The sequence below is a fragment of the Lactuca saligna genome, chromosome 8 (genome assembly GCF_052625555.1).
Source record: "Lactuca saligna cultivar CGN05327 chromosome 8, ASM5262555v1, whole genome shotgun sequence".
Classification (NCBI taxonomy): domain Eukaryota; kingdom Viridiplantae; phylum Streptophyta; class Magnoliopsida; order Asterales; family Asteraceae; genus Lactuca; species Lactuca saligna.
In genome coordinates this window covers 171,338,217-171,410,305 of record NC_136424.1, presented here as the reverse complement: position 1 = coordinate 171,410,305, position 72,089 = coordinate 171,338,217, and the positions used below count along the sequence as shown (strand labels likewise).

Here is a 72,089-nt window from a genome sequence, read left to right as displayed (position 1 = left end):
ATTCTGACTAAGTCCTATTAATCTCTTACTTTTGTCTCTCACTATCCTTATTCCCAAAATATAGGAAGCCTCTCCGAGGTCCTTCATATCGAAGCACTTCCCGAGCCAGGACTTAACCTCCTGCAATGTCGAGATGTTGTTTCCTATGAGTAGTATGTCATCGACATACAATACGAGGAAGCTTACTATACTCCCACTGGCTTTTACATATACACATGATTCATCCTCGCTTCGTAGAAACCCAAACTTTTTGACTTTCTCATCGAAGCAAATATTCCATCTGCGAGACGTTTGCTTAAGTCCATAAATGGACTTCTCAATCTTGCACACCCTATTGGGATGCTTCACTTTGACAAAACCCTCTGGCTGAGCCATGTAAACATCCTTAGCCAACTTCCCATTAAGGAAAGCGGTTTTGACATCCATTTGCCATATTTCATAATTATGAAATACAACAATGGTCAGCATCACCCTAATAGATTTTATCTTGGGAACCGGTTAGAAGGTTTCATCATAGTCAACTCTGGGAGTTTAAGTGAAACCCTTCGCGACCAATCGCGCCTTATATGTGTGCACATCCCCATCCATGTCGGTCTTCTTCTTGAAGATCTACTTGCACCGGACCGTCTTACGTCCGGGCACATGGTCAACCAAATTCCAAACTTGGTTGACGTACATGGACTGAATCTCTCTGTCCATCGCGTCTTTCCATTTCGCAGATTCCGGGCCTGTCATGGCTTCCTTATAGCTGTTAGGTTTGTCTAGATTTATTAGTGTACTATCACTAATATATGTGTCCCCTTTTGTAGTAATATGAAAACCATATAACTAGGGTTGAACTCTAACTCTTTCGGAACGTCTAAGAGGTTAGGACTCGTCAATTGGTTCAACCAGAGTTTCCTCCTCGGGTTGAGCGCCAGCGTTAGAGGTTCCTTCATCGCTCGAATCTTGAATCTCTTCAAGATCAATTTGCCTCCCATTATCCCCTTGGCTTATGAGTTCTCACTCTCGGAAAACTCCTCTCCTCGCAACGAAGACAACATTGTCACTCGGTTTATAGAAGAGATATCTAAAAGATTTCGGCGGGTAGCCAATGAAAATACACAGCTCACTACTAGGTTCGAGCTTGTCGTGAGTCTCTCATATTACAAAAGCCTCGCAACCCCAAACCTTTATATGTGCTAATGAGGAAGCCTTCCCTGTCCACATCTCGTGAGGTGAATTGGCAACCTTCGTCGTAGGGACTAAGTTAAGGATATGGGCGGTAGTCTCTAAGGCATACCCCCAAAATGAGATAGGTAGTGAAGCACGAATCATCATGGAACGAACCATGTCCAACAAGGTTCGATTACGCCTCTCAGCCACACCGTTCAACTACGGTGTCCTAAGTGGTGTCAATTGCGAAACGATTCTGCATTCCGTAAGATAGTCGTAGAATTCAAGACTTAGGTACTCTCCTCCTCGATCGGATCGAAGCATCTTGTTTTTCCTGCCCAACTGATTCTCCACCTCTTGTTTAAACTCTTTGAACTTTTCAAAGGTTTCTGACTTGTGCTTGATTAAGTATATATACCCATATCTACTATAATCATCGATAAAAGTCACATATAAGCGGCTCGCATCCCTTGTGGTTGATTTAAATGGCCCACACACATTGGTGTGTATGAGATCCAATAGACCCTCACCCCTCTCACAAATGCTAGTGAAGGGTGACTTGGTCATCTTTCCAAGTAAACAAGATTCGCACACGTCATCATCCCTAAGGTCGAATGACTCCAACACTCCATCCTTTTGGAGTTGGGCTATGCGTTTCTTGTTGACATGTCCAAGACGACAATGCGACAAGCATGCTTTATCCAAACTATTGGATGAATCAACACACAACACATCATTTCCTAAGTTATCTATAACCATCACAGTTTCATATATTCCATTACAAGGCAATGCTTCAAAATAAAATACACCATTAAGATAAGCATTAATAGAACCCTTTTCATTATCAAATGAATATCTAAAACCTTGTCTATATAAACCATGAAATGAAATGATGTTTCTTGCCATATTTGGCGAATAACAACAATTGTTTAAATCTAATCCTAATCCACTATTAAGCATTAAAGAGTACATTCCGATCTTGGTTACAAGCGACGATCTTCTATTCCCCATGATCAAATTTATCTTCCCATGCTCCACATCCCTATCTCTTCTTAGGCCCTGCAAATCATAACAAATATGAAAACCACATCCTGTATCAAGTACCCAAGAAATGGAATGTAATGAATCATTAGATTTAATTGTGTAAATACCTACGTAAGATGGCTTGATCTTTCCATCCTTGATGGTCTGCAGATATTCTGGGCAGCTTCTCTTCCAATGCCCTATTTTGTGGCAGTGGTGGCACTCTGCCTCCTTTGGGTTACAGTTGGGTTTAGCATAACCAACTTTGGTTCCACTAGAAGAGGTACCATCTTGGGGCTTACCCTTGTGGTTGTTCTTTGAGGGAGCCTTCCTCTTCTTACCCCTCCCTTGCCCAATGGACAAAACAGGAGCAACGGTTGGAGTGGGATTTGATGCAACAGACTTATCCTTGAGATTGCTCTCAACAGTCCTAAGCAAGCCTTGAAGCTTGCTCAAGGTGACCTCTTCCTTATTGATATGGTAAGTCATGCGGAACTGGTTGTAGCAGGGAGGCAGGGAGTGAAGGATAATGTCAATCACCAGCTCTTCATCAAAGTTAACATTCAAGTTGAGAAGACAGTCAACATATCTCTGCATCTTTTGCAGATGAGCGGTAAGGGACTCTCCACTACCCATTCGGGTAGTGATCATCGAAGTGATGATCTCATACCTCTCTTGCCTCACACTTTGATGGTACCGGTCCAAAAAGTCTTGATGCATCTCATAGGGATACATGTCCTCATAGGACTTTTGGAGTTCGGAAATCATTATCGCCAGCATGATGTAATGGACTTTCGTGGCATCACACTCGTGGGCCTCAAAGGCAGCGATCTCTTCGGGAGTAGCAGTGTTCATGTCGATCTCCTTCAGCTCCTTATCTAAGACATACTCTTTGTCCTCATAACGGGTAACCATTCTAAAGTTACGGATCCAATCGTTGAAATTGTTTCCGTCGAATATTACCCTCCCACACAAGTTCATGCGTAAGAAAGAGCCGGAGGAACTCGAGCCAGAAGCGTTGTTGTTGTTCATGTTCGACATCTGAAAAGGAAAAGAACAAAGTTTGATTAGAAATGAATCCCTAATTAAACATTCAAAATGAGAAATTAGGGCTACGATCCAACAACATTATTTACATATTAGAAAAAGGGATGCCGTAATCTAACATGCAAATAACCTGAAGGTAAGTGAATGATGATTCACTAATTCTCCACCATGAAAAACGAAAAGAAAATTAAGTTTTAAATGTATTGAAAACTCCTAGATTCTTTTGAGATTCATTGAACCTTTCAATGGCATGTTTAAATCTCGATATGCCCCTTAAGTTTGTGATTGGTATGTCGAGGATCACAAAGCGGGTGTGAATAACCATGAAAATGTACATGGTGCCCTCATTGTTACAGTCACCTATTCGATGTGCCGGTTAACCACACATGCTCCATCGAACTAGAACAAACAATGAGTCACCCTTTTCCACCTTTGCTTAGAAACCAATTAGTGTGCCGGTTAACCACATATACTCCACTAACTTTTTAGCAAGGGTACAAAGTGTAATATCATGGGATTGCATCAATTCACTTTGCCTAAAGTAATTAAGATTGGGAATTTTGTAAAAACATTTAGTCACTTTATATAGATTCATTATACTTTTAATGAGGAAAGCTTTGCCCTATCCTACCCGTTCAGCTAACGACCCTCCACCAATCAAGGAAGCAGTAGGTGAGAGTGGACACCCATTAAATGGCCATTTTGTAGGCCATAACCTTATACCCCCCCTTATAGATCGGCTTCATGAATGAGGTCTACTAATGGTAAGACTAGCATTTTAAGTTTTATATATATATATATATATATATATATATATATATATATATATATATATATATATATATATTAATCGTATAATATTATAAAGTATAAGGTCGAATTTTAAACTTCTAAAATTCTAGGGTTTGAAATTTAAATAGTTCAAATTAAACATTTTAATCACAAAATTTAAATTTCAAAACTTGAGGACAAGTTTTGAACTTTTCAAAACACAAGGATCAAATAGCAAATAATTTTAAATTAAAAAATTAATTTTATGATTATCTGAATTTGACCTAATCAGGATTAAGATAATTCACCAAATAAATTTAAATAATAAAATAAGGAATTTATCATTTAAATAATTGGTAATTATCTTTTGTTTTGTTAAGGATATTGACAAAAAGGTAATAAAAGTTGGATTTTACTAAACTAAAACAATTTAGGTAAGTAACCTTAAGCAAAACAACAAGAAATCCCGAATTTGCCTCTGTCTGACGCTTCGACTCGCCGAGTCCCCTTATGGACTCGTCGAGTTCATCCTACTCGTCGAGTCCACAATGGGACTCGCTAAGTTCATCAGGCAGAGAGAAAAAAACGAAATATTTTAAGCAAGAATCAAACACAAAGCATCAAATTCAAGAGAAGCCAATCAAGGCTCTAATACCACTGATGGGTTTGAGCCATAAGAACATTCATATGTGCACATGCAAACTTTAATGCTTGGATCTAGGTTTCTCTAATGAACATGCTTTTCCTCCAAGACTTACAAACCCTAGATCTAGAGTAAACAATTTGAAATTGACATAACAAAATAGATCTAGATGTTTACCTCTTCTTAAAAGCTTGAATCTTGTTATCCTTGGAGCTTAGAGTCACAAATGTCACTCCTCTAATGGCTTACAAACACCAAGAAGCAAGAGGATGATTTGGAGAGAGGTTGTAGGCACAAAATTGGCTCTAGGAACTCCTTAGGGTTTCTGGTAGCCGATTTTTGTAGCCCATGGGGTCTTTAAATACTTGAGTTGCTAGGGTTACAGCTTGAAACCCTAATTGGATAACTTAGGCCTTAAGCAGTCTAAGGATCCTTCTAGAATAAGGCTTGGACGAATTCAAGGAGTCCATACACCTTAATTTCGTCCACCCTACGATCCATAAGGATCCACAGCCCAAAACAAACTATCACACAATTGACAGTTACAGTCCCCTTTATTTAATTAATCTCTTTTAGCCACAAAATTAATTCTTGTCTAATATTAATTATACTATATGATTTCTCCTTTAATATATTAATCATATAATATATTAATAAATCATAATAACCTCTTTATTTATAAATCATCCTATCATGTTGCTTTGGTGAAGGCAACCCAAAAGGACAATGCACAACCGAGTCAAGTACTTACCAAATATAGTTACGGGCTTAGACACTAATCCAACACTATTTATAGTGTTGGACATGCTAGGGTTACACTTGGTAAACCCTAATAACCCATGACTTTCCACATTCTCATGATCCATGGGTTTAACCTCCATGGACTATCCATGGATTAGTTTAGCCCATAATCATGGATCATTATCCCACACTACAAGAATGATTGATTTACATAATAAATCCCTATATATTCAAGTAGTCTCTTTTGATAAAAAATTAATAAATTAATTCTTGATCAATACTAATTAAATAATTTCGTATTAATATATTATACTTGTAATATATTAATAAACCATAAATAACCTTATTCTCAAAATCCATCCTATCAAATTGCACTAGTGAAGGCAACCTAAAAGGATCATGCTACAATCGGGTCAAGTACATATGCATCAAACAGTTGTTAAGAGGAAAAAAAGAGGAAACAACATATGCTCTTTAGCTTTTCTTTTTTCCTCCTAATATTGCCATGGCAATTCATCAAACAGTTGGTAAGCATCAACATTTTGCTTAAATTTTTTTATTTTTAATAACATTTAAAAAAGCAAAGGAACGCCAAACAAATTTCAACGCACCTGAGTGAGAGACTAGGTAGTCGGCGTAGGAGTTTTGATCAAATTACAGCAAAATATCATCCAATTGAACTCTCGATGAAGAAAAAACCCAATAAAATATCCCTAATTAAAAATCAGCAAACAAATTTCGACTTTGTCAAGTATAGAGCTTCATTTCTTTTTTATTGTAAGCAACTTGAATTATCTTTCTCATCGTCAACTTTATCAATGATATTGTTTCTCTTTTCAATCGTCTCAACATAACATTAAGAATTACAAGTACCACCTTTATGGATTATGAATCTAAAGATTGATTGTTTATTTTTGTAACTGGGTGCGGGATGACTTTCTGATTATAAAGATTGTTTGTTGTAGGACGATGGTTTTAGGTGTTCCGAAAATGAGTGAATTGAAAGTTTTTACAGCAAATGGCGATGGCGATGACAACCCAAATATTGTAATTTACCCAGTTGCGAAACTCTATCTTTATACTACTCTATTGTTTTTTATGTATAATAAATCATGTGTTTGATATCTTTTATTCCTCTTTCAAATTGACAGGAAGCCCAAAGTGAAATCAATGATTTAAGTTGTGAGGATCTAAGTGGGGTGTCTTATTTATTTTATATCTTTGTTAATTAAAATCCATCTAAAGCCCTTTTGTACATTTTATCTTTTTGTATGGAATTGGGTTAGGAGTATGCCAAATTTGATGCTACCATCCAATGATTTAAGTGGTGAGGATCTAAGTGAGGTGTTTTATTTATTTTATATCTTTGTTAACTAGAAATCCATCTGAAGCCCTTTTGTACATTTTATCTTTTTTCATGAAAGTGGATTAGGAGTATGACATATTTGATGTTACCATCCTGCTAAGGGTGTTGGTTTAGTAGAGAAATATAGGTATATACTAAAAATGTTGTGGATAAATGGAACATTAAGTAGAAATTGATACATAAAAATTTGGAAATTTGTTAGAGAAAAATATGGATATTAGAATATTATTGTATACATTTTGACAGTTTCTTTAATGTGCAGACAATAATAAAAAAGACGAATGAAGACGTCTCTAGCTACACAAGTTGGATCTGGTGGATATTATGAAAAAACCAATTTTTAGTAAACTTCTAATTAAGGTTTAAAAAACATAAGGCTATCTGGTGTGGCCCACCATGTAACGCAAAGAATCAGAAAGACCAAGAAAAGAAAGGAAAAGCTCTAAGTCATGAGTCAACTCGTCGAGTCCAGGGAGGAACTCGACGAGTCGGAGCGGGATCCAGGGCATAGAGTAAGTGACTGGCTCGGCGAGTCTGGTCTGGACGAGAAAAAAAAACCTTAATCCCGGGGGTTGTGCCCTATTTAAAGAACATTACATCCCTTCCCCAGCCTCTTTACTCCCCTTTGAGATCCAGAAACCCTAAATCGTGAGAGAGAGCCCTTGGAAGCAAATTGGAACCTAGAGGGGGGGGGGGTTGTGAAGAGATATTGAAGATCAAGAAGCTTGGAGCAAGGGGCTTTGCAGAGATTTGGATTATTCTTCAGTGGGAGGTCATCCTTGAGGTAATAAGCTGTTGCTTTGGCTTTATTTCAATTAGATCTATCTTATGTTTGAGATTTGGGGAATTTTGGGCATGATTGAGATCTATGTCGAGTTAGAGGCCTAGATCTTAGATTGCTACCCCAGATCTAGACTTGTGATGGTCCAGAAGGTCATAAAGCTTATGTCAATAAGTTGTTGGTGAAGCCCCTTTGTCATAAACCCTAGCCCTAGAGTGTTTTGGGCCTATAGCTCCTTGGTTTCACGTAAAGTTTGTCACTTTATGTGATGGATAGACTGTAGAAGAGTGGATCTATGGATTGGAGCCCCTACATGGCTCGAAAAGCCACTGTATGGTTTGAGAGTTGAAGAGACTCGGCGAGTCACATGGGTGTACTCGGTGAGTTTTATGAACATGAGCATGGACTCGGCGAGTTGGAAGAACAACTCGGCGAGTTTGTTGAAGATTGCCTTAGACTCGGCAAGTCTGGTCGCAGAACCTCAACCTTTTCTGGTTAAGACGCAAATCAGTGAGTTTAGTGGTGACTCGGTGAGTCAGACAGGATGGGACTCAGAGATCGTTGAACTCGACGAGTCTTGGGGTGACTCGGTGAGTTGAGTCATATTTTGAGAGTTTCTGAGTTTAAGAACTCAGAGAGTCTATGAGTTGACTCGCCGAGTCGAGTCAACTGGAAGGTTGACTTTGACCAGGACTTTGACTTTGACCAGAGTTGACTTAGTTTGACTTCTAGAGTTCGGTTTGGAGCTAAGTGTTATATTGATATTAGTAGCTCGGGGAGCTAGTGGAGCAGTGGTTCGAAGAGTTGTCGGGCAGCAGCCAGAGGGTTATCAGCAAAGTTCAGCAGTGCAGGCGAGTTTCCCTTTGTGTGAATGGGTCTACAGCCACAATGTCGGCCCATGTAGTTATGAGTAAGAAGACCCGGGGGTTAGCCCTAGGCACAGTATGCTAGTATGACATTCGGGACTAAGGTCCAATGTTAGCAGGCGGGTGCCCAAGGAATGGTTTGTATGATAGTTATACGTGTTGTCTGTGTGATACATGTATGTGCCTGGTAGGGAGGTGAGTGTGGGCGAGGTCCCGTATCTCACTAATAGCAGAGTGTGGACGATGTTCCATACCTCATTAGCAGTAGAGCAGGGGCAAGGCCCAAGTTAGGAAAAGACTGAGTGTGGGATGGGCTCGTATCTCACTGTCAGTAGGAGCGTGGACGTGGTTCCATGATTCATCAGTAGTAGGACAGGGGCGAGGCCCAAGATAGGCGAGGCCTTAGTACAGTAATCCAGTAGAGTATGTTAGTTATGTGTTGTGATATGATTGTATGCTAGTATATGTTAGCGGGCAGGGCCCGGAGACAGGCGGGGCCTAAGGAAAAAGAATTTGCATGCCGAGCGGGGCTCGAAGCCAGGCGGGGCCTGGTGGCGGACAGGGTCGGATAGCGGGCGAGGCCCAATGCAGCGGGTGGGAGCCCAATATGTGGTTATGTGCTCAGTATTATGTATGGCATGTATGGATCAGTAGATATGTATGGTATGCGGTAGGTTGGGGAACTCACTAAGCTTCGTGCTTACGGTTTTCAGTTTTGGTTTCAGGTATTCAGTTTTCAGAACAGGAGCTCGGGAGGGTTGCAGTGCACACACCATGGCAAGTTAGCCTGGGATGTTTACTCTGATAATTAAACAAGTGTTTTGGAAATGAAACTATGATTTGTCATATAAATCCTTTTTGTATGTTTGAATGACTTAACGCTATGAATTAGTAATGTTTTTAAAAGAAATTTTTGGACTCGAAATTTGGGATGTTACACACCAGCTGCCACCTCATGTTCTTCACATTGGAAACAACGTTCGAAAAGCAGGAAGAAATGGAGAACGTGTTGAGGAGAAGAAAACAAAGGAAGAAAATTGCATTAAAGAGAGGTTGTGGCGGTGACGGGAAGCAATGACAAGCCGCATAACGCCCAAAAACGGTGAAGGGGACGATGTTTGTGTCATGGTAACGTCGTTATCTTGTTACTATATCATAAAAATGCCGATGAATGTTGTCCACACCTTGTCATCTAATAAATTTAGGTTAATTTGTTTTTTGTTGGATAGTGTCATAAAAACTTCAATAAGGGAAAATAGCAATAAAGTCATTAAATTAACCTAAAATTTCGAATTTGATATAGTGTTTTTTTCTCAATTATGTTATTATATTTACAATTTTATAGCAATATCAACCAAATGACCGGTTCTCATTGATCTCTCGGTAACTAATTTGCCCAAATTGCAATAAAGTTACTAAGTTTACCAAAAATTTTGATTTTATTGTGTTTTGTTGAAATGTGAACCAACTGACCGGTTACAAGTCAGCTAAAATGGTGTTCTCAACCTTTCAGGAGATGTTATTGTGGTTTAGAAACTCAATTTGCAATCTCCACGAGTCATTACATTCACAACTTTTTTGCAATGCCAACCAATTGACAGGTTACCATTAATCTAGAAAATCATTACATTTATAATTTTTTTGCAATGTCAACTAATTGACCGGTCACCATCGATCTAGCAAGTCATTACATTTACAATTTTGTTGTGATGTCAATCAATAGATCAATTACTAACCTAACAACGTAATGATTGTACAACAAGTAAATAAAGACCCGTACAATGATGGTAAAAACCACATATAGTTAGATCCACTAGGAAGTGCTTGTTTTGAAACTTGATTTCATTAAGGTTATCTTTGTACCAAAAACTTGGAAGTGTTTCATCATACCATTCGAAATAGCCACAATCTTCTTTGTTGTCTGGAAAGTACTTGCAACAAAAGTATATTTATAAAAGATTGTTATCACTCGTAGAGATTGCAAATCTAGTTTCTAAACCACAATAGCATCTCCTGAAATGTTGAGTACGCCCTTTTCACTGACTTGTAAGTGAGTTTAAATCCCTGAATCGACCTTCAGACGCTATTTGTGAAGAAATACTCTGAAGAAAAGATGAGAAGAAGAGAAGAAGATATATGAAATTGGATTCAATGCCATCCCTATATTTTTTAAACTCAATTATGCCACATAAGATCCAAATGTTAATAATCTTTATCCATGTATAAAAAAAACAGAGTTATTGTGATTGAAAAATATAATTTAGTAACTAAGAAATATATAATTAATTCATATATTTAAATAATTAGAAGCATCATAATATATGGAGTTTAATCTCATTGTACAAAATTGCATCTCACAAGTATTCCCATGTATTTTCCCAAACATAACATGGTCTAGACAAACTATTAGACTTTAGCATAGTTGTAAATAGTGAACGTAGATAATAATCAGAACCTGAATGACTTGCTTCTTCAATGACATCAATATATCCCTATCATCTTCTAAAAGTCCAACAACATAACATGTGATAGCAACATCATTGAAAGAGCCCACATCACAACAGACAGACCCAAACGTAATCGGACTATACCAGCCCATTATCGTGATTAAGAAGAAGGATTCGGGTACAAGTCATTAGTCAATTTCTTTGTTTGAGTCGATTAGGATTAGGTCAACCAATAAAGCATGTGTCCTTTAAAAAGGCTTGCACGTTAGTTTCCCATGTTCCTTTTAATTCTCCTTTTCTTATGCCAGTAGACTTAGTTATAGGAATGCATAGTTGCAGCTTTTACTTCTCAAGTATTTAAGTGTAATTCAGTTTGGGAAATAGATTATCAGAAAATTACTCCAAGCTTTATCTATTCTTATTCTTTTGGGAGTCTCGCCAGCTCAAATTGGCTATCAATTGGTGCTTTCATTGACCTTTCCCTCTTGCACTATGCCACCAAAAACAGAGACACCCCTTATTGAACAATCTATAGCAGCCCTAGCCGACACCATGGCCAAACTACTAGCAATCTCCACTAAATCTGCTACCCAGCTCGATCAAATCTCCAAACCCCTCACTAATACTGACCAAAAACCCCTCACCACTATACCTCCCAAACCAGGTACCCCTCCCCCCCACCACCACCACCACCGTTCCCCACTCCTCGACCACCCAAAATCGCTTTACCTCTGTTTGACGGGTCCTCCCCACTCGATTGGATCTTTCAACCTAATCAATACTTCACTTACCATAATATTCCCACCAATCAACGCACGACCCTCGCCGCCTTCCACTTTCAAGGCGATGCACGTCTCCTCACCGATTGGTCCTTATTCACTCGTGCTCTGGAGTTATGCTTTGGGCCTTCCACCTTCGATAATCACCAGGCGGCATTATTCAAGATGAAACAAATGGGAACTGTGGCTGCCTTCCAAACGGAATTTAAACGCATTAGCAATTGCGTGATTGGCTTGCCCACCATGGCCCTCCTCAATTGCTTCATCTCAGGTCTACGGTCGGACATCCAACGGGAACTTGCCATCCACCACCCCACCACCCTCCACGAAACGTATGGACTCGCCAAACTCATTGAAGACAAGCTTGCTGCAAACCACCACGCCTCCCCACAACCCCCATATGTGCCTCATCAACCCACATCGCTTTCTAAGTCCACCTCCACTTCCCCAGGCTTACTGCCACCACCGACCGCCACTAGCGCCACCTTAACAGTCCGCCGCTTGTCTCCATCGGAACTTCAAACCCGTCGTGCCCAAGGACTTTGTTTCCGTTGTCCGGAGAAGTTTCACCCAGGCTATTGTTGCAACTCTCCCCAATTTCTCATTCAATCAACAGATGAGTTTGTGCCTGACTCATTGACTTACACTGAGGACAACTCCATGGCCATTCCACCGTCCATCGATAACAACCACTTCCTAGCTCTTTCCCCCTCCGCACTCCATGGCACCACATCACCCGGTCAGTATTCTGGTGGACTCTAGTAGTACACATGACATTATCCAACCCCAGGTCGCTTCATTCTTGGGCCTCGCTACCGAAACCAAGGCATCCTTTCCTGTCATGATCGGTGATGGTAATTACATCAGATGTATCGGTCAGTGCAACCATATAACCCTGCACCTAGGAGAGGCAACCTTCACAATCTCCCCATTTATCCTTCCAGTAGCTAGTGCTGATATCATCCTGGGGATGACTTGGTTGAGTTCCCTTGGACCCCACACATCAGATTACTCCATCCATCAAATTACTTTCCCACATGACGGCAAGACCATTACCTTACGTGGTGATCCCATGTTAACACATGTGTCTCCTTCTTCCATCTGTCATTTAATCCAAAAACAATCTATCTCTTCCTATTTTGCCATCATGTTTGACCCACTACCAGACCCCATTCCCACCGTTGAAATCCCCTTCCCCCGGATGTTACAGAGCTCCTGCACCACTATCGCTCCATTTTTGAGAAACCAATTGGCCTACCCCCCCCCCACTCAACCCCATGACCACCACATCCACATGCTACCTAATGTTGCTCCAGTTAATGTCCGACCTTACGATGGAATTATATGACCTAGCACCAGTCCCTTATCTTCCCCAGTGCTCCTTGTTCGTAAAAAAGATGGCTCTTGGCGGTTTTGCGTTGATTATCGCGCACTCAACGCCGTGACAATACGGGACCGTTTTCCGATCCCCACGGTGGATGAATTGCTTGATGAACTTCACGGTTCTCGTTTTTTCTCAAAAATCGACCTCCGCTCCGGCTACCATCAACTTCGAGTGGCAGCCGAGGACACACCAAAGATGGCTTTTCGTACAATCGAGGCATTACGAGTTCCTCGTGATGCCCTTTGGGCTCTCCAATGCCCCGTCTACCTTTCAAGCAGCCATGAATGACCTCTTTCGGGACCATCTCCACCACTTCATTCTCGTTTTTTTTTTACAAAATATTGGTGTACAGCCTGACCCGTGAACAAAACCTCATCCATCTACGCTCAGTCTTCGATACCCTCGCTAACAACCAATATTATGCCAAACGATCAAAGTGCATGTTTGCAGAACCACAGGTCCACTACTTGGGTCATGTTATCTCAGCTACCACGGTATCTGTTGACAATGATAAAATCACTGCCATCCTAGATTGGCCGCCACCCACTACTACCACTAGACTACGTGGATTTTTGGGCCTCACTGGTTACTACCATCGATTTGTTCGCAATTATGCATCTATCGCTGCCCCCTCACGGATTTGTTACAAAGACACCAATTCCGTTGCAATGAAACTGCCGATGCCTCCTTCTTGGCCCTGAAACGAGCCATGACAACTCTACCCACACTAGCCTTACCAGACTTCTCAAAAACTTTTGAAGTCACCACAGATGCTTCCAGTATTAGAGTAGGTGTTGTATTATCTCAGGGAGACCACCCCATTACCTTCTTCAGTAAGAAGATGGGGCCAAACATGCAATCGTCCTATGCCTATACTAGGGAACCGTATGCTATCATTGAAGCGGTGCATAAATGGCGCCAATATCTGCTGGGCCGCCACTTTAATATATACACGGATTAACACAGCCTGTAGCACCTTTTAACCCAGGTAATCCAAACCCCCGATCAACATAAGTGGGTTGCAAAGCTACTAGGCTTCGACTTTGAGATCTTATACAAACCGAGTCGAGAAAATAAAGTTGCTGATTCCCTAAGTCGCATTGAGGACCCACAACATATGTCACTCACAACCCCCACCTTCCCATGGCTTGAAGATATCCGACGACACTACTCCACCACAACCGAGGGTCTCCAGTTTCTTCAACAACTAGCTTCCTCCCCACATCAATTCCCACACTACCGTGTCCATGATGGCTAAGTCTACCATGCCGGCCGAATTGTTATTCCTAACGTCTCTGATCTCCGTCGTAGGGTCACCACTGAGCACCATGCCACTCCACTCGGTGGCCACTCCAACAACAACCGACACTACGTCGCCTCTCTTCTTCCTTCTATTGGCCACGAATGACAGAATCAATCAGAGAGTTCATCAAGTGTTGCCCCACATGTCAACAGGTTAAATATGTAACTCATAAGCCATACGGTCTCGTGTAACCCTTACCAGGTTTGGGATGACCTAGCCATGGACTTTATTACCAAATTTCCGCCATCACAGGGGAAGACCACCATCCGGGTCATCGTCGATAAGCTATCTAAAAGTGTACATTTTGTTGGATTGCCACCAAACTACACCGCGGTCACATTACCCACTCATTTCCTCCATACCGTTTACCGTCTTCATGGATTGCCACATTCCATCATCTCCAACTGCGACCCTTTATTCCTCAGTCGTTTTTGGCAAGAATTATTTAAAAAACTAGGCATGACTCTTCGGCACTCTAGCGCTTACCACCCCCAAAATGACGGCTAATCGGAGGTGGTTAACCACTGCCTCGAGTCATATATGCGTTGTTTCGCCAGTGACGAACCCACTACTAGGCATCGCTACCTCTACTTGGCGGAATACTGGTACAACTCCACCCACCACAGCTCCATTGGAATGTCGCCTTTCCAGGCACTTTATGGAAGACCACTACCAGCTCTCCCAGATTACATTGCAGGGTCCTCCACCATCGCGTCCATCGATGGCACACTACTTACTCATAGTTGGCTCTTGGATCAACTAAAAGCCAACCTGGCTGCCTCACAAGCATGCATGACCAAAAGTGCCAACAAACATCGAGTAGCAAAAGACTTTCAACCAGGTGAATGGGTATATGTCAAACTCCGCATTTACCGACAAACCTCAGTCGCCAATCGCCAATCTCACAAATTAGCCCGTCGATACTTTGGTCCGTTCAAGATAGCAGCCAAAATCGGACAAGTTGCTTACCGACTGGAACTTCTTGTCGGTAGTCGGATCCATCTTGTGTTCCACGTCTAGCTCCTCTTCACTTGATGGCAATGGACGACAACCCGGTCATGCTACCTGCTTCCATCATCCGTTTTAGACCATCCGGTCCCCCTGACTCCGACCAACATCAAGTTTTGGTACATTGGCAAGGCTGCGATTCTAGTGAAGCTACTTGGGAAGACCTCACTAAGTTTCAAAACAATTACCCAATCTTTTAGGGCTCCAATAAACCAGACACCACCACTCACAACCTGGAGGACAAGGTCGATGTTCTCCTGGCCGGCATTGATAGCAACATCATTTAAAGAGCCCACATCACAACAGACAGGCCCAAACGTAATTGGACTATACCAGCCCGTTATCGTGATTAAGAAGAAGGATTCGACTACAAGTCATTAGTCAATTTCTTTGTTTGAGTCAATTAGGATTAGGTCAACCAACAGGGCCGGTCCAAAAAGAAAAAAAAGGGCCCCTTAAAGACAAATATAATAAAGATTCAAAAAAAATATCATTTATTTTTCACTATAAACGCATTCAATTAGCAATAACAAGCATGCCAAATTGTTTATCTTTTGAGCTAGTTTGATTTTGAACCAACTTTAAGCCCTAAAAATCATTTAGGTAATAATTTTTTATATATATGCATTACATAGCCCATAAATTTTGGGGCCCCTGGTGACGTGGGCCTTGAGCGGTCGCCCAGGTTGTCCACTGTCTGGACTGGCCCTGTCAACCAATAAAGCATGTGTCCTTTAAAAAGGCTTGCACGTTAGTTTCCCATGTTCCTTTTAATTCTCCTTTTCTTATGCCAGTAGACTTAGTTATAGGAATGCATACTTGAAGCTTTTACTTCTCAAGTATTTAAGTGTAAATAGATTATCAGAAAATTGCTCCAAGCTTTATCTCTTCTTATTCTTTTGGGAGTCTCGCCAGCTCAAATTGGCTATCAACATGCCTCTCTAAAAGTAGCATGTTCGTTTTCTTTTGCCATACAGATTTCTACAAATGACTTCGGAACTTCGATTGTATTTAAAAGTTTTCACAAAAAAAATATGTTTCATCAAGGTTAGGAGAAACTGTATGAATTCTACCGATCGAAAATCCATTTTGTCTTGACTCCCAACGAAGCTCTAGAAATCTCCATACACATTTCATAGGAAATTGAACATAATAACGTTTTCGTTATAAAGAAAATTATGTTATTGTTTAGGTTGAATTAAAAGTATGTGGTGTTTTAGATTAAGTAAACTTATATTGTTATTTTGGTATAAAAATAAAATAACATTATTTTATTGTAAAAATAATCGTATGCTAAAAAATAAATATAATATTATTTAGTGATACGAAAAACATAAAATTTGATTGCATAAGTTCAATCAAATCCTTCAAAATTAACCCATTTAAAGCTTATATGCAAACTTACCATTGAGAAAAGGAAGAACCAAAAAAATGGAGCTAAAACCTTTTAAAATTGGATATTATTAGCATTTCTTAGTTATTATTATTATTTTTTTTTTTTTTTTTGTCATGGAATTCAAATTTATTTAATTGATTTATTAGAGTAGATTTATTGTATTTAATACTTTACATATATAAATATTAGTATACTGTGGCTTTTAATTTATGAAAATTAAAGAAAAACCATAAATTGACATATGGTTATATTTTACTTTAAAAAAATATCAAAAAATGATATGTTTCAAAACCCACAAGAAAATGACATGTGACAGAAATAATTTTAATTTATTAGAGTAGAAGATGATGAAAATTTTTATGTTGTAATATGAAGAAACGACATGTCTATTTAATGAAAGTACATTATTTCCATCTATACTTTCATTAAATTTGCAACATTTTATTGAAGTTATGATTAAACTTGTTGTTTTGTCATAATATAAAAAACTAGATATGGAGGAAATAAATGGAACATTTTAGACATAGTAAAATAGTATTAAAGAAAATTTTTAAATCAATAAATTATCTAAGCATAAGTTAGATAGATATATCGAAAAATTTCCTTTCTATTCGAAAACGACTTTGGGTGCCTCGAGCTTCTCCATAGGATGAATCTTTACTGCTCAAGAATCCGTTTGTGGCTTCAGGTGTATATCAAATTCCATCCGCACTCTGCATGAACAAAAACCCAAATCCAAATGAATCTTATCTCTTTACATTATTCACATCCATGATTCAAGTTACATCCTAAAGAAACTCACTCTTTTTCCAGAGGCGGCATGAGGCTCTTCCATGGGTCTATTTACATCTTGAAGATCACTCCCCCCCTCCATGATTCATAGCTTTAATTAGAAGCTTAAAGAAACTCACTCTTTGTGGCTTCTTGGCCAACAGTTTTGTTTTGGTTATTTTAGAATCCCTTGTTCCGTGCCCTAGACTTTCCTTCCATGCCTCATACTAAGGCATATTTTAAAAAGATATAACATAGTTACTCTTCTTTAGAGTAGCCTTAACAATTGGAGTAATGAACTCTAGTACAAACTCATGGACTTTTAGTGAAGATGGCCAAAATGAGTGCAAGAAGTTGATCAAAAGTCCATTGATATGTGAACCCTCATGATCCTACAACAAAAATTACATCGTTTCAACATAATGGCATTTCAATCCCGGATAATAAATAGCATTGCATTTTCATCTCTTTGCAATTTATAGTGTTTTACTTTCCTTTCTTTCAATTATAGCATTGAATGACATTGCTATGGATGATGGAATTTTAACAGGAGTAAAACGGAAGTAGAATGCTATGATAACCAAATTGATACAAGTACAACGATCTTTCTTGCATTTTTTAACCTGTGCTATGTAAAGAATTCGACACATTACCTGATCAGCCATTATCATCAAGTAACCATAACTGATCAAGGATTTGATATTGTTTTCTGGTTTCTTATGATTTAATTGATAATTCTTTGGAATGCTATGTTTTTAAAATAAGTGGAATAGTTGATTCCCAAACAATTTGAATTTCAAAAGAGAAGAAGTTGAATTAATGGGACAGGCAACAATATAGTATCATAGGGGTAGAATAGGAATTTTAGTTTAATAATATGGGTGGGAAAAAACGCTGGAAGGGACTGAAAAGATGCCACATGGCCTCTTTTATTAGAATAGAAGATGATATTGTCGTCAATTTAGGAAAAGTAAATCTTCCTTCCATGATTTGCTACAAGACCATTACCAGGTGTCAAAAAATGATAAGTGACTGCCAACTTCACTTTTCGTTTTCTTTGCCTTTTCCTTTTTCTTGGTCTTGGTCTGCCACCACACTTAACACTTTTTGTGTACAATATTCACTCTTATCGTTTACAGCTTTTGTAAGCCAATCAACCACTCTCATCTTCAATGTGTGTACAATATTAGGAATCAGGGCCTTCGGTTTTTGGTTGATCATAATATTGTTTTTCATATCTAAGGAAATACTATCTTCTTCTTTTTTCTGTTTTAGCATAAATGTTTCTTGTTTGAAGATTAGCTATATTGTCGACTACTTTGCCATCCAAACCATCAGAAAAGAAAAGTAACCCAGCTAGAATGGCGGAGGAGGTCGCTAATACTGTGGCTGGGAAAATAGTGGACTTGTTGTTTAGTGCGGCTAAACGGGAGATTGATTACATCCGAAATTACACTAAAAATGTTGACATCTTGAAGAATGAAGCTCAAAAGCTCAAGGATATGAGGGGTAGGGTTCAACAACGAATCGATGCAGCTAAAGAAAAGGGAGAAGCTCTCTTAGATGGTGTGCAGAACTGGTTGGACAAGGCAGACATTGAAATATCCAAGGTGGGAGAGTTTCTTGAAGAAGAAGCCAACGCCAAGAAGACATGCTTCAACTTACGACCTTGTGTCAATTTGAGCACACTCTACCATTACAGTAAGATGGCGATAAACATGACCTCTTTTCTTCTTCAGCATCAAGAAGATGGCAAAACTCATGAATATTGTGTCTCCATTCCCACTCCCACCCCAAGATTGGTAGACCTCTACCAACCAAAGAATCTTGATGATATCGATACCCACAAGTTGGCGTTGAGGGAAATCATTCAAGCTATCAAAGATGAGAGCATACAAATGGTTGGAATTTATGGATCAGGAGGTGTAGGGAAAACTACATTAGCCAAGGAAGTTGCTGCACAAGTGAAGAATCTATTTGCAGAGATTGTGTTTATAACTGTCTCACAGACTGTAGATGTTGAAAAGATTAAGAAGAATGTTGAAGTAGCTGCAAAGCGGATAATGATTAATAAGGAGAAGGTTCTAATCATTTTAGATGACATATGGGAACCATTAGTCCTCTCTGATCTTGGCATACCATGTGGGAAAGACCACATGAATTGCAAGATTTTGTTGACGTCTAGAAGGATGGATGTAGGTGAAGGGATGAATGTAGATAGGAATATTTGTGTAAACACTTTGAAGAAGGAAGAAGCATGGGTCCTGTTCAAACGTATAGTTGGTGATGAGAAGTTAGCGAATAATTCTAGTCTGGTGAAAATTGCAAAAGAGGTGACTGAAGAATGTGGTGGACTGCCACTCATCATTCAAGTGGTGGGAAATGCTTTAAAAAATAAAAAAATTGATACATGGGAGGGGGCACTTGACCGACTAAGAAAGCATGCCCCTCTAGAGATTGCTCCAGAGATAAGGAAGGCGTTTACTCATTTGAAGCTGAGCTATGACTTACTTGAAAGCAAAGAAGCTAAATATTGCTTCTTACTGTGTAGTTTGTTCGGAGAAGATGAAATCATAGATACGTTACGCTTAGCAGAATATGGGGTGGGTCTACGCATATTTGATAATCTGGATAGCATTAACGATGCCAAAAAAAGAGTCGAAATGGCAGTTGACACCCTCACATCCTCTTCCTTGTTATTGCTTGAGCCGGGAGACAAAGTAAAAATGCATGATGTTGTGCGTGATGTGGCTTTGTTAGTAACTTCTTCTTCTGAAGGTGAAGAGAAGGAGAAGTTTTTAGTGGAGGCTGGAAAAGATTTGACAGAATGGCAACCAAGAAACAGAACCTCAGAAAGCTACACCAAGATCTCACTCATGGATAATAGAATTCATAAGCTTCCAGATCATGAGCTTCATTTCCCACTCCTTGATACTTTCCTTATACAAAGCAATGGTCTTTCCATTATTCCTGATGATTTCTTTCGAGGCATGAAAGAAGTTATAGTTTTAGATATGGCTTTTAATCACATCAAATCCCTCCCACAATCACTGAAGCTGCTCACAAAACTCATCATGCTCGATCTAAGTTTCAATAGATCTCTCAATGAAATTTGTATAGTTGGGGAGCTAAAAGACCTTGAGATTCTAAAGGTTAGAGCTACCGGAATTAAAGTGATTCCCGAAGAGATTGGTCAATTGACCAACTTAAGGGTGTTGGATGCGGGGGAATGTGATGGCTTATCTGATGTAACAGTTGGTGTCATATTAAAGCTCACTTGGTTGGAAGAGTTGTATATTGGAACCGATGCCAAGAATGCAGTGTCTCGCCTTGGTCTTCTGGAAATAAGTAAACTGAAATCGTTCAGAGCTCTGCATTTAAAAATGGATTCAGATGCTTGTCATCTTTTTCCTCAAGGTACCTACTTGGAAACGTTGCAAGAATTCTTTTTTCAATTTATCCAAAAGAATACTTTGATTAGGAGAATATTTTTGCGAATTGATCCGGAACCATCAAAATCATATTTAAAACGTCGACTACACATTGAAAGTTCTAAGTTCCCATTCAAGATGCCAATCAAGAAACTGTTTCAGGTAAGTGATGGTATGGTACTAAAGAGGATAAAAGATTTGGATAACATCATACCAGACCTTTATGGAGAGAGTACTATTGATGAATTAAAGTCTATTGAATTGGAGGAATGTGACAAAGTTTCATGCTTGGTGAAGACAACGGATGAGGATGAGGATGCAACACAAACTTTTGTTGCACCCAATGACCTGATGCTTGGTCAAAGGAAAACATCAAAGGAAAAGTATTTCTCCCAAGTGGAAGACATCCATCTGGATCACCTTGATAACTTGAAGCTTCTTTTTGATTGTTCATTTCAATATATAAGCCTGTGTAATCTACAAGTCATTAAAATTGCATATTGTGATTCCTTGTTGACCGTATTCCCATTAAGAGTAGCACAAGGGCTTTCCAATCTGAAACGTTTAGAGATTTTGAGTTGTGACAGTTTGATGGTTGTGATTTCTGGTGGAGATGAGCAAACAACTCATAATGACATTGAGTTCCCTAGACTTACCCATATTTCCCTTAAAATTTTGCCCAAACTAAAGAGCTTCTACTCTGGGGATTCTATAGTCAAATATTCTTCTTTGGAGTTTATCGAGGTGGAAGATTGTCTTAGCATGAAGAGATGGGGTTATGGAGTCCACGATATGCCCAATGGAAAATTTGTCATGAAGTGAATATTAATTTATTCGGTTAATGATCTTTTCACACCATGAGAGGTATGAAAAGACGAGCATCCCACCCAATATACAGCCAAGGAGACGGAGATCAATTTATATGTTGCAAAGACTCATATTTCTTCTTTTTTCCCCCCTCAAGATTTCATGCTCTACCTAAGATTAACTCATAATCATACAAAATCAAGGTTTGTTGTAGTTCTGATGCTTCCAAATTTAACATTGTGGCTCAAACAACCAATGGTGTTCAAAGAGTGAATTACTTGAAGAATATTTAGAATTGCAAAAAACAGAGTGGTTCTATGTCATCATCTTCCTCTTCTTCTCCATCAGCAATCTCATCTTCCCAACTCCCAAGTCTCATCATCATCATCCTCATCCTCATCCTCAAAGATTTAATATTGAATTCTTATGGCTCGCTCAATTTTGCTTTCTGGTTTCAATAGAGAGAAGCAAAGAGGAGACACTATGCTCTTTAGCTTTATTTTCCCTCATAATATCGCCATGGCAGTTCATCAAACAGTTGGTAAGCATCAACATTTTATCATTTACCAATTAGCACAATTCCCAAATCATAACGGATATGATTTATTCTATTAAACAAAGGAACACCACACAAATTTAACGCACCCAAGTCAGAGACTGGGTAGTCGGCGTTGGGGTTTTGATCAAATTCCAGCAAAATATCTTCAAATTGAACTCTGGATGACGACAAAAACCTATAAAATCTCCCTTTTTTAAAACCAGCAAAAAGAAAAAATGATATTTCTTGGACTTTGTGAAATATAGGGCTTTTTTATTGTCTTGGATTGTCTTTCTCATCCTCAAATTCATGAACGATATTGTTTTTCCTTTCAATTGTCTCTATATAACATAAAGAATTATCTTTATAATCTCGGAACCATTTCTATTTTTCCCCAAAATAGTTTAAAACATTGGGTAAACAGTGTTTCATCTCTAACTTTATCTTATTTTTACCCTTAAAAATATATTCTATTCTTCTAACTTATATAAATTATCAAACACCCTCCTTCTATTAATTTGGTTTTAACAAATATATAATCTATATTTTTTTCATTACGATAATATTAATAAATAAGATTATATTTATAACACTTAAGTATAAGGTTTTTGTAAAATACATTATCGTGTTTTAAAATTTCAATGTGTATTTAAGTTTTAATATGAATTTGATAAACAAAAAACAAACTTTATATTTATAATTAATTAATATAATTTAATATATAACACAATATTATAAATATTAAATATTACATTTAAATTATAATTATTAGATAAAAAAACCAAAAATGTATAAATATATAAAAAAAAGAGATTAAAATGGACAGTTCAATGTTCATCTCTATTTTAGGGGAAATCAATAGTATAACACCATATTTTGTGTTATACTATTCATTTCTCCCAAAATGAGAGAATAAATGCGGTAGGTTGGAGAGAAATTGGGGAGGAAATGGGGAAAATAATGGAAAATGGAAGTGGGTTGGAGATGCTTTTATGATTCTAAAGGTTGATTATTTATTTTTATAATTAATATATTATACAAATAGTTTGGTATGTCAAAGAGGACATCAAAATCCCGCATCATCTTTGTTAGTATAAATGTCAAAATCATATTCTAAACATGATGATTTTTTGATTAATCACGAGCTTAAGAATGTTGTCGATTTATTCGAACCAGAAGAGATATGTTTAAAATACTTCTTTTACGTTATACTAATTTACTTAATATGTTGTTGCGTTACTTTTCTTTGAATAATTTTATTATGTACTACAGGTTAATAAGTTCATCATTCTTGGAACCAGTTATGGGATTCAACAAGACATTATTGTTCTATATTGCATGTACCAATTATGGTTGGAAAGTGACTGAAAAGGTTGTGTTTAATGGTGAAAAAGGTGGTGATGGTGTAGTTTATGAATGTTTGGCAATGACATTAAATAAGAGTCAAGGGCCTTCGTTATCTTAGATTGGTATCTATCTTAAAGATCTTGTTTTTTCTCATAGACAATTGTATGTTGTCTTATTTAGAGTTCAAGGTACGGATGTCAACGGGGGAAAACGGGACGGGGATTGCATCTCTCGCCCCCACCCCAAAAATTCACCCATTCCCCCACCCCCAAAATTTACCCATTCCACCACCCCCGAAATTTCCAGCCTCCTTACCCTCACCCCCGTCCCCGAATTCATGGATTACCCTCGCCCCCGCCCCCATTTCCCCGTCCCGATTGATTTTGAGACATTTTTATTGAGCTAAAAGAAGTTGTTTTTTGGGCTTAAAGAAACTATTTTTTGGGATTAAAAATAGCTACTTATAACTAGAGATGGCAAAAGAACCTGTACCCGATGGGTACCCGAAACCCTAACTCGAGTTGATCGGGTTAATCCCCGATTTGAGCGAGGATGGGTATTACCCGAATGTAAAAAGCAGGGATGGGGATGGGGATGGTTCTACCTGTCGGGTACCTATACCTATACCCGAAACTGACCTCGATGAGTACTCGATATATATATATATATATATATATATATATATATATATATATATATATATATATATAACATCCCAAAATTCAAGGCCAAAAATTTCATCTTAAATAAGTTATTATAAAACCAACAGTATAAGAAAACATCCATAATATTATGACATATCAAAACCAAAGTAGAAATAATCAAAACGTGTTATCATGAAACAATATCATAGTGTAATCCCAAAGATCTCAGGTGCGGAAACCCATAGTGTGATGCGTTGCGATCGAGCCGACTCCTGTCCTTCAAAAACGAAGTACCTGAAACCAAAACTAAAAACCGTAAGCATGAAGCTTAGTGAGTTCCTCCATCATACCACATACCATACAACCACGAAGCATACATACTGCCGGGCAATTCTAGGTTGCCCGACCTACCCATGTCAAGTCATTCTGGGGTGCTGACTACCCGTGTCAAGCCATTTTGGGGTGCTGACTACCCGTGTCAGGCCATTTTGGGGTGCCTACCTACCCTCCGGTCTATCTCACCCGACCACGTAGATTATTTCACCCCCTACTACTATCACATAATAACATATCATAAACATGTTGTCAGACATATATGGGGTGTCCGACCTACCCTTCGATCCTAACAACCGATTAGGGATGAGATTTAGAACCGGAAAACCGGATCGGAACTGGAATCGGACCGGAACCGGAACTGTTAGAACCGGAATATATAGAACCGTTTCTGGTTCTGGGTTTAAAAATTGGCTTTATCCGGGTTCCGGGTAATCCGGGTTTGGGTCCATCGGGTCCGGGTAAACCGTGTCTAAAAACCAGAACCGATGTTTGGAACCGGAACCACTTTTAGGGGCGGAACCGGTTTTTGTGAAACGTTTAAAAGATGCATATCTCATCCGTTTCAACTTCGATTGACATGCGGTTTTTTCCAACATGTAGTTTAGAGTTTGTACATGATTTTAGACTATAAATTTGTTATTTTTAGTATTATATTCATTGACTTACAGTCCTCCAAAATCGAGATATCAAAGCTGGAAGTTTTTATTTTTTCAGTTTTTTTATTCGGTGAAAGTTTTAAAACATGCATATCTAATTTTTTTTGAAGTCGGATTGACATGTGGTTTTTTTCAACTTGTAGTTTACAGTTTGTACATGAGTTTAGAATATAATTTTGTCATTTTTGGTTTAACATTCAATGATTTACAGCCTCCGAAGTGGGGATATCAAAACTGAAAATTTTCAACTTTTCAGCTGTTTGTTTTTGTACTTTGTATTATGTGAAAATGTTAACACATGAAAATCTCATTCGTTTAAAGTCGGATTGACATGCGGTTATTTCCAGAGTGTATTTTAGAGTTTGTACATGATTTTAGACTATAATTTTGTTAATTTTGGTTTCATATTCAATGAGTTACAATCACCCAAAGTCGGATATAAATATGAAAATTTTCAAAGTTCAACCCACTAAGTAGTAAGTAATTACCAAAAAATTCCGGTTTTTCCGGGTTTTCCGGTTCTAAATCCACTTTATCCGGTTCCAACCAACCCACTTTGATGTTTTCGGGTTTTCCGGTTATAGACCCACTTTACCCGGAATCGAACCGGAACCGGTTCCTATATACCGGTCCGGTTTCTAGTTCTACAAAATCCCGTTAACCGGTTTCGGGTTTTCTAGGTCCGGGTCCATCCGATCCGGGTTTGGACCCACTTTCATCCCTACAACCGATCGGGGGACTATTCCCCTCCTACTACCGCTATCACAGTGAACATAACATACTGGCACATAGAACACATCATGTAATAGCAAACCAGAAAATTATCACAAAGACAATCATCTCATCTGTAATCAACTACTAGTGGGTCGGACTTGGTGCCTTAGACCCACTTCTACTGGAAGGTAATTCACCTCACACTGCTGAAGTCTTGTAGACACAATCCTAGCTGCTGGATGACAGATTCTCGATCTGTCAATATCAAACATCACCCAATTAAGAATTAGGTTCCAACACATGTCCATAAGTCCATGTTTGGATAAAAGACTGCTTTACCCCTATCTTGGCTTGATTTAAGCCCAATGCCCAATCCAAAGGCCCAAAAGTTAACTATGGGTCAAAGCCCAACACATGGCCTAATTTTCCAAATTGGGCCCAAACCTTTATAAGGTCTCACCATAAGGCCCAACCATTTAGTCCAGTCCAACATTCAACATACTAATGGCCCAATATCACATAATCATAAACGCCAAAACTATGGCCCATCTATGGCCCAATTTTCCAAATTGGGCCCAACTCCTCATATGGGCCTTACCACAAAGCCCATTAATTATTCTAGTCCATTTGTTTGATCTTAGATGGCCCATTAATAACCCAATCATCAAGGCCCAATAGAAAGGCCCAACCATAAACCCAAGTGAAATTAGGGTTTCATATGAAATGACAATTAGGGTTAAGTGTTTCTCACCTAATCCATTAAGTCCATCACTTTTCTAAATAAATCATATGGCGTGATTGGGCTTAATACTCACTTCCATTCCAATGGCCCAAATGTGGGTCCCGGCAAGTCCAAGCCCATAAATCCAATATTAGGGTTTTCTAAACCCTAATTAGGGTTTCCAACCCCATCTTAGCCCAATAGGCCCAATAGATAGGTCTTTTCGTCAATAAAGGTTCATTAGGCCTATTAGGGTTTCACTAGGCCCATTAGTCACATGTTTGGGCTTTAGTGGGCCCATTAGGGTTTCATTGGGCCTACTAGAGTTTATTAGGCCAATTAGGGTTTTAGTCCCTTTGTCCAAACATCCAAACGACATCCAAACACAAACAAGCACACCGCCACCCAACCCGGCGGCTGGTGGCGGCAGCCACCATCTCATGTTGGTGGTTTGAGTTTCTGTCCATTATTCTTATTTCTAGTTACATTTTACAATGCTAAACTCCAATAATCACACACACACATAAATACAAATACATATAGACAACAACCTAGTGGCGGCCGGTGGTGGCACGTGATGGCAGCCACCACCCTACGGTGGTGGTGGCTATACTTAATTTTCCGGCCAAACAAACATCATCTACCACTCATGTATATGATTCTGATTGTTCAAAGGACCCGGCCACCCACCTGGTGGCTCACGACAGCGACAACAGCACCAAAACGGCAGTAGCAGCGGCAATTGCGGTGATAGCCACCACCGTACGGTGGTGGTGGTGGTTTCTCTTGGTCCCCAGACGAGCAAACACACACACATGCTCGTAAACACGATCTGGTCATCGAAATACTCCCAACTCAGCCACTTTAGGCGGCAGGTGACGACCGGAAAACACATAAATGGTGACCCAAGGCCACCGGTAATCCCTGTCGACATGAACGACACCAAATCACAAAAAGAACAAAGGGAAAGGAATAAATGGGTGGAAGCGATCCTTACCGAGAGCTTCCAATTCGCACTCGACTTGCACAGCGGCGAACACAGCTCGCTTCACCGGAGGAGGGTAGCGACAGCTCGCTGCTGGTGTCTTTATGCTGCTCTTCGTTGCTGGCAGCGGCTTCGCCAACGATTTGGTAGAGGTTGAATCCAGCTTCCATGGCAAGGAGGCGGCGGCTAGAAGAGCTACAAGTAGGGTGGCGGCTGAAGGAAGTTATGTGAGGGTTAGGGTTTAGGTAATGTAACAATGGGGGTAAGAGGTTACCGGGTATATCCCGTGTTCCTCTAAACTTTGATCCAAAAATCCAACTTCAGCCCCTCCTCACACTTTTGTTTTCGAATTTAATCCAATATTTACCATTTGAACCCTGCTTCCATAATTCCTTTACAAATTAAGTCGTAATTGTTACCAAGCATCCCCCTGTCTTCTAAAATATTTACAAATAAATCTCGAATTTATACTTTGACCCCCGAGTAATCCAACTTATGGCATTTGGCTTCCCAAAACCAACACCTTGCTATATAATTATAAATTTTAGGGCAACGATTCGTTCATTAATTTCGTCTATTTATTTATATAAATAAACGGGGTGTTACAATATATATATATATATATATATATATATATATATATATATATATATATATATATATATATATATATATATACTAGTGGTGTACCCGCGCGATGCAGCGGCGATAATTTGCCTCTTTCCGATAATTAGTTTTCGGCCAGAAATTAGTTTCATTTTGACGTTCGTTAAATTGTATCCTTTCGGTGTATATTTTCCTTTTCCTTTTGATAGACGTTATTATTTGGGTTAAAATAAAAGTACATTGCTATATTGTTTTAAAAGTAAGTGGTTTTTAGTTACAAAATATATGTTGTTTTTTACACCAACTATCGAATAACATGATCATGTAGTGATCTTAACGTATCTAGCATTTTATATTTAAATTTTGATATAATTAGTTTTTATTTTTTTTAACACATCTATTATTAGTAGTTGAAATGGAATTTAATTATTCTTTTTATCTTTTATTAGTTTATTACAGTTTGATCTTAACGTATCTAGCATTTTAATTTTTTTATCATATTAGTTTGTGTATGAACTGAAAATGAATTGATATTTTATATCCTTTGGGTGTGTATCTCTTTGGACTGCACTCGCTTAAATTTAAGTTGCCAGCTTGCCCACCCTTAGAGGTTTATCTTACCCCGACCATATTGTATGAGAAAGAATGAAAGCAGCCCATGATCAACAAAAGTCCTGTGTAGAAATGGAGGAGACGATCGATAAAATTCCAAAAGGGTGATACTGAAGGTAACCCCGTGGAAAGATATTATGAAATTTTGGAACAAAAGGAGATCGAGTCCTAGATTTGTTGGACTTTTCAAGATTATCCAAAAAATTGGTAAACAGGCATATCGTTTGGGATTGCCTAAAGATTTGTCAGGTATACATGATTTGTTTCATGTGAGTTATTTTCATAAATGTTTGAACATTTATGACGAGACGGTTTCATTTATCCGAGGTGAAACTAGATAATAAGTTAAGTAGAAGAGATCGTAAATGAAAGAACGACTAATCTACGTAATAAAGAAGTAGAGTTAGTGCTTGTCAAGTGGAAACACCATCGAGGCCCAAATTATACTTGGGAGAACAAGAATGAGATAAGAGAGAAATATCCCCATTTGTTTTAATCGATGTAATTTTGGGGGCGAAATCCTCAAAAGGAGGAGGTATTTGTAACATACACGTTCTGAAATCGTGTTATGTAGTTATTAAAAGTGAATAAAATTGAGTGTTGAGTTCTAACAGATAGTTTTTACTAGAAATAAAGTAAAACTATGTTTAGAATCACTCATAAAATATTGGGAGTCTTATGAGATTCCAGTTAAAAGCCAAATAGTGAAATTTAGCGAAAATATAAAATTTGAAATAAGTGAAATTTTATTATTTAAATTTGTAGAGAATCTTGTTAGAATCATTTAGGCGAAAACTTCATCGAAATCCGAGTTATAACGAAGAAGTTATGACCAATCGAAGATCCACGACAAAACCGACACGACATCGAATGACGTAAAAAGTAAGTTTTTGATAAACTACTTTTTAGCCTTAGTAATCTAAATGAAAGTTGTAGTCTTCGTTAAACCGAGAAGTTTGATAAAAAGAATGCCAAAATCTGACTTCGTATGAGGAAGTTATGATTTTTCCAAGTTTCAGCGTAGCAGTAGACAGCTAAAAACTTGAAATTTAGATCGAACGGTATTTTGCCAAGACAACTTAAATAAGAATCAAAGGTCTTGTCAATAGTAGTACAACGGTAAAAATTCTGACAAAAACGGACTTCAGATAAAGAAATTATGAATTTTTAACGGACTTTTCCTGTCCCGGCCCGTTAAAATATAATAATAAAAATGAATTCAAAATTAGCCGACGAAGTCTAAATATAAGTTATAGAGTATATTATCACCTACGTGTGCATATAAAGAACATCAAAAAAGGAGCTCGTACGCAAAAGATATGATTTTTTTAGGTTTTTAAATAAAAATAAATGAAAAATCGAAATCTTATCCGAGGTCGTACGCCCTACGTACACGAGGATACGCCCAACGTACCTCACACATATCCGATCCGGAGTCAGCCACATAGCCCACCTTCGCTTGATCGCCACGTAGAGCCACGTCCGAGACCCGGGAACCGAGCTGCTGCTACGCCTTGTACGCCCCGTGTACTAGGAGTCTACGCCCCACGTAGAGAGTAGCTTCGGACTCCTATAAATAGGACGCGAGGCTGTCCGAAATTTGGTTACAAATCTTGATCTCTCTCACCCTCTTTCATACTTTTTACCCACTTTTAACCCCCCGAAGTCCCAGTATCAATCCCGACACCCGAAGCAAGTCCCGACGCCCCGAAGATCCCAAGAAAATTATATTTTTAGTCGAAACTATGCCCGTGTAAGGCCGGTTTCAAAGAAAATTCCGGTTTCGTCGCAGAAAGTCATATTTGGAGCCGAAGTACTGCCCAAATTAATATTATAACCCCCGGTTACTTCAATGTGAGTTCAATATATAGGAACAATTGTATGTTATGTGTTATATATGCTATGTGCTTTTCAGTAATATTATTCCGGGTTATTTTCTCGTGTAATTTTTATTCACTATTTTAATAGCATGTTCTTATTTAGAGATGCTTTCCTATGTTATATTTTCTGCTATTTTGGTAGCAAAGCTATACCTCTGACCATGTGATCAGTTTAAGAACTCAGATTCATAGTGGTATTGATATGTAGCCTCTGGCCATGTAGAACATGTCCTCCCGTAAGTGAATGACTCTATTTTATGGCATTGGCAGAAAGGTAGACAGGGCGTGAATACCTGATATCTACATTAATATTAAAGTTCATGGCTTGTATAACTTCTGGTATCGGCTTCGTGCCTTTGACCATGTAAAGCCTACCTAACACGTATCTTCCGGTATTCAAAGGGCTATGTAGGGCTGAAAGCCTGTATATTCTAGCAAAGTTTTAATCAGAAAATTGATTGTCTTCATTGTCATTTGAGCCGAAGCGTTATTAATGCATATCAAGTATTGATATTGTTAAGTCTGTTTGACTGTATATCTTTGAATCAAATCTTGAGTTGATATTGAAAGTCTGACATATGATACGCATATGATATTGTTGTTCTTGTTCCTCTTTGCTTCTGTCATATTGGTATATATAAGGCATAAGATTATATTGTATCTATTTATTGAATTTACTAAGCGTTATCGCTTATCCCTCTCAATATTTAACAATTGCAGGTGATGAGTATCCAGTATACTTTTATACTGCTGAAAGATTTAGAATAGTTAATACTATTTCTCTGTATTTAATGTTCATATATGTATATGAATAGCAGATTCTTGGGTAGATATGTAATGTAATAAAACTTAGTCGGTTTGTATCAAATTCTTTGTAATCACTTTGTCAATATAAAGTATTGTTTTATAAATATGCATGTAACATGTTTTGAGGAGGTAACTTAAGAGTAATGTTGGAATAGTATGAAAGTTTGGGTCTTTCAGAAATACGAAAGTGAGGGTCTTTCAAAAACCAATATGAAAATCCAAACATCCAAACCAAATAGTCTGATCCAAATTGTCCAATTGAATAATTCGGTTTTATCCAAATAGTGAACAGCCCTAGGGAGGGATGTCGGGTTGTGTGTGTGTGTGTGTGGAGGGGGGGGAGGGGGGATTGTGTGAGTTTTGTGTGTGTGTGTGTGTGTGTTTGTGGGGGGAGGGGGTGTCTATGTGTTGTGTGGGGGGTGGGGTGGGTGGTTGGGTGGGGTGAGAGTAGGCGTGTGTTTATATTTTAGAAAAAATTTGGAATTAGAAAAAATGTGGAAAATAATGATTATTGGTTTTCCAAAAAATTCCAATTTCTTTATAATTTTAAAAAACGGAAAATTTTCATTTTCCGTGAAAATGTTATATTCATATTCCGTAAAAATGTTATTCATAGACGAATTAAACGCGTTTTCAAAATTCTTATTTTTCTTGAATTTTTTTTCCGGAAAACGATTCATTTTTACGTAACTAAACGCACATTTAGTTTTTAATCATTTTACTTCTAAAAAATAACTTTTCTTATCCAACCACTTTAAAAATAGTTTTTCCTAAAAGACATAAACTAATAAATATTTTTTTTAAAATCACTTTTGTGATAAAAAAAAAAACTAAACCAAATAAACCCTAAAAAGAGTGGATGTCATGACAAAACCACTAAAAATTGATAAACTTTGTGATTTTGTGTATTTTTTCAAACATAGGATGTTTTAATTAATCAATCCTCAAAACCCTATTAATAAACAATCCAAAGCACCCTCAAGGAATTTATAGATTTCCTATTTTCTCACTTTCAATTCCAATTTATGGAACTACAAATATGTTGCGCTAACGTGAACCTCGTGTGCGTTTGTGAGATTACTGGTTGGGCCAGTCGAAGCCCACATATAAATTTGTGCATGGTAGGCCTTAAGAATCGGATCCAGTGCTTTTCACACGAGCTTCGGACCACATCAACGTTTGCTGCGATTACCAACAACGCACACTAGTTCAAAGCTCTCGGAACCCTAACATTCATAGATCGATCGGCCTGTGCGATAAGCAACCAAACTTCGTTGATTTTCAGCAACACACAATCCAACTCCAATGGCGATGGCTGCCCTGAGAAGAGAAGGGAGGCGTTTCGGTCCTCTTGTTTCTTCTCCAAGCCCTATCAATGCGATTCGATCCACTCTTGCTCCTACCGAGTAAGATCTGTCTTCATTTCTTGATCTCGCAGATATTTTTATTTTGTTTCAATCTGTATTTGTTGGTTTTACGGTTTCGTTCATAATTGGATTGGATTTTTTTTTGTTGTTTTATGTTCCGCTGCAAAACTGCCTGTTCGATTTAGATATTATCATTTCTTTTGAATCGTGTTATATTACTATAGATTCTGTTTATTTGTTCTTGGTTCGCAATTTCTCCCTTATTCTTACACCCGGATGTAGACGGGAGGGTTGTGGTAAAGTCAAACATATGTTATCACTGATTAGAAATTGATGTGGATTTTCGAATGTATTTGTAACATTGTTATGATTTTTAACGTATTTGTCTGGTTTTCCCTTAAGTTTGTAGCGATTTTGGTGTCTAAAATCAGCACAGCAGTCTAAAAGTTACATTAGTAATATAAGTTGGAGAGTCCTTACGAAGTTACAAATTAAGGAAGGTGGAATCCAATATACCTAGGAAGCCTGATGATGCTGTTAGGTCCTGTATTCTAGGATCCAGCTTCATTTCAGTGTGCTCATACCTCATTTGGATTCTTGAAATGTCTTTTATATAAATATGGATATTATTGTCTCTGAATTAACAAAATTTCTCTTCCCTTTTTAACGTCTTTTGTAAACTACAGGACCTCTTTAAGCAAGTGCCACAACAAAGAAAATGAAAAAGCTAAACACAGATGCATAGAACAACAATTTTTTTCTGTTAAAAACACATTTTATCCTTCTCTTTTGTGGGAAAGTGATATATTTTTCATTAAAACTCCAAGTAATATGTATTGGCTATATTCTGAAAACTGAAAAGAAAGTTTGGTACTTTAATTCAATATTACTTTTCAAGGATTAAATAGCACACAAAAAAATACTATAACTCATTAGACATCAATACGCACAAAGAAGTGGTGATGTAGGTGCTTTGACCTTTCATGGTGGAGGCAATCTTGATGTTGCAGTTGTCATAAAAGTGACACACAAAGCTGTGCAATTTGTTCAGTATTCAAACAATCATTGTGAATTTTATATTTGTTAAATACATTATATTCCTTGTTAATTTCTTAACTTGTTGCATTAATTTGGTTAAAACTTAAGTGTTATGACTATATGTATCTAATTGTGGATGGTTGTTAAGTCTAAGAATGTGATATCAATAGTTGTTGGTTACAAGACCTTTATATCAATGTGATACAAGCAGTTTTTAGTATTAATTAAAGTAGAAAATTTGGTTTATAATGTATTTAATATTGTACAAATAACACTACTGGATCAAGTAAACTGCTGTTATGCCTGTATATTTTGCTATGTGCCTTTGTAATATTTGATTAATGATTATTATATGATTGGCTGGTGTTTGCAGGGAGCAAGTAGGTCTTGGGGTTCGTTCCATTTCAACTCAAATTGGTAATCACATAATTAACATATTGTCAATATTTAAAGAACAGAATACAGAAAAAACACTTTTACTTTCATACTTTCATTGTTTTATCGATTCAGCCACTTAACTTTTTCTTGAAGTGATTAAGAAAAATTGCATAACTTACTTTCTCCATTTTAACGACTTTAGCCACTGAACTATTATTATAAGAATCATGCAGACAATAGTAAAGTGGCTAAATTGATACAGTGTTGAAAGTATGTTGTATTTTTTCTGTATTTTGCTCTTGTTTCAATATTTTGTGGTGTTTAAAGTTTTTAAATTATTATATCTATCATCTTGGTGTGTTAATGGTTGTAAATCTTAATTTTGTGCAGTTAGAAACCGCATGAAGAGTGTAAAGAATATCCAGAAGATTACAAAGGCCATGAAGATGGTTGCAGCTTCAAAGCTGAGAGCAATTCAAGTTAGAGCTGAAAATTCTCGTGGACTTTGGCAACCTTTTACTGCTCTCCTTGGTGACACCCCAAGTATGTTTTTATCTTTTAATCACATACATAGTTTTTATTTGTATAAAAGATTTTTAAAATATATTTAAGAAAATGATATCACACTTGGGAAATGTTTGGCAAAAGTAAACAATTGCTTTCTTTATTAAAACTCGTTCTTTTTGTAATAAGTAAAAAAAGAAACATGCATATATAGGTTAACAGATTTAAGTCTTGTCTGAATGGTAGAAAATGAAATAGAATTAAATTTTATTTATATTTTTCTTTTTTTATTGTTTTATGACAGGTGTGAGTGTGAAGAAGAATGTGATTGTGACAATCTCATCAGACAAGGGTCTTTGTGGTGGTATTAATTCTACATCAGTGAAGATAAGCAGGGCTCTTTACAAAGTCAATGCTGGTAAATATATATACATAACAGAAGCTTTTCACTTGATTAAACTCTCAATATCATCACATGCTTGACTTTTATTTATTTATTTATTTATTTTTGCATCTATTCAGGTCCAGACACAGAAACTAAATATGTGATTTTGGGAGAAAAGGCAAAGGCCCAACTCATCCGTGACTCTAAGAAAGACATTTCACTCATTATGACTGAGTTGCAAAAGAATTTTCTCAACTACACCCAGGTATGTTTTCTCTTTTTTTTTTTGTTAACTATACATTTTATTTACATAGAATATAAAAAAATATATACTTTTTTTCAGGTATCTGTACTTGCAGATGACATCTTGAAGAATGTTGAGTTTGATGCTTTGAGGATCGTATTCAATAAATTCCAATCTGTTGTCTCATTTCTGCCTACAACTGCAACTGTGTTGTCTCCTGAGGTAAATAATGTTATTTCAATCCTTGTATTAATAATGATAATTTGTCTGATTAAATGTTTATGTTTGGGTATTGTTCTTTTGAAGATTGTGGAAAGAGAATCCGAGGCTGGAGGAAAGATTGGTAGTTTGGATGCTTATGAAATCGAAGGTGGTGAAACAAAGTCAGAAGTTCTTCAGAATCTTGCAGAGTTCCAGTTTTCATGCGTAACTTCCCTCTCACTCTTACATTTATTTGTTTTCTTTTTTATACATAAAGAAATGAAAGTATTTTATAAGGTCACAATGTAAATTGAACAGTGCTGTGGCCTATGTATTGTGGGCTAGTTATGATATGTTTTTGTAATTAATAGGCAAAGGGCAAAATGGTAATTTGAATATTTTGGGAATGTTATCAGGTGATGTTCAACGCGGTGTTGGAGAATGCATGTAGTGAACAAGGAGCTCGTATGTCTGCTATGGACAGTTCCAGCAGAAATGCTGGTGACATGCTTGATCGTCTCACTCTCACATACAACAGGTCCCCTCTCTCTCTCTCTCTCTCACACACACACACACACACCAAAAGATGAAATTAGAATGAATGATGTAATACACAAATAAAAGAAAATAGGTTGCTAATTTTGACACTTTGATATATGCTTATCTTTTGATTATTTATGATGTGATTTTAACAGGACTCGTCAAGCATCTATCACAACTGAGCTGATTGAGATTATTTCTGGAGCGTCTGCGTTGACGGGTTAATTATTTCTTTTACTTTTTTGTTGCAAAAGCCTGAAATAAGTTTGTTGGAAATTTGATAATAATCTGGGCTTGATTGACTGACTTTTTTCATCGGGGGCAAATCTGTCCCTTAGCAGTTGAGTTTGTTGAGGTTATCTCATTCTTGTATTGAATGGCTTTCAGCCAATTTCGTTTACAATGTCAATGTATTTTGTTGGTTGATACGAGTGTGACGGTTATACCCTTTGCTAGTGGATAATGGTGAAAATGGGGATATGATTTAATCGGCTTGTTTTCATATTTCTTTATGGATATAGTGGCTGGACTGGTAGTGATGTTTTATTCCTTTATGATACTCTTTGAATTTTCAAATGAATGAGCCATTAAAGGAATAAAATAAAGAGAAATTAGGTAGGAAGATTTTTAGGAACAAAAAGTAGGAGGATATTTAATTTCTCTAAAATAAAATACCGACATTATTAATGAGTTTCTTTATGCTCTTGAAACCCCTTTAGCTCAAACATTCATCAATCAAGACCAAATCAAAAAGAAAAAACAATTTATTAGAGATTAGACTCCACATTCATGAATCAAGACCTAAGCGAAAAGTAAAAACAATCTATTAGAGATTAGAGTAGAGTCGCAACCCACTTTCCATCTTAGGCTATATGGAATGCCCAAGAGAGCTATGTGTACCGAGTCATGCATGAGTTAGCTCCAAACAACTCCCACAACCTGTGTAACTGTGTTACAAATGAAAGAGAAACAACTAATGGTCTTCTGTTAGAAACAAAAAAAAAAAAAAACAAAAAAAAAAACAAAAAAAAACATTTTTTTAAACCTTGTAAATTATACTTATAAATACCAATCAACCTTTATACTACAAAACACAATATTTTCACTTCTCTCTCTGGACTACAATCCCTAAAATGGATCAAAATCCAAACACACCTACCGATGCATTCACACACAACACAACATTTCGCCATTACCAAAATTTCAAATCACCACCAATAGGTTTCATGCATATGCTCCTTCCAACAAACTCACTAATTACACAATCACCTTCTTTTCCAACAACTATACCAACAATTAAACCCTTACCAAACACCAAACCAATTTCAACAAGTTCAAACTTAACCTTTCCAACCTCAATCTCCCCACAATGATGATGTAACATCCATTTCCCAGAATAGATCAGTGAATGATAACTTAACCTTCCCAACCTCAATCTCCCACAATGATGATGTAACACCCATTTCCCATAATAGATCAGTGAATGATATAAAAAAAAGTCTAAGGTATGATTTTGAGGAAAACCATATGCCACAACATGACGCATGAAGTGTCACCACGCAGCATGAAAGATGAAGAACACGTGCTTTAGGTGAGCGCCACGACATAACAAGAGAATGGCCACAACGTGGTGATCTTTGCAGCCCAAGCCCATGGATTTTTACAGTTTCTCCCATACTTAAGTACCTTAACTCCCACTTTAGGGGATCCTCTTCAGCTTCCATCTTCTAAAATGAAACCCTAGCCCCTCTTCCATGGTTATGAGCATGATGGATTGATTTTGATGTGGTTCATCTTGTCTTAGTGAAGCTTGTGAAGAAAGGAACTCCTTCTTGGTGCAAAGAAGCATATAGCAAGTCTAGATCCATCATCTTCTTCAAGTTTCTGGATCTTTGGAGGTAAAAAGCTTGCACCTTGACCCTGTTCTTTCAAGATCCATGTTTAAGGTCTTTAATGAGTGGTTTTAGTCCCTTCTTGGGAGCTCTTGGAGTTTGGAGAAATGCCAGAGCTTATTATGAGACTCTTGTGGTCATGAACTTCTATTAATGGAGAAAACAGAGTCTTAGCTTGAGTGTTCTTGGTCCCATGTTCAAGTCTTGGTCATATTAAGTGCTTAATGGACTTAGGGTTGTAGATCTTGCTTTGGGGTAAGGTCCTAATGGATAAAGTTGAAACTTTATCCATTAAATCATTGGGAAGAAGTGGATTTGAGGTTTTGAGCCTTGATCCGTAAGGATTAAGCTCTTAATGGAGTTTTGGTACAATCTGCTAGTTTATACGACGTGGCCAAGGAAGGCCCACGTCGTGGCAAGGTCCAAATTCACGATTGTATTGTCCTGACATTTCCACGATGTGGTAGTATCCTGTATGTCGACTATTTGGTTTAGATATGCACACGACATGGCGAAGAGCGTTCCACGTCGTGGTGACCGTTAACTTGTTGATCGTTGACCGTTGGCTTTTGACCAGTTTGACCTTCGGTTAAACTTGAAGGATTTATATTATTAATCGAGGATTTATCTTTACCTGGTGATACTCAGTTTGTGGGATTGATCAATGCAATAGTTAGGATTCATTTGTTTTAAAGGCTATGAATATTATAGTATTGTTCATCACTATGCATCAGTTAACCACCACAAATGCATCAAATATTGTACAATACGAGTATACCATCAATTAACACAACCTATACCAAGTCATCACTCTTATTGGCAAATAATCGAACACTTGTTGTGAACTTTTTTTTTCTGCTCATACGACTACTATGATTCATACGAAACCATTTCCTTTAAACAGCAAAATCGAAAAATTCACAGCAAAATCGAAAAGGAACAACATAAAATGGAGCAAACTGGGAAAGATATACGCCTGGTCGGAAGAATGGTGGTCTCCGGTCGACTGGTCAGAGGAAGACGACGAGGTGGTCACGAGTTTGATTAGTACAGGAACTTGTCGAGTTGGGAAGTAACTCGACGATTTGAGTCGACTGAGAGTTGACCTAGACTTTGACTTTGACCCGACATTGACTTTGATCAGGGGTAAAATGGTTATTTACCTTAGAAAGGATTATCAGATTCTGACCAAATTTTATTGTGGGATTGTTAGTCGGGGAGTCGTTAGAGCAGCTGTTAGAGATTCCTCACCCAAGATTTTTGCAGTCAGCTTTCCGAGGTGAGTTGCCTTCCAGTAGAAGTGGGTCTAAGGCCACAATGCTGACCCACTAGTAGGAGTTTTTGGTTAGATTATGGTATTTGTGATAATTATCTGGTATGTTGTTATATGTGTGCTAGGATGCTTTATTATATATGTGGATAGGGGTAGGGGGAAGGTAGTTCCCGGATACCAGTTGAAAGACATCAAAGGGGTCATCAGAACCCATGCATGCCTAGCAGTATGATTATGATTATGTGATGATATTATGTGATAGTGGTAGGGGGTGTAATAATCCCCAATTACCGGTTGAAAGATACCGAAGGCAGATACCGGTTGAAAAATATCGATGATAGTTACCCGTTGGAAGATACCGAAGGCAGCTACCGGTTAAAAGATACCGATGACGGATACCGGTTGAAAGTGATGGGTTTTAGCCATAAGAACATCCTATGTGCTCATGCAACCCTAATGCTTGGGTCTAGGTTTCTCTATTGTACATGAAAATCATCCAAGACTTTAACCCTAGTTCTAGCATACAATTAATCATATTAACCTGTGAAAGGTTTTTTAGATCTTACCTTGATTGTTATGTAGCAATAACAATCTCAAATCCTCCTTGTAATGACTTTAGAAAGCTTAGAGTCACAAGTGTCACTCCTCTAATGGTTCACAAACACCAAGAGCAAGAGGATGAAGAATAAGGAGAGGGGAGGCTACCCAAAACGTGTGGAAACCCTAAAGAATCAGTTCACCACGTTTTTGAGTCTCAAGGGTCCTTTAAATAGTGAGGCTATTAGGGTTATCTAACAAGGAAATCCTAATTTGGATGCTTAGGCCCTAAGCAACCCACAGACTCCCTCCTTAGAGGCCTAGGACGATTTCTAATGGGTTTCCCATAGAATTCGTCCACCCCTCTAATACGAAGTCCATTAGCCCAATATTCAACTATCACACAATTGACAGTTCTAGTCCCTTAAGTTTAATTAATGTCTTTTAGCCACAAATTGAATGCTTATTAATTCTTGACTAATATTAATTAAACAATATGATTTCTCATACTTTGGATAAAAGGAACGAATAAACATTGACTCAATGCTTGCTTGCACCCACTTACCAAATTACACACAACAATATGTTTTATAACACCAAGTTATTGGTGCGTTTACATATTATCAATGTGCAAACGACTTGCAAGATACAACTCACACATCTCGGTTTCAAGAATATAAGATGTTATCATCTCACCAATCACTCGTGATACAATTCATGAAGTGATCCAAGTGAGTGTGGGTTTAATCCAATGCTCAAATCATATTCATAAGCACTCATGAATGTTGCAACAAACAATTGCTTATGTCTAATACACTTTAGACAATCCACACACCAATTCACGACAGTCTTCATTCATACCTACTTCCAACATATGAACGGCTGTGGTCCGTTCGAATAATTTAACTGTTCTGAACCAATTAAATTATTCAGGAAGTCAAAACATGCAAAGTGAAACACAAGAATAATACTAATCCCACATAGCCCCAAACTTTTGAGTATAAATAAAACACCTTTTATCTATCACCATATTGATTACTCATTATTTGTTGTTTCGGGTAATCAACTTCTTACTTGAATTATTACTACACTTGTCCCATGCTCTTAGCATGCACACAATGTTTACCTACGGTTCTTACTTTGTGAAATAGATCAAATGAACACATTTCCAATCATACTCATTTCACAACTCCTAATCCTTTTCACAAGTGAAAGAATATCAAATTCTTGCCACTTATAGAATATGCTATATTCTAACATTTTATGCAATGATCCTTTCGTAATGTCATAGCACAAAAGTCACAATGACTATTGCCAATGAAATTACAAAGTCCTCTATTTGAGATTGTTACAATACAATTCCATATACATGATTTCTCTCACTCAAAGTACATTCCTTTGAACATCTTTTTGCATAAAATTTCTAATCTAGACATAGACTCTCAATATCCAACTCCCAATATGGAACCATTTCCATATTTTCCATATGACAACTCATTCTTAATAGAATCTTATCTATTCATAATAATGTCGATATGGTCCATCCAATACTATACTTCCAACTACTCACAAGCAACCAATCCTCGGCGAACTTTGGATCGTCCTTTGATAGTTGTTTAACTATCTTAGTTAAAACCGATTCTTGTCCTTTTTCCCTCTAAATGCGCTAGACATTTGGAAAATTTTAGAATGGTCAAATATTATAACATTTGCAATCAATCCTATACCTGAAGCGTATGTGACACGATGCATAATGTCTTACATAAAGATACGATACTTTATCAATCTTTTGCCATAATATTTTATGTGTCACGTTCTCACAATTCGAACTATGAATAGGGATGTCATAATCATAATCAAAATTTGAGAACGCACTATGTATCCTTGACTAAAATTATTAACATTCCACAACCTAAGCCTTTAGATTTGAAATGAAGCATAATATTTTCTCCCTTAATTATAGCAAAACAACTTTTCAATCCTTACGACTTTGCAAAGTATAACTTTTGTTTTCTATAATTAATATTGATAACTTGCAATACTTACCATAATAATCATACAAGCACAACATTTATGCTCCCACTATGATGATTATTATCACATAAGCATAACTCTTATGCTCCCACTAGCTTTGACATGTATTCAGAAACAACTTAACTTCCAGAAAACAATTCCTATTAAATTTCTTAAGTTCATATTTCTAATGCTTTAATAATCCTTTATCTAAGCTTCTCAAACTTATACACCTTTTCCTTAGATAGTTCATATGTGTGTCTTAAACAATTTAGACTAATTGCTAAATCTCACAATTCGAATCATGGAAAGGGATACCGTAACCATAATCGAATTCGAGAATCCAATTTTCATAATCACTATCTTCTTAAAATCTCTCTTAGTGAAAGCATTTCCTCACAGTCATTTTCATGAAGGAGGGAATCTTATGACACTTAGATTTTAATGGTGTATGTGTTCCTATCCATGCGAATTCGTCAAAACCAAAGTTTGCAACAAATCCAAACTCTTATGGACCGAACTTTTTTAATCTTGATTTCTTGCCTTATAGTAACACAAGTGCCTACCATGTCTTCCAAGTAGTTAAGCAGCTCATCCTTTCTTATCAATGTACTTTTCATTGATCAAGGTCCTTGCCTTTTATGCATTCAAATGAGAACTCACATGCATAATTAACTCAATTGGAACTGTACAGAAACAAGATAGTGTTAACACGATAGGTTGTAAACCTCAAGTCGTGTGCTAGTGATGTTCGATAAGGTTTATTTTGATTTGTTCTTGAACCCTTTCAAGACCATTAAGACTCCCACTGACTCCTTGACATATAAGATTCTCTTGTCAGTAAACATTTCTCGACAACCAAATATTCAAGAGTTATTGTAGCTTTTATCAAGACAGAACACTTCACAAAATTGGTCCTCGTTGGTCTTTGTCTAATCCAAGACATCACAACTTACTAATTTCAAATGTGCAAGAATAAGAAAACCTTTTTCCAAATTCTACATTTGATGAATGTTATAAACCTTCTTAATACTTGTCACTTAATGTCACAATCTTAACTCTAAGACTTGTTTTGGAAGGAAGTATGATTGATTTCTTGATTTAACCATTTCTTCAATTCTTGATCCCTCTTCTCAGACATACAATTGTACTAAGACTCACTTAGAGGATCAATTGAGATATGGTTCTTAATCATTAAGACCTATCATAAAACATAATAAAAGGTACTCTCCCTTCTTCTTAGAACATAGAAACTTTTATCTTTCTTCCTACTTGATTCTTCTAATTCCTTATGCTATTGATTTAAACTCTTTCAAATCAACTCGGAATTACACTTAATCTTATAAGTATAATCATATCCACTAACCTTTGTTAAATCATGACGAATATCTTTGTCACTCTTGTGGTGGACTTGATCAACACACAACCTTGTGTACTTGGTCTCCTAGTCCTTCACTTGACACTTTGTCAACGAATTACTCTAATTTCCAAATATGAAACTTCTCATTCATCATGCACTACTTGTTGTATGATTCCAAGTTTCTATCCAATTGAAACTTGGGCGATGAGAAACTTTCCCTATTTGGTAAATTCTTGACCTTTCCACAAATAACATAATTAAGAATCAAATCCATTATTGCTAATAATAGAAATCTTCAAACATCAATTTTTCATGCATGCCATTGTAAGGATAAATAAATAATATAAAACAAAATTTTATTTTATTGCGGAAAAATTTGTCCTTACAATGCAACTCATCGAAAAACTATGTTAATACATATTTCTTAGCAATCTTTTCTAACTGTAAGTAGTAGCTCAAGAATCCAATCTTCAAGCAATGCGATCGAAATCCATTTCTTCACGATTAGATTCCGCTCACTTCTTCCCTTAAGCTTCCTCTCCTTTTCTTCGATTATAAAACATCAATTGTAATCTTATCACATCATGTATTAAGAATCTAGAATAGGAACTTAAAAGAGTTAGTTAATGGATTTTACCTAAAGCAGAGCCATACGTTTTGACTCTCCCATCTCTTAGATCTCTTAGGTAAATAGGGCAGCTTCGTATCCAATGCCCATTCTCTTGGCAATAAAAGCAAATTGACTCTTTTGGAACAACACATGAAACTACTTCAGACTTTGCCTTTCTCTTATGATCAAACTTTTCGATCATGGCATGTCTTTCGTTGCCATTGCCTATATCCATAGAGGTCTGGAAGGCAGATTCACCAATCAACTTCGCTTTGCCAAATCATTGCTGATTCAGCAGCAATAAGCATGTAGGTGAGATCTATATGTGTCTCGTCGTGATTTATCATATAATACTTTCTTACGAACTCACTATATGGGTTAGGAAGTGACTGAAGAACCCAGTCAACAGCCAGCTCCTCACGGACAATGGATCCCAACATTCTTAACCTATCAATGTGTGACTTCATCTATAGGATGTGTGCACACACCGACTTTCCTTTTTCATGTTTACTTGCCAAAAGGTCTTGAGTGAGCTTGAACTTTTCAAGCCTTTGAACTTGTGGGTTAGGGAGAATAATTGGAGGAGGTGGAGGAAGTGAAGCATGATCTCTTGTTCCTCGATCGAATCGTGGAATATCATCTTCATGTGGAAAGCTTGTTCCACGGGATTTTGGAATACCATAATTGTCATACTTTGACATCTATAAAACGGGAGAAAACAAATTCAAGTTAGTTGATTAGAATCCTCGATGTGACACCCAAATGAAACGTCGAGGTTAGGATCCAACACAATATACTACAACCTAGAAAAGGGATGCCTTAATCTAGTTGCAGAATATTTGAAGGTAGGTAAATGACGATTTACCAATTTCCACCATGAAAAACGAAAAGAAATTTAAGTTTTAAATCTATTGAAAATTGCTAGATCTTTTGAGATTCATTGAACATTTCAATGGCATGTTTAAATCTCGATATGCCCCTCTAGTTTGTGACTGGGATACCGAGGATCACAAAGCGGGTGTGAATAACCATGCAAACTTACATGGTGCCCCCACATGTTACAGTCACCTATTCGATGTGTCGATTAACCACACACGCTCCACCGAACTATGAAAAACAATAAGTCACCCTTTGCTACCTTTGCTTAGAACCATTTAGTGTGCTGGTTAACCACACACGCTCCACTAACGTCTTCGCAAGGGTACAAAGTGTAATTTCATGGAACTGCATCAATTCACTTTTGCCTAAAGTAACTAAGATTGAGAATTTTGTAAAAGCATTTAGTTACTTTTGTACTTCATTATACTTATAATGGAAGGTTTCTGTCCTATCCTACCCGTTCGGCTAACGACCCTCCACTAGTCAAGAGTGCGGTGGGTAAGAGTGGATACCCATTCAATCGCCATTTTATAGGCAATTTCCTTAAACACCCCTTATAGACCAACTTCGTGAATGAGGCCTACTAACGGTAAGACTGACTTTTACTCATACATATATATAATATTTAGACTTTTAATGTTATATATAGTATAGGGTGTATTTTACACTTTTAAAATACTAGGTGGTCAAATTTAATAATTATACTTTTAATTCAATTAAATTGTAAACCAAAACTTTATGGATTTATTAAATCTCTTTTAATTATACACTTTAATTAATTAATAAAACCATAAGGGTGTGATTTGAACTTTTCAAAACTATACTAAGATTTTAGAATTTAACATTTCTAAATTAAACTTTTAATCAACTTTTAAATTCTAAAACTTGAGGGCAAGTTTTGAAACATTTCAAAACATTAGGGTTTAACTTATTTAAATTTCAAAAACAAAATTTTTGAGTTTAAATTTAAACTATAAAATCTAAAAGGGGAAAATTGAAACTTTTTCACAAGATAATGCAAATCTAAATTACAAATAATCAAACTTTATCTAATAAAACAAATGATTATCTAAATTTTGACAATTATCTTCTATTTTGGTAAGGATAATCACCAAATATTGATAAAATTCAGATTTTATTACAAAAATATGTTTATGGTAATTTTCCAAAGCTAATACAGGAAGAAAATCGTGAAAACTAGCTGTCAGACCCTTTGACTCGTCGAGTCTGGACCTGGACTCGTTGAGTACAACTGACTCAGCGAGTCCACCAAGTGACTCGGCGAGTCCACCAAGTGACTCGGCGAGTCAAACATTTAGAAGAAAAAAATTCGATTTTCAGTGATAACTTCGATCAAATAAGCATCAATACAATAGAAACCAATCAAGTCTCTGATACCACTGATGGGTTTTAGTCATAAGAACATCCTATGTGCTCATGCAACCCTAATGCTTGGATCTAGGTTTCTCTATTGTACATGCAAATCATCCAAGACTTTAACCCTAGTTCTAACATACAATTAATCATATTAACATGTGAAAGGTTTTTTAGATCTTACCTTGATTGTTATGTAGCAATAACAATCTCAAATCCTCCTTGTAATGACTTTAGAATGCTTAGAGTCACAAGTGTCACTCCTCTAATGGTTCACAAACACCAAGAGCAAGAGGATGAAGAATAAGGAGAGGGGAGGCTGCCCAAAACGTGTGGAAACCCTAAAGAATCAGTTCACCACGTTTTTGAGTCTCAAGGGTCCTTTAAATAGTGAGGCTATTAAGGTTATCTAACAAGGAAACCCTAATTTGGATGCTTAGGCCTTAAGCAACCCACAGACTCCCTCCTTAGAGGCCTAGGACGATTTTTAATGGGTTTCCCATAGAATTCGTCCACCCCTCTAATATGAAGTCCATTAGCCCAATATTCAACTATCACACAATTGACAGTTCTAGTCTCTTAAGTTTAATTAATGTCTTTTAGCCACAAACCGAATGCTTATTAATTCTTGACTAATATTAATTAAACAATATGATTTCTCCTTTAATATAGTATTCTCATAATATATTAATAAATCATAATTAATCCTTTCTCTCCATAATTCATCCTATCAAGTTGCTTTGGTGAAGGCAACCTAAAAGGACCATGCACCACCGGGTCAAGTACATACCAAAATAGTTATGGACTTAGACACTAATCAAACAGAAAGATACCGAGGGTATTATGTTGTATGTGGTATGATGGGAGACTCACTAAGCTTCGTGCTTACAGTTTACAATTTTGGTTTCAGGTACTTCGTTTCAAAGGAAAGGAGTCGACTTGGTCGCAACGCATTACACTATGTTTTCCGCACATGAGATCTTTGGGATTACACTCGGATATTATTCTATGATAACATGATTGAATATTGGCACTTTGGTTTTGACATGAGAGGTTATTATGGATGTTTTTACACTTATGGTCTTATAATAACTTATTTAAAAATGAAATTTTTTGCTTTGAATTTTGGGATGTTACAGAAAAGTAGTATTGGGCCCGTATTATTGAAATCATTGGATCCTTACTTGGGTCGGAGGTGTTCTAGAAATACTAAGGAACTTGTAGGTGGTATGCATAGTGTTGGTTTGCACTGTGCATTGTTTTGATTTGCTTTTGTCATCTTTTAGATTTAGGATGACGATCTTCCATGTTAGTGATTCAAAGTTGAGTGAAGAAGTTGTTCGCAACATCATACCTGCAGATTTCGAGGTTCATTAGAGAGGATTTTCCTGGATTGATCATCACTATTATGGAAGAGTTGATCACAGTGATAGACGAGTGCCTGAGGTTTTTGCGGGCCGAGTTAGTGGGTGGTTGGTCATGGGGGGTTAGAACCACTTTTAACAAGTTTGATGCTTGTGGAGCTCTTCATTTCTTTTGGAGTAGGGAGCCGATCATCAGTATGCGTTGGATTGCTAATGTGAAGAGTACCTTTCGCACCAGCTTCTGTCCGATGGAGGCCAATGTCAGTTTTGCTACATGTATTTTGCGCGACATAACTAGGGATTGGTGGTGTGAGGTTGTCCAGGACCTCAAACCAAATACGGCCGAGTCCATGTAATGGGAATATTTTGTTATCAGATTTAAGAGGGAGTTAATGCCGACAATTGAGGTTTAGCAGTTGACACAGGAGGTTTTGGCACGTGAGCAGACTTCAAAGTCGGTGAATGAGATCACTGTTAAGTTTAGAGAGAGTGATGGTTTGTCCTCTGTATGCGACTTTAGAGGAGATGATGATGGATCGCTACCATGACATGTTGAGGACGGAGATACGGGAGCACACGTGTATCTCGAGTCACAAGACTCTTTCCACTTTGGTGGAGGCAGAGGGAAAGAGAGCTAGAGTTGGAAACCTAACAACAAACGAAGATGCAAGATCAAGTCCATGCATCTTTATCAACAACCAAGAAGGCTTGAAGAAAACAAATAATATGAAACATATGAAGGTTCACGTATGGTACCCTCTAATCAGAAGAAAACAAATCATAAAAAAAGACATGAGATGATTTCCTGTGGGCAGAGTTGGTGGCTATAGTGGTGCTCCGACGGGGGAGGCTGGCCAGTGACGAAGTAGGGAGCTTGGTGAGGAGGCGATGATATCCGATGAAGAGCATCAAAGAGAACAAAGAAAGATGCGAGGTTTGAGGCACGATTGTCTTTTTGACTCATTAAGCTAGAATAATATGGTTTGGGGCTTTGTGAGAAAAACATATCTTATCAGGAAAAACCAATTTTTTGTGCAAATCAAACAATCTTTCCGACCTATTCAACAAAAAATATCTGTTTGAAACTGGAAAGATGTCTGGACACAGGATCGTAGATTTATTTAAAGTGCTGATATGCCAATATACGAATACCGTAAGTCGGGTATAACATAACATACATAACACATTTATGCCACCCACCTTCTAGATTAAAAAAAAACTTTTTGCAATTTGGATTTTAGCAAATGGGTCACTCCCACATTTTTATAACATCTATTCTTAGATAGACCGACTAAGTTCTTCATATCTTCGTTGAAATGTGTCTTTGATAATATCTGTCAAATTGTTGTTGAAAATATACATCTACTAGTGATATAGGCTTGCATGTGTCAAGGTTTCTTGACCGGTGCAATCGGGCATAAAACCCGTATTTGTATCTGGTCCATAGACGCTATCCTCAAGAACTCAACCAATCAGCATGTTCAAAAAGATAAACATGGTCCGAACCGGTTTGGATAAAAATGGTTGGGCCAGAAAACAGACCAATTTGCCCCTTTACAGTTTACAGTGTACTCTACTCTTGCCTAGATTTTGAGTCAATTGGGCCCAGTCTAATATTACATACCGTTCAGACCGGCCCACCTACGGGAGAATGCTGTTAAAATCGCAGCGATTTTTTTCGGAGTGTCGGCCTTCGAGAAAACACTTCCACTCTTTCCAACAACCAGAAGGTTTCAATCCGCAGTCACCTCTTCTCTACGGCGGTCGTCAATACGTTGCTCAGGTACACCTAAAATTACCGAAATTCCATCCACAGACCTAATTTTGGCATATGTTGATTGCTTCAATGTTTATTTATGACCACTCTTAGATGTTCACTTAATTTAGGGTTAAGCAAAATCGAATTTATCCGCATTGAAATTCGCAACGCTGAGAAATGTGATGGTATCTATGTGGTTTGTGATTAAACACTGTGTTATATCTGCTTCTGGTGCTTAGAATTGTTTTTTGCTAACTAAGAAGTTTGATTGTATAGTTATTAATTTGTTTTGAATTAATATGAATAGATAGTATTGGATGTGTCAGGTTGAAATGAACATTTTTGACTTCAAAGTTGGAATCAACGTTAATTTGTGAGCGACAGTTATTTTTAGATTAACCCCTTGAAATAACCACTACAAATAACAGAATAGGGTTAATCAGTGACTTATCAATTTATGCAACGAAGTGCATTTATACAACATATATATACCTCCGTGTTTCACTTTTTACTGATTTTTGGACCAGTTCATGTAAGCAATTTGTTTAATTAATGCATAAACCTGTAAGTGCCTAAATTGATAAAACAGTGTAACATAAACTGATGAGCTATAATCTCTTAGAAGTTAGAAGTTCAGTTTCTTAAATTAATGTTGGCTTACTTAATTTTAACAAAAATGGAGTTGGAGTTGTCCAAAGAAGGCTGTCAGATTGTTTTTAGGCTCTTATTAGCGATTGTTTTTATCTCTGGAAAGTTTAGTATTCAACTTATGGATTACTAGAAACTGCAATTACAAGAAACTACAAATAGTAATGACAAAAGTTCTTGAACAACCTTAGTTTACTGAAATTGCTTTTAACCATCTTAAGGTGACAATCCCCTTATAATACTAATTTTAAGAACCCCGTTTGTAATCGGAAGATCTTAAATGTGCTATGTCCTTATGGGTTTCTTTTCCATGCAGTTTTGGGACCTATTAGCTGACTTTACAATGGATTTTGATGAGTATGATTACTTGGAAAAAATGGTGGAAAATCCCGAACCACCAAAGTCAGATCAAAGAGCTAATGGTGGTGAAGAAACTGGTAAAAATGAAGATAAAGAACGAAGCCGAAGCTCTAGGCATAGAAGTGAGAAAAGCAGTGATGATCGTAGGTCAAAACGTGCAAAATCAGGTGAAGATTCACGTGAACGTGAGAAAGAAAGAGGCTCTTCTCACCATCGTTCATCTCCAAAAGATGGGGATAGGAGTGATAGAGACAAACAAAGGGGTACCCGTGAAACAAGAGACAGAGATAGGGATAAAGATAGGAGCAGGGAGGACAGAAATGGAAAGGGTAGAGATAAAGATAGAGAAAGAGAAAGAGAAAGAGACAGAGGTGGCGATAGGGATAGGGAGAGGGACAGAGTGAGGGTAAAAAGGGAACATGGGCGTGAGCCTGAGAAAGAAAGGGAAGAGAGAGATCAAGAGAAAGAGAAAGAACATGAAAGACCACATCGAAGTGGAAGCAGATCAGAAAGACACGGGAGTGAAAGGGACAGGGAAAAGAGCCGTGATAGAGAGGTTAAAGATAAAGAAAGAGAAAAAGAAAAAGAAAAAGAAAGGGAAATTAGAGAACCTGATCGTGAAAGCAGGTATTTTTTTTATGTTCTTGTTCTCTCTTTACTTTCTGCTTGTATTGGTAGTATGTGCTTTATGCTTTGTGGCAAGTATCTGCTTTCACTATTTACCTGTTTACCCTTGCTTCTCTTCTAACCTCCTTAAGTTGAGACATGATGATTAGTTCAATATTAGCAATATTCCTCCCTATTTTAATTGCAGCTTCTTTTGTTGTTCGGGAAGGGAATCTTTATTTCCTTGTACGTGCATTCGTGGGTTGCTTAATGGTGTGTTTCTGCTAGTGGAAACATAGATTATGAATATTGAACATATGTTTTGAGAATAGAATATTAAACCCTAGATTCTGGGAACTCGCAGATGTGGTAGAGCAATCCTCAGATGGTCATTCTGGGTTCTAAGCCAGACTCATGGACTCGGGTTTAGGCTTTTACAAATCGGTATAAAAGATTGAAATTGCAAGATTGGGGGTTTGAACTTTGAAGTTGGTGGGGCCTTTTGGCAGGGTGATGATGATGTCATGTTATGATTTTCATTATCCTCCACCTTTCCAGTAGCATCATCTTATTCGTATCTGTTCTGTTGCAGAAATGCTGTTATGGGAGTAGTGGGATTTGCTTTACAGAGGCTTTGCTTTTGGATATCAGTTCACTTGTCTACAAGAGCCATTTTTTTTGCAGGATATTATATTGCCATGTGTTATATATATACTACATATAATAATTATTATTACATTTCAGGTCTAATACCACCAATAGCTCACGTGCCACTTCATCTTTCTTTATCTAAGTTTTGCCTTGACTTGCCTGTGCATTTTGTTACTGATTGTCCATGTTGTCAGGACCATGAAAGATTTGTTTTCCTCTTTTTTCTTTCCCCATTCCATTGTTTTCTTTAACAGTTTGTTTTTATATATGTGAACGAATCATAGGTGCTATAGATTTGGTTATTTAATCCTATATTTCCTGTCCTAGAATCACATAAATAAAATGAGTTACAGTTACAGTATTTAGCAACACGAGTCTATTAGTAGTTTAGGGTGTGTTTGGTTCATAGATTCAATGGGAAACTGAAGGAATTGGAATCTTGAATTCCATTGTGGGTTTTCTGTTTGCTAAACCAAGGGAATTATATTCCAGGATATTTCTTCACAAGTCCAAGTTTGAGAGGTTTTGTCATTTCATGGGGTGGTTGGTAGGGATTGAGTTCTATTTTTTTTTTCATTAAATGACCAAAACCAAAATTTCCTCACAAACCCATCAAAAATGCAAACACATTCTTCCTTTAATATAATTTACATTCCAGTTTCCTTGATTGATTTACAAATTAAAAAGAAAATAACAAAGGATTGTGATTGAATTCCATTCCATTTTCATCCAACCAACCACTTGATGAATTCCAATTCTTTTAGATTCTAATTCCTTTGACATATTCCATTCCTTCCAAGTAGATTCTATGAACCAAATGGTTATCAACACCATAGATCCCAAACACTATTGTTGCTTCATTTTTGTAAGTTATGAAGGTGTTATTTTATGCTTAAAAAATTTCATGTATCTCCATTTGGGCTTCAAATCATAATATACTTCATACCAGTTGTTCTTTGATTGTTGTTGTATGGATATTAGGATACCCTATGTGGCATTAGTTTTATATTTTATGTATTACTGTGAATGCAAGTCTCTTGCTGCCCTTTGGAAATGTCTAATCATGAAATGAAAGCTGTTAGCAGGTTCAAACACTAATATTATCATGTCACCCTTATATCCACTGATGTTCAATCAAGTAAGCTTAGGTTCATTAGAAAAGGTACAAAACCTATCTTTTATTGTCACCTCAAAATCGAATTGAGTTACATAGTGGTGTATGCCTATTCTGTTGCGTTTAACTATTACTTTCTTCTCCAGGTTGCTTTTGAATATGCAAACAAAGAACTTAATATGTGGTTTACACAAATTGAAGAATAGTTCTTTCATTATAAATGCTTGCAAATAATTTATTAAGGATGAATTTGAAATGTTCTTTTTCAGGCGATATAAAGACAAAAAGGAAGGAGCAGTAGAGCCGGAGGTTGATCCTGAAAGAGATCAGCGCACTGTCTTTGCATATCAGGTAATATAACATGACTCTTATTTGATCATATTAAATGACTGTTTTGCCCCCTAACTTCACTTCTTATGTGGTTCATTTCGCATTCTACTAAAAATACAGATATCTCTCAAGGCTGATGAAAGAGATGTTTATGAGTTCTTCTCAAGGGCTGGCAAGGTCGATTCTAGAATCTCTTCTCTTTCTTTTTTTGATACTTGGTTTCCTTTTATATTAAGTTAAATTGCAAGAAATAGCAATGTACTTTAATTGATTTTCTTATTATAGCATTCTGTGTTCATTTCCTCCTATCAAAACATTGTATTTTGAAAAATCTAACCAGTTACGACAATGTCATTTTAATACAAAACTATATTCACTGCTATAATTGGGTAGATTTGTCAAAGTATAATGCCCTAATAAGAATAAGAAAGCATATAAAAATTTCGAAACACAATGTCTAAATGTGAAAATTTTGAAAATGCAGCAACTGTAATACGATAATTTGTGATTTCAGGTTCGAGATGTACGTCTTATTATGGACCGAAACTCAAGGCGCTCAAAGGGGGTTGGGTATGGTTTTCTGCTTTACAAATTACAATAGTACCCTTTGTCCACTTTCTCAATTCTTTCAGGAAACGTTATATTATACTTTTTACAATTTCAGGTACATTGAGTTTTATGATGCAATGTCTGTCCCTATGGCAATAGCACTATCTGGTCAACCTCTTCTTGGTCAACCGGTCATGGTCAAACCATCAGAAGCTGAAAAGAATCTTGTACAGTCCACTGCAACAGCTGCTGGAGTTGCAGGTGGTGCAGCATATGCAGGAGGGGCTAGAAAATTGTATGTTGGCAATCTTCATTACAATATGAAAGAAGATCAACTTCGCCAGGTTTCTTAATTGTTTTTTTAGAAATTTCAAATATTACAAGATGTAAAGTTGACCTTTTTAAATGTGTTTATAATAATCTAGCTTTGTTTACTTGTCAGGTGTTTGAATCGTTTGGTGTTGTAGAGCTGGTGCAATTGCCTACTGATGAGACTGGAAATTGTAAAGGTTTTGGTTTCATTCAGGTGAGTTTACTTTAACCATGTATATAGATTTTAGATGCTGTTTTTTTAGTGATTTAAAGGGATTAATAAGAACAAGACTTTTTTGTGTTGCTATTCAGTTTGCACGCCTTGAAGATGCTAGAGCTGCACAGAGTTTAAATGGACAATTGGAGATTGCAGGTCGAATGATGAAGGTACAAATTTTTTAAGATTAATCGTCTGGATGTTAGTGAATGACCATTTTACCCTTTCTGTTTGGAAGTGATGCTGAACAAGAACTGACTGTTTAATCAAGAACTTTTACATACTGAAATTGTAAATGGCTGGTTATTTGATATAAATAATGATATACAATTGCAATTATTTTATTATCACAACATGATTAGTAACTTAAGTTGGATATAATATCAATAACAGTTTAAATTTGACACACTATTTAACAAGTTAAAAAACAAATATTAAGTCTATCAAGTCAAAAAGAAGCATGCACTTAATCGTGTAAGCTATATGTAGATGTTTCTTTCCGACTTAATGCAGAAAGAACACCTTAGCAGAAAAGTGTTAACTTTTTACAAGTTTGCCTTGAATAATTTTTTCAATACATTCCTCCAAATCTGCTGTCATTTTCTCTAAAAATGTTTCAAACACTATTAATAATCTACTAATTTACAGGTATCTGCCATTACTGATCAATCTGGAATGCAAGAAATGGGTGTAAATCCTGGTGATTTCGATGATGACGAAGGAGGTGGCCTGGTTAGTACTAGTATTAGCACCCCTTCTTTGCCTTACTGGATCTCATAAACAACATTTTTTTATTAATAAAGAAATTGTTTATATCACGGATTTTCACAAACAGTTATGTTTACTCATATGGTTTTTAAATATGATTATCAGGTCCTTTTTATCTTTTCAACTTGTATCCATTTGTTTTCAGTCTTTGAATGCACGTTCTCGAGCACTTCTCATGCAGAAGTTGGATCGTAGTGGAAACACAACAAGGTAACTTTATGTTATATATCAGGATAATTGCAAGAAATAACAACTTACTTTCACTTATTTGTGTATTATAACATGCTACTTCCATTAAGACAGTACTTTTTAAAATCTACTTAATTATAGTTTCTGTTAATTTTCTTATTGGAACATTTTACCTCTACAAAATCTACCCTATATAGCAATGAAAATGTACTTTATTTATTTGTTTATTACAACATCCTACTTTCATTTCTTTCTATTAAAACATGCTACTTTCACTTTTTTTTTGAGCATTTTGAAAAATCCACCCAATCATAACATTTTACTTTTAATGTATAGAGTTTCGAAGTACATTGCTGTTTCTGTCACTTAACACTCATGTATACATATGTACAGTGCACTTGGCATCCCGACCAATAATAGCACAGGCCTAGCGCCAGCTGGCGTTCCTTTTTCTGGGCTTGCATCGATGCCTGGTGCTGTGCCACTCCAACTCCCACTCCCACCTGTTCCTGTTCCACCCATAGAGAGCATTGGTATCCCCAGTGAATGTCTGTTGCTGAAAAACATGTTTGATCCTGAGTTAGAGGTATTTTAATTTTAACCATAATATATATTATATTAATATATAATGATAAAAATTTAATGGTTTTCTGTTTATTTTCAGGATGAGCCAGATTTTGATCTTGATATCAAGGATGACGTTCAATCTGAATGCGCAAAATACGGAAAGCTAAGACATATTTATGTCGAGAAGTAAGTTTCTTGTTAGTCTTTACTGCTAAATGCAACAAATAGCAATGTACTTTCACTATTTTTTTTTGTCTTAAGGCATCTCTACTCAGTTGTAGCATTCTACTTTCAATTTATTTCTTGTTAGGATATTATAGTGATGAGAAACAGAAATCAATAGATAATGAAACTAAAGAGAAACAGGAAGAATTAGAGAAGAAGAAGATGATATCATTGAATCTAATGAAATGAATTACAAACTATATTGAATGAAGCAAGACCCTCAAACAATCCCAGGGAATCTCCCTCTCTCACTAGCTAAATGCTAAAGCCAAGAACATTGAACAATACTAATCGACATCCCCAAAATGAAGTTGCTCTTCCCTCTTTATTCTACTCTCTCTCTCTGTCTCTCTAACTAACTTTCTAGCCACTTTCCATTTTTGCCCTTCTGCCCCTTCTAGAATGCACATGTAATATTTCTAGTTTATTTATATCAAAGCCCAACAATTTTGAATCTGTATCGTATAGTTTGCAAAGTCTACCTATTCATAGCATTGTATTAAGATGACTTTGCTATAACAAACCAATGAAAGTACATTACTATTTCTTGCATTTAACCCTTCTTTTTCTTATGCATGCCTAATAAAACTGAAGATGATTGTGTTTTCTTATCATCATCATCATCATTATCATCATCATCTAATACTTCTGTTGATTGGTGTTATTGATGAACATGTACAGGGAGAGTGCTGGATTTGTGTATTTACGTTTTGAGAATAGTCAATCTGCTGTAGCTGCTCAGCAAGCTCTTCATGGAAGATGGTTTGCTGGAAAGATGATCACTGCTACATTTATGGTATTTCATTTTCTCCACTTATCACTCTCCTTTTTTTATTTTTTTTTATTTTTCAATCAAGGCTAAAATACAGAAAAAAACACACCTATAATATTTATATTAGATGTACTTTTCTTGATTTTTAACCTCTCAAGTATTTTTTTTTTGTAATGATTAAACCATATTATACTTCTTTTCAACACTTAAAAAAACATTTTCCCATTTTCCTGCTTTTGATATTACTGCTAAATACAAAAATAAAGAAAAACATAACATACTTATTTATACAAACAAGCTACGCTTTTTTTTTATCCAATCTATTCAACTTGTCAAAAAAATTTCAACCATTTTGGCTCAATAATGTACCTTGTACACATAACTTAGTTTTGTTTTGTTACACATATTAGCAACAAAATTGATACATTTATATCAAGTATAATAATATAATTGTGACATGAAACAGAAACACCAAGTATTTTACAAGTTTCAGGTTATATATTTGCTATTATCATTAATGAAATGCAAGTTCGTTGCTATTATAGATAAAATTGTAAGTGTGTTTCTATTATGGGTATTAAAGCCCATTACTAACCAAATGTTTATAATCTTTGATAAAGGTGCCACAAAACTATGAGGCCAAATTTCCAGACAGCATCTAGGTGATTGAAATATTTTAAAGCTGTTTTTCGTTGTAATTTAGATGTGGTTTCTAAAGTGTGTACAAGAACATTGTTTGGTATTTTGAGCAATTGCAGGCATTTGTGTTTTTACTTTTATCATTTTAAGGAAAAACTTTGATGTATAATATTCTATTATTCATGTAGTATGATTCTTAATGCACTTTATACATTTCTTGTTTTTTATTTTTGATACTTAAGTTATTAAACTCATAGTTTTATGTTGAATATGTCGAGATATTTAAAAGTTTATGGTGTTGAAAACGTTTCCATAACTAATCACTAGTATGTGAGGATTTGGTGTTGAAACAATTTTGCTGTAGCCTTTTAGCAAGATGCAAAGGAGAGGGGTCGTTTTTACAGTTGGGTCTTCGGCAAATGAATTAAAGAAAACATTATGCGGTTTTTGATATGAACGTGAGTTAGATGTAGTTATTGATGGTGTGTGTAGTTCCTTTGTTTAAAAGAAAAGAACGTCCTTTCATTGAATACTAGTGGAATTTGTGAATTGGTGAAAATGAAATGGTTAAAATCCTTCTGTCGTGATAATAAAGTTCACTTTTTGGTTTTACAAGAAACCATGTTTGGTGTTTGAGTTACATGGTAGTGCTTGTGGCGTATCATGAGGTATGTTTACTTTCAAAATACAAGTTTTGTTGTGATAACAATTTTATTGCAAATTATGGTACGATGTTGAAGTGAGTCGGTGTGTAATATATTATTTTAATTTAATAGTAAAATAACTAATTTAACGTTACTAAACATCTACAATCTTTAATCAATATATTTTAACTTTATAATTAAATCAAATTGTTTAATGTGATTATATACTATTAACTTTTAGAGTAAATTACAGAAATGGTCATGTGTTTGTTACTTTGGTATGGCCGTATGGGTGGTCATCATGTGTTGCAATGGTGTTTTCCTTCTCACACCTCTATTACCGCCACCCTCAAAAGATCAAGTAATAACTGAGACTAGTAGGCTTACATCAAAATCTTACCCCCAAAGCTTACGCAATAGTTTTTGATCGGCTCATGTGAGTTTAATGGGTGTTTTAATAAATCTAAACAAACTTTCAATGGGTGTTTGACAAAATCAACTATATTAAATTTACCAAAATGTTGGTCCTATTGATAAGGACACATCAAGTTATAGTAAAATTTAATGGGTGTTTAACAAATCTAAGGTGTTTGTTTTTTTAAAAAAACCACTTCAAACCACTTATTGCTGCGCCGCGCAGAACACACGCAACACTTGGCCCTTCGCAGCTGTTTGTTTTTCTGAAGACTTCTGACTTAAAAATGTTGCGCGTGTGCTGCGTGGCGCAACACTAAACCAACTGCTTCAAACCTCTTCGCGCCTTACTTTAACTTACTGCAGCAGTCTGCAGACGTTAAAAAACAAACATATTTTTTATTAAATGCTGCAGCCTTTTATTCCACCTCTTCTGCTACAGAGGATTGCAGAGGTGGTCCGCAGACTTAAGACATTTTCGTTTCGAAAAAACAAACACCACCTAAACAAACTTTCAATATTGGAATTTTTTTTTCTCAAAATTTTGTACAAGTAGTTTCTACAAATTTTCCTCGTTTTGTTTTCACATAGGTTCAACTTTCACTTTGTTTTAAACTTAAATTTCCTTTTTTTTTGAGTGAATCTTCTTATAAAACTTTATTTTTTAAGAATTTGATTTTATAAAACTATTTTTTACTACTTTTTACATCTTTTGTTCATGCTATGAATGTTATATATTTTTGTCTGGCCTCTTTATCTTAATATAACGTAACCCAAATGCATTCATTATGTGTTTTCCACCAACATAAAAAAGATATATGACAAAGTGTAAAACTTAAACTTAAAAATACATAGTATATCACAAATAGACTGATTAAACTCTTGATACAAAGCGTGACCTACGACTAGAGGTGTAAATGAGTCAAACTACTCATGAACTATTCGGGACCGACTCGTTAAAAGTTTGACTCGAAACTGATTTTAAATGAGTCCGAGCCGAGCTCGAGCATAATAGTAAGCTTGTTTATTAAACAAGCTCGAGCTCGAGCCTATGTCCAAGGGCGTTTCCACGCACCATAGTGGCACTGATGACCCCTGTTATTTTGGAGGTAGTATAAATTTTTTTGAATTTTTCGTTTTTTCCAACTATTGTGCCACTACGTAAAAAAATATGCCACCGACAACAACTACTATGGAATCCTATGTCTGCCCCTAGATGTCACTAAGATTGATTAAGCTCGCGAGCCTAAACGAGTCTATATATAATATAATTTATTATTATTTTATAGATTAAAATAAAAAACATATTTGGGGAATTAGGGATTTAGAATAGTAAACAAGCTTCTTAACGAGCTCGAACCAAGCTTAAGCTTATTTAGGCATGTTAGACAAAACACGAGCTGAGCTCGAGCTCGAGCCAAGCTTGTATAATTCCTTACGAGCTCGAACCGAACTTAGTATAATAACGCTCGAATTGATCTGAGCTCGAGCTTAAGCCCCATATAACATAAACGAGCTCGAGGCGAGCCTGATCAGACTCGGGCTCAAATCGGCTCGTCTGGACCCCTACTTACAACTCTCGTATATTTACAAAATATTTGTTCTTTAGACCAATTCCAATCACAATATACCCAAACCACTATAATAATGAATTTTGTAACACTAGATGTAGTTCTTATTCCGATCACACACAAAAAAAAAACATTTTAATAATAAATAATATATTCCTTTCATTTTAAGATTTATTTAACCATGTTAACTATTATTATATTATTAACGTATAAATGAAGGCCATCTAGTGCATCACTAAAATGTTTACTTACTATTCATTAACACAATTAATGTTGAATATAGAAATTTATTGGACTATTCTTATCGGTATTTATGTTTTACATGTCCATTGGAAATGGTTTTGGCCATAAGAAAAGGAAAATGACTTAATAAAATAATATATTTTTCATTTTGTTAGTCATACGACGTATATATAAGGAAAGACTCTAAATTTTTTGTCAGTATGTTCTTTTGTTTTGGAAATGTAAATTCAAATCGGAGGAAACAATCACAAGTAAATCTTGTTTTCTATGGAGACAAATGAAATTGAAGTCGATGGCATCTTCTACTTAGAGAAACTAGGACCCAACATTATTTGACCGATTTATGAATTATGTTACTGATATAAGTGAGAAACAAGCAACATATGAGAACATCTTTTTAATAATTGTCCCATATAAAAGGCAATGAGCGAAATATGAAAAAACCAGTTATAAAGACTATATGTGTACAATGACATTCTTTATATATATATATATATATATATATATATATATATATATATATATATATATATATATATATATATATATTAAAGGAGGATATTTTTTAGGAATAGTAAACTTATGTGTCTTTTGGCAATAATAGTCCTATGTTTATGTGTTTGTGTTCAAATCCGTCTTTAGGCCATTTTATGCCAGTATCCATATTTTGTGCATACACGTGTTGGGAATAGTTCTGTTTTCCTGGTCATTTTGTGTTCAAATCCGTCTTAAAGTGTAATTTTTGTTTTTTAAAACAAATATATAAAAAAACAAACTTTTTACATCCTATAGTGAAAATGAATATGTAAAAATAGGAATTTAATTTTTTTAAAAATCATTCTTAAAATGTAAAGTTATTTTGTTCATATTTCAATTTTACTGAAAGACCTGTCGCATCCGACCCACGCAACGCGGGAGTTTCCCACCTAGTTAATGATTAAATGTGTACGAACTAAAAAATATATTTCCCTATTAAATTATTTTTTCCAGCTTAACCTACGAGGTCGTTTGATTTGCACTTACCCAGTTTGGTCAGAGCTAATTGTTGACCCAGTCAGTAGTCAGACTGTTTGATGGGCCTCCATTGTGGCTGACTCGGTAAGCAATCAATGACCAAGGGGCTGACTTGGTCCAAAAAAAAAAGAGGCTGACCGATGCAATTTTCTTCTCCTGCGCCCTAACACAAATCGCCGCTCATTCTTCCTCTTCCTTCAATATTCAGCTCGACGACAAGCTGCAACAGCTCCTGCGCCACGACGACACAACAATTTCTCCTCCAACTTCCGGCCACTTCACCTCCTGCGCCGACGACGACACAGCTCCGGCGACGAAGACACAACCCCGGTGAGGAGATCGACTGCAGGTAACGTTTCTTCGTTTTTTTCCTGAAATCACAAAACCCTTCATGTTTGCTGTCAAATTGATGATTTCATTCTGAAATTAGGGTTTGAAATTACTTCTTTCATTATTCTTGGATTCAATTAGAACGAAGAGTTAGCATGAAATCAATTTATAATGTGTTTTTGGTTATGAAATCTGATTTTATCTATATGAAGGAATGAATTGCTTGTGTATGAAATCTGTATGAACTAATGTGTGAAATCACAACCCCTTATATAGTTGTTAAATTGAATGAATTGTGTACTGTGTGTATATGATATGTTTATGTGCATATGTGTGTAAGATCAAAATGCTCAAGACAATGATTAGAATTTGTTACATAGGTATATGTGTATTACCAAACTGATATATGAGATCTTGTCTTCAGGTTATGTACTGTGTGTATATGATATCTCCCAAGTATTGTCTTCAAGTTGTATTATCTTTCAGTTAAACAAAAAAATATATGTTTTATCTTATTGACATCAAGCAAATAGTGTTAACTATTTGTAAATGTGTGTTATGTGGATGCTTAGATTTTTTTTTTCTTTTTACAATAGACATGACAGATAAAAGAATTAGGGTTAGCTGGAAGTCAGAATTGGTGGATAAAACTTTTTTGGAAGCATGTATACAAGAATTAACAAGCAATGGCCGGGAGGGTAGCGGACTAAAAGCAAGCTCATGGGCTGTGGTCGCGGAGAAATTGAAAACAGATCATAATTTTATTGTCGACAAAAAACAAATGAAAAACCGATACGATTATCTAAAAGCAAAGTATGCAGTGTGGTTAAAACTTAAAAACAAAACAGGAAATATTTATAATCCCGTTACGAATTCTTTTAACATGACTAATGAAGAATGGGAAGCGGAAGCGAATGTACATATATACATATTTTTTAAAGTAGATTATTTTTTTACTACTTTAATAATATTTATTAAATTTGTAAAACAGTTGAACAAGTATGTAGATAAGCTGAGAAATGCACCCCTCTCTTGCCGTGAACTTTGTACCCAACTATTTGATAGGGCGACCTCGACCGGTGTTCACAGTTGGGGGCCATCTTCGACATTACCTCATCCCAGTGAAACCTTCAGTACACATGATTTTGAGGATACAGTGTAACGACCCAATTTTTACGTCCGAAAATTTCGTTTAAACTATTACTTTAGAAAACATTAATAAATAAAAACATTGTTTGATCACACCATAACACATCGTAAACCATGTTTTAAAAGTCAAACCATACATCCCATCAAAATATCAGAGTACAATCCCAGTGAATCTCGTAAATGCGGAAACCAGTGTGTGTGCATGATGTGCCGCTACCGCGCCGGCTCCTTCCCCTTCGGTGAAGAGGTACCTGAAAACAAAACTGTAAACGTAAGCACAAAGCTTAGTGAGTTCCCCCAACGTACCACATACCATACAAACACATAACATGCGTACTGTTAGGCTATTCTGGGGTGTCTGACTACTCGGTACGGCCATTCTGGGTGCCGACCTACCCATACGGCCATTCTGGGGTGCCGTCCTACCCGTGTCAAGCCATTCTGGGGTGCTGACTACCCACGTCAAGCCATTATGGGGTGCTGACTACCCATCGGTCCTATCAACCGATCCTCGGGGACTGGTCCCCTCCTGCTACCTCTATCGCATAACATAACAGGCCAACATACAAACATATCATCACATACTATCAGACGTTTCTGGGGTGTCTGACTACCCTGCGGTCCTAACAACCGAACTCTACTACTATCGCATATAACGTATCATGATAGCATATAACATATCAGGTAATAGCAAACCTAGATGATATCACAAAGACAATCATCTATCATACGTCTCCTACTGGTGGGCCGGTATTGTGGCCTTAGACCCACCACTACTGGAAGGTAACTCACCTCAAAGTAGCTGTTGAACTGATCGGGAACTAACTGACTGCTGCTGCTCCGGAAATCCTCCGGCTGCAATTCCCACAACATACTCAATCAAACACTGCTAACTGTCCTTTGGGTAAAATGACCATTTTACCCCTGGTCTAGCTCTAAGTCAAAGTCAGGGTCAACTTTCAGTTGACCCGACTCGCCGAGTTGGCTCTCCAACTCGTCGAGTCCCTATCAGACGATTGTCTTGAGTCCCTGTTTCTACTCGTCGAGTTAAGCTATGACTCGATGAGTTCATCTTCTAAACTGACGTTCAACCTCTTCATCCTACTTGTCGAGTTGTATGAACAACTCGTCGAGTTCATCTTCATCCGAAGAACACTTATGCTAAGACTCGCCGAGTTGTATGAACAACTCGCCGAGTCTGTTCTTGATCTATGAAGATTGCCTTGGACTCGCCGAGTCAGGGCATTGACTCGCCGAGTCCTATCATGGGTGAGTTCAGCTTCCAACTCACCGAGTCACCCCCTGTGACTCACGGCTCAACTCGATACATCATAAAAGGACCAATTCAGTGACTCGCGACCAGACTCGTCGAGTCACATATGCGACTCGCCGAGTCGCAGCCATGCATCCATCAAATACACCGATTTGCTCGATTCCAGTCCATGCCATTCACAGATCTGGGCTTCTAGGACACAAATCACACGTAAAGTTTCCAACTTTACGTGTAGATATTCACTAATATGGATTTTAAGGTTCAAAGTGCACCAAAAGAGGTAGATCTAGGGCTTTCATGCAATATGACCCCATAAAGGCATTAGATCCAAGCTCCAGGGACTAAATCATGCCCAGATCTAAAGGCTAACAACTTATTACAACCCACAAAGCACAAACAAGCTTGGGGAAGAGCCCAAGAAGGACTTCTATGAAGCTAAAAGAGATTACAAGCTTGAAAATAGAGGGGAAACGAGCTATACCTCAAGGAAAACGTTGAGATAACACAAAGATGCCTGGCCTCCTTCTCCTCTTCTTGATCTACTCTTCTTTCTCCTCAAAATCTTCAAGAACACACCAAAACACTTCAATCTCTCAAGGAAATAAGGGTATAAATGATGCTGGGAGTTCTGGGGGTGAATGGGGACGAGTTTGGGGCGGAATGAGGGTTTAAATAGGGTGCAAACCCTTGAAATTTAGGGTTTCATCCAGCAGCGGTGACTCGCTGAGTCCGGGATATGGACTCGCCGAGTCGCCAACTTAAAACGTGTCCTGAGTCTCGTCCCTACTCGGCGAGTCGGACCTATGACTCGCCGAGTCCAAGGCTAAAATAGGGAAATACTCAAATAAAATTCCCATACCGGAAACCGGGTGCTACATACAGAGATTGATGAGCCAGCACCTCATGTAGATACCCCAAGCTCAACAGTACCTCAACCTACTAGTGAGGAATCATCTGGGCGGACAAAAAACAAGGGGGCAAACGAAATGGTCCTAAAGAAACCACACTTGATGATGAGTTGAAAGAAGTTGGAAAAGAGATTATCAAGACTGCACAAGCATTCACCGAAGCAAATAATCTTGACAAGGAGATGGATGCTTTTATGGAGAAGTTGACAAGCTTGGAGTGGGGAGAATATGATCCGAAATACACCACTGCTCTTATGTTATTTGCTGAAAGTGCTGGTAATAGGAAAATTTGGTTGCGCCTTAACTTGTCAACTTGTGAGTCGTGGGTAACAAATGCGGGAAAAAAGTTTGGATTAGTTGGTTGACTTTAGTATTTACATGTTACGTTTGACTTTAGTATGTTATGGTTCATTGTTTGACTTTAGTATGTTATGGTTCATTGTTAGACATTAGTATTCTATGGTTTAGTTATGTTATGGATTGTTTTTCTTAGGTGCGGTTATGTTATATGAATTTATATGTTATGGAATGTTATGTTTTTCGTATTTACATGTTACGGTTTGTTATGTTATGGATTGTTATGTTATTGATTGTTATGTTATTGATTAAAATGTAATTTGTATTTGACATCTAACAAGACACATGGATAAAGAAGGTGACTTTTTATATTTTCTTATATTCTCGTGGTATTGGTTGATGTTGGTTCGACAAAGGCAAAGAATAATTAAAAGAATAAGAGTTAGCGAATAGGTAGCAAAGGGATATGTGTATATGCAAGATTTGATACACGGATGTCCTATACAATGTTACGATATGATACGTCTTTCACAAGATGCATTTGTACTATTATGCAATCACTTTACTCAAAGAAATTGGTTGCAATCTAGTAGGACGATAAGCGTTGAAGAGAAGATGGATATGTTTTTACATGTTATAGGACATAATGAACGTTTTCGAGCCGTTAAAGAAAGATTTCATCACTCCACACAAACGATTCATCAATGTTTTCATGAGGTCTTACGTGCAATGATGTGTTTTGCACGAGAAATTATAGTACCAACATCGTCTAATTCAATAAGAAATACCTCAGAACGACATAGACGGCTAATGTAGATATTTCCCGGAGCAATAGGTGCACTAGATGGAACACTTGTACATGCAGTTGTGCCTGTTGATCAACAAACTCGTTATAGGGGAAGAGGAAAATGTGAATGTTATCAAAATGTAATTGGAATTTGTAATTTTGATATGATATTCACCTTTGTATGGACTGGATGAGAGGGCATAGCACATGATTATAAAGTTTTGAAAGAAGTTGCATTTAACCCTACTTCCGGATTTCCATTCCCTCCACCAGGTTTGTAACTTTACTATACGTTTTATTATCTATATTATTTATATGATAAATTTGTCATACATCTACAGATAAATATTACCTTTGTGATGCCGCATACACTAACACCCGTGGATTTATGGCTCCCTACTGCAATACTAGGTATTGGTTAGCCGATTTTCGAAGAAACAGAGCTTTGACTAAGGAAGAAATGTTCAATCATGCTCATGCACAACTTAGAAATTACATTGAACGTGCTTATGGTGTATTGAAGGCGAAATTTCCAATTTTAAAACAAATAGCTCCTTATCCTTTTCCAGTGCAAAGAAACATAGTCATTTCTTGTGTTGCGATCCATAATTTTATAAGGAAATACAATATTGAAGATGAATTATTTACGAACTTTGAACAAAACACTATGATTACTCATAATGTGGGTGGTGGAGGAAATGAGGGTCAAAACATAGAAGGCATAGAATGAGGTTCAGAAGCCGTTAACTATATGACTATTTTGCGTGATCAGATTGCTAATCAGTTACTTTCAAATGATTCACGTCAAATAGTGTACTTTTTTTTTTTTATTATGTATAACAATTTGTATTTGGATTTTGTATTACACTTTGTATTTGGATTTTAATTGATGTATGTTTAATTTGGATTTTATATGATAATTTGTGGTTTTATAATTTTTTTATCCAGCACAAGAGACGACATAAGGGTAATATGGTTATTTTTTCATTCAGCACAACCATTCAGATAAATAATCAAACAACATAAACTTAGTCAGATATGGGCTCAGTCAGCATTTCAAACTCAATCTGCTTATAACCCAGTCAGCAACTATCAAACGATCCGTAGTTGGTTATAAAGACAGGATGTGTGCCAAAAAAAAAAAAGATAAATAGTTAAATATGGATTTTTTTTTTCACTTACTAACAAACAAAAAAATATATTATCGTGTTGAATTATTTTCCGTAAAAAAAACCATTTTTTTAAATGGAACAAAAACCTTTTTTTTTAAATGGAACAAAAATCATTTAAAATAAAAATAAAAAATAGAACTAAATACTTAACTTGGGGCTAAAGAAGCTTTACTATATCCCTTGCTAGACTGCTAATCGGTCGATTGATCTAATCCCAGGTTTCAAATCAAGCATTGCAATCGATTTTCCTCCTCTGGTAAATTTAGATTTACGATTGAGCACCAAAAATTCGTTTATTTGTGATTATGGATTCTGTATGGTGTGATTCGACTGCAATTTTACAGGAAAAATGACGCAAGATGTTGAAATGAAAGAACAACAGGTTCCAGCAGCTCCTTCTAACTCGGTTTATCCTTCCGTTTTACAGCGTACGAATCTATCTAAATTTGATCTCTATGATTGATTGTTTGATCATATTGTTTATTTATTGATGAATTTGATTTCGATTATGTGTTATCGATCGATTGATTTAAAAAAAAATACGTGTATACGCTCTAGGAACGAACGCAAACTTTGTTTATTATCTATTGTTTCGAATTTAGAATTCCAATATGTTAATCACGTGAAATTGGCTCTCAGATTTGAAAGAAATTGCGGCACTGATCGAGACGGGAGCTTATTCTCGTGAAGTTCGTCGCATTTTGAGAGCTATTAGGCTCACAATTGCGTTGAGGAGGAAGTTAAATGCTTCTGTGATTTCATCGTTTCTTAGTTTTACTCTTGCATCTGGATCCGAAGCACACTCTCGTTTGGTTTCATATCTTCCAAAGGTAGGTTATTTTTGGGTTTTATATATCTTAATTTCCACCAAATTTCAATCAATTTAGCCATATATTCTTGCGTTAATGAAGTAGCAGATATGGAAAGAGCAAGATGATTGTCTATATGTAGAATATAGGCATATTCAAACATTATACAGCTGAACAGATAGCTTTCCCACTTCATTTGTTGATAACATTTTTCAATGGAAATGAAGCCTCAAGTAGCCTTAAGTTTAATATGAACAAATACTTTCTAAATTTAGTGTAAGGACAAAGGAGAATCTAGGAACTTGAATCTTAGGTTAAGTAATTGCTTTACATGTTTTTATGTTTTGTAAAGGAGGATGAACATGATATGGAAGTTGACACTGCATCTTCTGGAACTCAAACTACTGTAAAGCACTCTCATGAGATTGAGATCTACTGCTACTTGCTTGTTCTGATATTCTTGATCGATCAGAAAAAATACAATGAGGTGAACATGATTGGTTAGATTACTTTATGTTGCATCATCTCACCTTTTTATTTATTTATTTATTTTATCTCTTATTCAGGCTAAGGCTTGTTCATCAGCAAGCATTGCCCGTTTGAAAAACTTGAACAGAAGAACAGTTGATGTTCTGGCATCCAGACTTTACTTCTATTACTCTCTTAGTTATGAACTTACTGAAAGTCTCTCTGAAATTCGTGGGTGGGTGAAAAAAACTTTTTTTTTTTTTTTTTTTTTTTTTTTTTTTTGTGTGTGTGTGTACATATATTTAAGTTATTGTTGATTGTTTATTCTTTAGATGAAGGAAAAAATCCTGTTTATTTGACTTAATGGGGACAAAACTTAATATGGTAAGCTTATTTGACTTAATGCGGAAAGGAGTTACTAAAGAAAGTTGACAAAGATCCTTTCCTCATTTAAGTCCTAACTTTTTACATTTTTTTCCCAAATATACTGTCCTTTTCTCAAATCTTTTTCAAATGTCATTTTGTCTATCCAGATACCACTTTATTTAGACAAAAAACTAATTGGAAAAAAAAATGTATCAGGATCAACTAGTTTGTGATGAATTATTCTTTATCCATTATCTCTTCTGAATAAGATCATGATATATACATGCAGTAATCTTCTTGCTTTGCACCGGGTTGCAACATTGCGTCATGATGAGTTGGGGCAGGTTTGTTTCTTAATTTTTTTTTTGATTGGGGTAGTTATCATCATCATTATTGTTATAATGATTATTATTCTTATCATCATGGTAACTATTCTTATGATCATTATTGCTGGTTATTTTATGAATTTTGAATTGTGTGATGTGCAGGAAACGCTTTTGAACCTGCTACTACGCAATTATCTCCATTACAATTTATATGATCAAGCTGAGAAGCTGAGATCAAAGGCACCACGTTTTGAAGCTCATTCAAATCAGCAGGTAATTAATTACTTCATTTCTTCATTTCATCATTCATCAATTTGTTTTTTGGAACCCTTAGTTACAAAACTGGTAGAATGCTACTCATTTCAGGGGCCATAAATCTCTTAGTTTCTTTCTTTCTCAAATTTCCAACCATTTTCATTTTCCACAACCTCCAATGCTCTTTTTTAACTGTTTCATATTTTTTTTACAGTTTTGTCGTTACCTTTTTTACCTGGGTAAAATTAGAACGATTCAACTAGAATACACAGATGCAAAAGAATCTCTTCTCCAAGCTGCCCGAAAAGCCCCTGTAGCTGCCCTTGGTTTCCGGGTCCAATGCAACAAGTGGGCCATCATTGTTCGTCTACTTCTTGGAGAGATCCCTGAACGAACTGTTTTCATGCAAAAAGGCATGGAGAATGCATTGAAGCCTTACTTTGACCTCACAAATGTAAGTTCACTTCACTTATAACAAACCCCAGTTCAGTTGTAACTAACTAATAACTAACTAACAAACTCAATTCTGACTTTTGACTTTGACTTTGACTATATGTAAACCTTTAGGCAGTTAGAATCGGAGATCTGGATCTCTTCAAAACTGTGGCTGAGAAATTCTCAACAACTTTCACCTCCGACCGAACCAACAACTTAATCGTGAGACTCCGCCACAATGTCATACGAACTGGGCTCCGCAACATCAGCATCTCATACTCGCGTATCTCCCTTGCTGACGTGGCAACGAAGCTCCGTTTGGACTCCCCAAACCCAATTGCAGATGCGGAGAGCATCGTGTCGAAAGCCATCCGTGATGGTGCCATTGATGCCACGTTGGATCATGCAAACGGGTGGATGGTTTCTAAGGAAACGGGTGATATTTACTCGACAAATGAACCTCAGATGGCTTTTAATTCTAGAATTGCTTTTTGTTTGAATATGCATAATGAGGCTGTACGTGCCCTTCGGTTTCCGCCTAATTCGCATAAGGAGAAGGAAAGTGCGGAGAAGAGGAGGGAGAGACAACAGCAAGAGCAAGAACTTGCACAATGTATAGCCGAGGAAGATGATGATGAATTTTAATACTGTTTGTTTCTTATTTAAGCATTTTACTTTGGAAAATGTATTCGGTTACGATATTTTACTTGGTTCTTTTTATATTAGAACATTGTGTTATTGAAAAATCAACAAGATTATAGCAATGAAAATTACTTTGTGTTTGGTTCAACAAATTTAAACCTTTCAAAACAATCCATTTATTAACAAAAAGTGTTTACAAAAACATTGTTTCTAAAACATGATTTAAAATCAGAGTCTCCTAAGATCCAGTTCATTGTAAAACCGATGATGTGTACGGTCACGCCTTCGCATTGCCACGAATCATATGAAGAACCTGAAATCATAAACAAACTGTAAGCACGAAGCTTAGTGATTTCTTTCAAAATACTACCACACAAACAGGTAGCACATAAATAACATGTACTAGGTCCACAACAAAAAGACTGGATTACCCTTGTGCCCACATTATGAGTCTAGCTTGCCTATCAGGCCCATAACTAATATCTGGCCTGCTCTTGAGCCCACATCATAAGCCTGGCTTGCCCCCAGGGCCACAACTTATGTCTGACTTGCTCCCAACTTAATCAGTCATCGGACTAGAATACAAATGTTCAACCCTTAGTACACATCTGGTATACCAACCGGTCCACAACTCGTATCTGGAATGCTATTAAGCCCTCAGTAGGGATGTCAAAAACCCCCGTGGGACCCCGATCCCATACGAGACTAAATTTTTAAAAAAACCGGGAGCGAGGGCATAATTAAACCCCGCTTATTTTCGGGACCCGGGTCGGGAGTTGGTATTTCCGTCCCGTACTCTCGTGGGGGCCCCAGTTGTACATTTATGTAATATATATATATTTAATATAAAATATATATACAAAATAGATTTTCTAATTTTAGGTTTAGGTTAGGTTTCACTTTCCCGTTTCCAATTAATAGATATTGAAGAGGTAGTGAATTGATAATATATTTTTGGATATGTAAGTATTTTATATTTGTAATATTGGATTTGTCATATATTATATTTTTAAGATTGTTGGAATTGTCGTTTTGTAATGTTGGATTTTTAATTTTTTAGTTTCTAAAAGATTATGTTTTAAACTTTTAAAGTTATTAAAAATAGGCTTTTTAGCCTAAACCAAAGTAGTTGTTTAGCAAAAAAAACCGAATTTTAAGCCTATAAATCGGGGGAACCGAGGGCACGGGGGCGGGACCGGAGGCGATGGAGGTAACCGGGGGCGGGACCGGGGGCTATGTAAACGGGGGAGCCGGGGGCGGGACCGGGAGCGGGGGTAACAATTGATTTCGGGGGCGGGAGCGGGGGCAGCTATTTCCGCTCCAGTTTGGTCCCGTTGACATCCCTAGCCCTCAGTATGAGTCTGACATGCCCTACTCGACCCTCAACTCATATCTGGATTGCTCCAATACCCTCAAGCACTCAATATGAGTCTGCCATACCAACCGGTCCATAACTCGTATCACGAAGGAGTACAACCTTAACCCAACACAATATACCGACAAATAACCAACATATACAGATAATCATGCAGACAGAAACATAGGTAGTCCTACAGATCTACCAGACTAACATATCAATAACTAGCATAATCATATATATATATATATATATATATATATATATATATATATATATATATATATATATATATATATATATATATATATATATCTATTCCATATTCAACATATCAGGATATCTAACCAATGGGCCGGCCTTGCTGCCTTTGACCCAAAAATCTGAAACTGAAAATGA

The 72,089-nt window shown here is 36.7% G+C and overlaps 5 protein-coding genes and 1 long non-coding RNA gene across 6 annotated transcripts; all 6 read left to right on the top strand.

Annotated features, from left to right (window-relative positions):
* Positions 1–18,654: 18,654 nt before the first annotated feature.
* LOC145011588 (disease resistance protein At4g27190-like) lies at positions 18,655–22,484 on the top strand. The gene has a single exon (XM_078970325.1). It carries the CDS (start codon positions 18,843–18,845, stop codon positions 21,732–21,734), a length of 2,892 nt encoding a protein of 963 aa, XP_078826451.1. The 5' UTR covers positions 18,655–18,842; the 3' UTR covers positions 21,735–22,484.
* A 10,244-nt stretch (positions 22,485–32,728) lies between these two features.
* Positions 32,729–36,710, top strand: ATP3 (gamma subunit of Mt ATP synthase). The gene is made up of 9 exons (XM_078967455.1): positions 32,729–32,971; positions 34,344–34,387; positions 34,739–34,891; positions 35,157–35,270; positions 35,375–35,502; positions 35,581–35,703; positions 35,788–35,907; positions 36,099–36,220; positions 36,378–36,710. Exons 1-9 carry the CDS (start codon positions 32,871–32,873, stop codon positions 36,445–36,447), a joined length of 975 nt encoding a protein of 324 aa, XP_078823581.1. The 5' UTR covers positions 32,729–32,870; the 3' UTR covers positions 36,448–36,710.
* Positions 36,711–49,160: 12,450 nt separating this feature from the next.
* On the top strand, positions 49,161–57,457 carry LOC145012112 (Splicing factor, CC1-like protein). The gene is made up of 14 exons (XM_078970893.1): positions 49,161–49,307; positions 50,248–50,918; positions 52,932–53,013; positions 53,113–53,169; positions 53,507–53,562; positions 53,657–53,885; positions 53,984–54,067; positions 54,166–54,240; positions 54,719–54,802; positions 54,984–55,048; positions 55,421–55,613; positions 55,692–55,780; positions 56,501–56,615; positions 57,212–57,457. The coding sequence occupies exons 1-14, from the start codon at positions 49,176–49,178 to the stop codon at positions 57,251–57,253; spliced, it is 1,974 nt and encodes a 657-aa protein (XP_078827019.1). The 5' UTR covers positions 49,161–49,175; the 3' UTR covers positions 57,254–57,457.
* Positions 50,925–51,363, top strand: LOC145012113 (uncharacterized). Its single transcript, XR_013664389.1, has 2 exons — positions 50,925–51,170; positions 51,262–51,363. It is a non-coding gene; the product is annotated as an uncharacterized LOC145012113 (long non-coding RNA).
* A 4,587-nt stretch (positions 57,458–62,044) lies between the features above and the next one.
* LOC145010306 (L10-interacting MYB domain-containing protein-like) lies at positions 62,045–62,608 on the top strand. Its single transcript, XM_078968865.1, has 2 exons — positions 62,045–62,362; positions 62,438–62,608. The coding sequence occupies exons 1-2, from the start codon at positions 62,045–62,047 to the stop codon at positions 62,606–62,608; spliced, it is 489 nt and encodes a 162-aa protein (XP_078824991.1).
* A 4,551-nt stretch (positions 62,609–67,159) lies between these two features.
* On the top strand, positions 67,160–70,485 carry LOC145009059 (putative 26S proteasome non-ATPase regulatory subunit 3). The gene is made up of 9 exons (XM_078967719.1): positions 67,160–67,288; positions 67,377–67,460; positions 67,672–67,862; positions 68,194–68,328; positions 68,408–68,544; positions 68,965–69,019; positions 69,164–69,274; positions 69,471–69,710; positions 69,824–70,485. The coding sequence occupies exons 2-9, from the start codon at positions 67,382–67,384 to the stop codon at positions 70,334–70,336; spliced, it is 1,461 nt and encodes a 486-aa protein (XP_078823845.1). The 5' UTR covers positions 67,160–67,288; positions 67,377–67,381; the 3' UTR covers positions 70,337–70,485.
* Positions 70,486–72,089: the final 1,604 nt, after the last annotated feature.

What these genes read in the sequence shown, in the direction of transcription:
- LOC145012112 (XM_078970893.1), top strand. Translation starts at nt 49,176, where the DNA reads ATGCTGTTAAAATCGCAGCGATTTTTTTCGGAGTGTCGGCCTTCGAGA. An exon ending in GAACCTGATCGTGAAAGCAG is followed by an intron (nt 50,919 to 52,931) that starts GTATTTTTTTTA and finishes GTTCTTTTTCAG; the next exon opens with GCGATATAAAGACAAAAAGG. An exon ending in AAGAAGATCAACTTCGCCAG is followed by an intron (nt 53,886 to 53,983) that starts GTTTCTTAATTG and finishes TTTACTTGTCAG; the next exon opens with GTGTTTGAATCGTTTGGTGT.
- LOC145010306 (XM_078968865.1), top strand. Translation starts at nt 62,045, where the DNA reads ATGACAGATAAAAGAATTAGGGTTAGCTGGAAGTCAGAATTGGTGGAT. An exon ending in AATGGGAAGCGGAAGCGAAT is followed by an intron (nt 62,363 to 62,437) that starts GTACATATATAC and finishes TTTGTAAAACAG; the next exon opens with TTGAACAAGTATGTAGATAA.
- ATP3 (XM_078967455.1), top strand. Translation starts at nt 32,871, where the DNA reads ATGGCGATGGCTGCCCTGAGAAGAGAAGGGAGGCGTTTCGGTCCTCTT. An exon ending in TCTCCTTGGTGACACCCCAA is followed by an intron (nt 34,892 to 35,156) that starts GTATGTTTTTAT and finishes GTTTTATGACAG; the next exon opens with GTGTGAGTGTGAAGAAGAAT. An exon ending in TCTTTACAAAGTCAATGCTG is followed by an intron (nt 35,271 to 35,374) that starts GTAAATATATAT and finishes GCATCTATTCAG; the next exon opens with GTCCAGACACAGAAACTAAA.
- LOC145009059 (XM_078967719.1), top strand. Translation starts at nt 67,382, where the DNA reads ATGACGCAAGATGTTGAAATGAAAGAACAACAGGTTCCAGCAGCTCCT. An exon ending in ATCAGAAAAAATACAATGAG is followed by an intron (nt 68,329 to 68,407) that starts GTGAACATGATT and finishes TCTCTTATTCAG; the next exon opens with GCTAAGGCTTGTTCATCAGC. An exon ending in AAGCTCATTCAAATCAGCAG is followed by an intron (nt 69,275 to 69,470) that starts GTAATTAATTAC and finishes TTTTTTTTACAG; the next exon opens with TTTTGTCGTTACCTTTTTTA.
- LOC145011588 (XM_078970325.1), top strand. Translation starts at nt 18,843, where the DNA reads ATGGCGGAGGAGGTCGCTAATACTGTGGCTGGGAAAATAGTGGACTTG.